This window comes from Vicugna pacos, unplaced genomic scaffold (assembly GCF_048564905.1).
Source record: "Vicugna pacos unplaced genomic scaffold, VicPac4 scaffold_20, whole genome shotgun sequence".
NCBI classification, from domain to species: domain Eukaryota; kingdom Metazoa; phylum Chordata; class Mammalia; order Artiodactyla; family Camelidae; genus Vicugna; species Vicugna pacos.
In genome coordinates this window covers 45,087,927-45,160,015 of record NW_027328741.1, presented here as the reverse complement: position 1 = coordinate 45,160,015, position 72,089 = coordinate 45,087,927, and the positions used below count along the sequence as shown (strand labels likewise).

At 41.5% G+C, this 72,089-nt stretch overlaps 3 long non-coding RNA genes across 3 annotated transcripts; all 3 read left to right on the top strand.

Annotated features, from left to right (window-relative positions):
• The first annotated feature begins 23,748 nt into the window (after window positions 1–23,748).
• On the top strand, window positions 23,749–28,260 carry LOC140693705 (uncharacterized). Its single transcript, XR_012069402.1, has 3 exons — window positions 23,749–23,925; window positions 27,137–27,209; window positions 28,091–28,260. It is a non-coding gene; the product is annotated as an uncharacterized lncRNA (long non-coding RNA).
• Window positions 28,261–29,034: 774 nt separating this feature from the next.
• LOC140693707 (uncharacterized) lies at window positions 29,035–34,124 on the top strand. The gene is made up of 5 exons (XR_012069404.1): window positions 29,035–29,214; window positions 32,422–32,494; window positions 33,376–33,517; window positions 33,588–33,658; window positions 33,866–34,124. It is a non-coding gene; the product is annotated as an uncharacterized lncRNA (long non-coding RNA).
• A 195-nt stretch (window positions 34,125–34,319) lies between these two features.
• On the top strand, window positions 34,320–39,409 carry LOC140693708 (uncharacterized). Its single transcript, XR_012069405.1, has 5 exons — window positions 34,320–34,499; window positions 37,707–37,779; window positions 38,661–38,802; window positions 38,873–38,943; window positions 39,151–39,409. It is a non-coding gene; the product is annotated as an uncharacterized lncRNA (long non-coding RNA).
• The last annotated feature ends 32,680 nt before the right edge of the window (window positions 39,410–72,089 follow it).

The window sequence follows — 72,089 nt, the reverse complement described above, 5'->3', positions numbered from 1 at the left end:
TAGCCCAGGTTATGAATGAAGAAGATCCTAAGGCTTTTCATTCTGATTTCCAACCCAAGGCCCCCTGGATCCCTCAGACCCGATGCACGATATCTCTGATTTAGCCCCACACGTGCTCTATTGGCAAAATGTCCAATTGGTCTCTGGTCCTGCAGATGCACTGGGTGTGGCCATGGGTCATATCGGTAATCTCAACCGCGCGCGCCAGTGTGGTTGCTTTCTCATTGGGGTCACGGGTCGGTTTGCTCACATGATAGGACCCACCACATCCCACAACGCACTCCAGATCCCTGAGACTCAGCGTGTGCCATCATCCGTAGCCCTATCCCTCACTGACCGCTGCCTCTGCTACCTCAAATTTGGCAGCTTGGATCTTGGTCTCAGAATCAACACTGGGGATATTTTGCGCTGGTCTCTTGGAGTTCTGTCAGCCAAGCATCTGCTGTGCACTCTTCTAACACACAGCGCATCACCTTCAATCCCATGTCTCCTGTCCGCTTGAGAGTGTGCATCCAATTTAAAGAGAGTTTCACTTTTGCTGCTCCATCACCAGGGGTCAGACCCTGCACTGGTTTCCATTCCCTGCTTTGCCTTCTCCTGCTTCCAGGGGTTCTGAAGCCTCATCCTGTCCTTGGAAGTAACAGACCTCTCTTCGACAAGTGTCCTGTGCCAAGGGCTGTGTGAGTGGATGTTTCCATTGCTTTGTACATGGGAGCGTGTGCTCGCCCGTTGCACTGCTTCTCTGCCAACTGGGCATCGATGAATCAACACTTTCCATATACATTTCACAGAAATGTGATTTTTGTTTAGCTCTTTGTTTCTATACAGCCGTGGTGGGAGGGATTGTACGAACACTACAGTTTTGACATTGTGTTGATATCTCATTTGCAGTCTTTAAAAAGTTTAATAGAATTGATTTACATGTTTTGGGAGTTATACGAAAATGAAGTTAGTTTTGAAACGTACTAAATGGACCTAGAAACCAGAATTGTCAATTTCGATAACATTTTGTCAGCTGTAACGAAAACATAGACAGATAGAATGCAAAGTAGCAGTCCAAACTGTTAAAGGGTTCATGTCAACTCTTTCCTGTTGAAGCCTCCGAAACCAACAGGAACCATGAAATATCTATTGGAAACATGAAATAACCCCGAACCTTGGATTCACTTGGGAATGTGGTGCCCTTTACTCCCAATGACACCTACGGGCCAATGATGGCATTTCAAGGGGTAACATCCCTCTCTCGGAAAATACAAGAGAAAACAAACCAAATATATACATTTAGGTTTGAATGCAAAATCACCTAGAAGCATTGTAGCTATGAGAACCCTGCTGCAGCCATGCTAGTCTACTGAGAGCCAGGTGTTCTTTTATCAGTGATGAGAACGCTTAATCATCCGATCATGTTGGGTAAAGCAATTTAACGCAACCAAGTCTGCAACCCCCATGCTATAGAGCTCCCGGGGGCTTGAATCAACTGAAAGACAGTCCTCATTATCTGTATCTTTAATGTCATTGGCGACTTTTACAGTTCAGTTCCCTATCTGACTTTTAATATTTACCTATAATGTCTTGACAAATGGAGGCCTAATACATATTCAATTTCAGTCAAAGATTCCCCTCACTTACCACACTCCATTCACCCCAGAGAAGGCATAAACCCAGCATTTGCTGAATCTAGCAGAAGGCTATCGTTTCTTTGTGTGAGCAAAGTATTCAATTCCTATCTATTGCAGTTGAGACTATTTGACTTTAAGGTGTTCACTGATGTTCACAGAGTGTGAAGCTGGAGGAACTCTTATTGTAGGAGGGGCTTGCTCTTCTCGTGCTGGCTTCATAGCAGCTCAGGTAGTGATCCTTCAAAATGGATGCCTGAGTGGAGGGGAGGGAAGAGCAAGTGCTTGATAGCTAGGCCCAAACCTGGGAAAAGGCTTACCTGGGCTTGCTGCACTTTGGTATGAATGGCTTGGAAATGCCCCTTGGGATGTGTGGATTCTCAAGACCTCTTCCAAGAACTTCAGCGTTTCGATCACCTCTGCCATCTCTTCTCTTTTAGATGTCAGGGATCTTGGAGCCGTTCTTGGAGCAGAGAATTGAGGAACTTCCTCAAGTCCACGTTTTCACTCCGTATGTTTCTGCCAGTGTCAGCGAGGTTCAATATGTCTCATGAAAGTCTTTGGAGCCTGGTATCCTCTACAGCTGTCTCCAGGCCAGTATTCTCCACTGTAGCACAACATCTCTCATCAGTGTGTTCGCATCTCTCCTCAATCCGTGCAGCCAGCTTTTCGGCCAGCTTCTCTTCGTGTCTCCCATAAAGTCGACTTCAACAGGACTGGGCAAGCCTGAAAGTACCTCGGAGCCTCACCAGTAAGCTGATGACAGGCAGATCTTCCACTGTCTGCCCTTTCGGGTTCTGGAAACTGACCCGTGAACTCAGGTCTTTGGGCAGCAGCAGTATCTCGAACTGACACAGCTTCCCGGAACAAAGAGCTAAGCCAAGCTCCACAGAGGGCGGCAGCCCCTCCATCACACTGATCCACGCACAGAACTCTGCCCGGTTACCTAGGATCCAACAGCCACAACAAGCCTCGCGGTACACACCAACATTCAACCTGGAATCCAACCGCTAACTGCCATCCCCAATGGCTGCTGCATCTTGTCAGTGTTGGGGGAGGGGCTGCATCCGACGAGCGGTTCCTAAGGTAAATGTGATTCTACCCACTAGCCTCCCATGGGCCTTTGTTCTTTCGTCTCTCCTTCTCTTCAGGTCTGTATGCACAGTACCAACGGAGGGAAGTGTGTCCATTTTCAGTTGATTTATTTCACACGTCTTTAAACTTTCTAACCGTTCACAGTACACAGAGACCCACTAAAGGAAACTTATGTTCCTGTAATATCCAGACACCCGGAATACATATCTGTCGGTCGATTTCTGCTGAAGCCCCCGCACTCTCAGGACATGGATCCATTGGTTTCATGGGGGCTGAAATTCCTAGGAATGAATCCAACCCCAATGTGCACTTTACTGTCTGTCTCTTTTGCTCTTAGTACACTTTTGCAGAGCTACTTGTCTTTGTTATAGGCTTATGCCATTTCTTCTCGACGTAGGGTAGAATATGGCATTCATTCATCCTGTTGGAAGACTTGCAAGTCTATATCACGGACTAGGAATCCATTTGATTCCAAATCGGCATTTGGGGTAGGTCACGATTTGCTCATATCAATCAATATTTACGAATATAAATGCACGCCTCTGATTTCCGAATACAAGTGTGCTGAGTACACTGAAGCCGCGAAACTGGCTCAGTGGGTGCTGAAACATCCTTGACATCACCTTGGGTATTTTCTTTTGAATAATCATGGTTCCCTTGTTATATGTCAGCCAAACGTACCCTTTTGGTGCTTTTTTGTTTGTTTGATTCTTTGTTGGTCTGCTTCTCGTTTGTTTTGCAAACACGTCAGGCCATGCACCTCTCAGTTCGCTTCCAACAGAGAGTCACATAAGCTGATTCACTTAAGATAGTGCTTCCAATCACCTAGGATTTCCTGCTTCCCTCTCCCATCTTTAGGGTTTGGATGTCCTCCTTGCCTTCTTCTAGTTTCTTCTTTGCCACTCATGCTCTTCTTGCATTTCCAATACTGGTTTTCTTCTTTCCATTTCATCTTGCTGCATTTCTATTCAGGGGAGAATTCTCATCCTTTCTTGTAGGATAAGTTTCGAACTGCTGAATTCTTTTAAGATTTGCCGGTCTGTGGAAATCTCTTGCTCTGCCGTTATTAGAAATGGCGGTCATGTGGCATAGGCTACCCGAGATGGCAGCATTTTGCCATTCAGGTTATGGTCTATGTCCTGGCACTCCTCCCTGTCCTGCAATATTGCTGCCCGAGATATCAGCTGAAACCCCTCTGGAGGTTCTCTTGTGACTATGGTGATTTTTTCCAGGCGCGTTTTAAATCACTGGGATGCTCATGAACTTTGTTGATTTGAATCCTACAGCTGCTGGTAGGTCTATTGGGATTCCACCTCGTTTGGACGCTGTGTACTTCCTGAATTCGCATAGATGATTCTTTCTTAGCTTTCAGCTAGTTTCAGTCTGATGTTTCTACAGATGACTTTTCAGACATTTTTTGTTTCTTTATCTCTTGCTTTTCCATCTGGGACTCTTTCGAATCCTAGTCTTTCATGCCTTGTCTTACCCAGGATTCCACAGCAATGTTTTCATTGTTTTGCACTTGCTTTCCTATGTCTGCTTCTGACCGAGGGATTTCTGTTCCCCTGTCTTCACAGTCATTCACGCGTCCCTCCGCATTATCTAGTCTGCTTAGGACTGAATTTTAGCCCTGATATTATCTCATCCACTGAGTTTTCTGATATTATTTGGCTCGTCTTAAGGCTTTCTCTTCCCCTTTTCTGGTATTCTGCCTTTTGTGATTCTGAGACACTGTTGTTCTTCAGTGTTTCCCTCACCTCCATTTTCAATACTTGCTCTGGATAGCGTTTTGCAGTCTAGTTGTTTGAAAGCTTATCTTTTGGGCCTTCAACCTCATTGGAATTGAAAATGGTACTTCCTGTTTCTTTTACTGTACTTCTTCATCTCTACTGGTCAGGTAATTTCAGGTATCTAATGTAGACTTCTAGGGTTTTGTTGAGAGAAATTTTAGACACTTGGCTCTACGCAATTCCATGGGATTTCTGCGAGGACAATTTCTGCTAGACATTGATGCCATGTCCTGTTCCTGAGTGTGTTGTCTGGTATTTCTCCAATTGCTTGTGTTGCCTTTGTTGTGATGAACACCCCATACTATTTCGATTAGCATAACCTCATTTTCATTATGCTTATCTCACAAATCTGAATGTTCCCAGGGCACATCCTCTGGTGGAAATGAAGGTTCTAAAGGCTCTCAGCTCTGCATTCTGCTCTATGTCATTTTGGAGTGATTCCAAAACAGCAAACTGAGAGTGTGCTTGTGCTTTATAATGCCACGGGAATGTCCCAATGAAACCAGTTCTTCCCAGAACTTCGCTGTCTACAGAAACCCCTGTGGAATCATATGTATGGATGTCACACTTCAGGGCCTGCTGGAAAGTTCCCGCAGACTGATCTTGGTGTCCTCGGTGCAGTACCGTGCCTGTGCCATTCAAAACGTCGCATCTGCTTTTGGGAGATAATGTTGGAGGAAATACTTCATATTCTCACGTGGTGGACTTGGATCACTCTTCCTTGTCCTCTCATCCCTGTGGCACGGGTGCACGGAGGCAACCACAGAGTTGTTGTGCATCCTGTGCCTCAAACAAATCCATAATCCTAGCCCAGGTTATGAATGAAGAAGATCCTAAGGCTTTTCATTCTGATTTCAAACCCAAGGCCCCCTGGATCCCTCAGACCCGATGCACGATATCTCTGATTCAGCCCCACATGTGCTCTATTGGCAAAATGTCCAATTGGTCTCTGGTCCTGCAGATGCACTGGGTGTGGCCATGGGACATATCGGTAATCTCAACCGCGCGCGCCAGTGTGGTTGCATTCTCATTGGGGTCACGGGTCGGTTTGCTCTCATGATAGGACCCACCACATCCCACAACGCACTCCAGATGCCTGAGACTCTGCGTGTGCCAACATCCGTAGCCCTATCCGTCACTGACCGCTGCCTCTGCTACCTCAAATTTGGCATCTCGGATCTTGGTCTCAGAATCAACACTGGGGATATTTTGCGCTGGTTTGTTGGAGTTCTGTCAGCCAAGCATCTGCTGGGCACTCTTCTATCACTCAGCGCATCACCTTCAATCCCATGTCTCCTGTCCGCTTGAGAGTGTGCGTCAATGTTAAAGAGAGTTTCACCTTTGCTGCTCCATTACCAGGGGTCAGACCCTGCACTGGTTTCCATTCCCTGCTTTGCCTTCTCCTGTTTCCAGGGGTTCTGAGGCCTCATCCTGTCCTTGGAAGTAACAGACCTCTCTTCGGCAAGTGTCCTGTGCCAAGGGCTGTGTGAGTGGATGTTTCCATTGCTTTGTACATGGGAGCGTGTGCTCGCCCGTTGCACTGCTTCTCTGCCACCTGGGCATCGATGAATCAACACTTTCCAGATACATTTCACAGAAATGTGATTTTTGTTTAGCTCTTTGTTTCTATACAGCCGTGGTGGGAGGGATTGTACGAACACTACAGTTTTGACATTGTGTTGATATCTCATTTGCAGTCTTTAAAAAGTTTAATAGAATTGATTTACATGTTTTGGGAGTTATACGAAAATGAAGTTAGTTTTGAAACGTACTAAATGGACCTAGAAACCAGAATTGTCAATTTCGGTAACTTTTTGTCAGCTGTAAGGAAAACATAGACAGATAGAATGCAAAGTAGCAGTCCAAACTGTTAAAGGGTTCATGTCAACTCTTTCCTGTTGAAGCCTCCGAAACCAACAGGAACCATGAAATATCTATTGGAAACATGAATTAACCCCGAACCTTGGATTCACTTGGGAATGTGGTGCCCTATACTCCCAATGACACCCACGGGCCAATGATGGCATTTCAAGGGGTAACATCCCTCTCTCGGAAAATACAAGAGAAAACAAACCAAATATATACATTTAGGTTTGAATGCAAAATCACCTAGAAGCATTGTAGCTATGAGAACCCTGCTGCAGCCATGCTTGTCTACTGAGAGCCAGGTGTTCTTCTATCAGTGATGAGAACGCTTAATCATCCGATCATGTTGGGTAAAGCAATTTAACGCAACCAAGTCTGCAACCCCCATGCTATAGAGCTCCCGTGGGCTTGAATCAACTGAAAGACAGTCCTCATTATCTGTATCTATAATGTCATTGGCGACTTTTACAGTTCAGTTCCCTATCTGACTTTTAATATTTACCTATAATGTCTTGAAAAATGGAGGCCTAATACATATTCAAGTTCAGTCAAAGATTCCCCTCACTTACCACACTCCATTCACCCCAGAGAAGGCATAAACCCAGCATTTGCTGAATCTAGCAGAAGGCTATCGTTTCTTTGTGTGAGCAAAGTATTCAATTCCTATCTATTGCAGTTGAGACTATTTGACCTTTAAGGTGTTCACTGATGTTCACAGAGTGTGAAGCTGGAGGAACTCTTATTGTAGGAGGGGCTTGCTCTTCTCGTGCTGGCTTCATAGCAGCTCAGGTAGTGATCCTTCAAAATGGATGCCTGAGTGGAGGGGAGGGAAGAGCAAGTGCTTGATAGCTAGGCCCAAACCTGGGAAAAGGCTTACCTGGGCTTGCTGCACTTTGGTATGAATGGCTTGGAAATGCCATTGGGATGTGTGGATTCTCAAGACCTCTTCCAAGAACTTCAGCGTTTCGATCACCTCTGCCATCTCTTCTCTTTTAGACGTCAGGGATCTTGGAGCCGTTCTTGGAGCAGAGAATTGAGGAACTTCCTCAAGTCCACGTTGGCACTCCGTATGTTTTTGCCAGTGTCAGCGAGGTTCAATATGTCTCATGAAAGCCTTTGGAGCCTGGTATCCTCTACAGCTGTCTCCAGGCCAGTATTCTCCACTGTAGCACAACATCTCTCATCAGTGTGTTCGCATCTCTCCTCAATCCGTGCAGCAAGCTTTTCGGCCAGCTTCTCTTCGTGTCTCCCATAAAGTCGACTTCAACAGGACTGGGCAAGCCTGAAAGTACCTCGGAGCCTCACCAGTAAGCTGATGACAGGCAGATCTTCCACTGTCTGCCCTTTCAGGTTCTGGAAACTGACCCGTGAACTCAGGTCTTTGGGCAGCAGCAGTATCTCGAACTGACACAGCTTCCCGGAACAAAGAGCTAAGCCAAGCTCCACAGAGGGCGGCAGCCCCTCCATCACACTGATCAACCCACAGAACTCTGCCCGGTTGCCTAGGATCCACCAGCCACAACAAGCCTCGCGGTACACACCAACATTCCACCTGGAATCCAACCGCTAACTGCCATTCCCAATGGCTGCTGCATCTTGTCAGTGTTGGGGGAGGGGCTGCATCCGACGAGCGGTTCCTAAGGTAAATGTGATTCTACCCACTAGCGTCCCATGGGCCTTTGTTCTTCCCTCTCTCCTTCTCTTCAGATCTGTATGCACAGTACCAACGGAGGGAAGTGTGTCCATTTTCAGTTGATTTATTTCACACGTCTTTAAACTTTCTAACCGTTCACAGTACACAGAGACCCACTAAAGGAAACTTATGTTCCTGTAATATCCAGACACCCGGAATACATATCTGTCGGTCGATTTCTGCTGAAGCCCCCGCACTCTCAGGACATGGATCCATTGGTTTCATGGGGGCTGAAATTCCTAGGAATGAATCCAACCCCAATGTGCACTTTACTGTCTGTCTCTTTTGCTCTTAGTACACTTTTGCAGAGCTACTTGTCTTTGTTATAGGCTTATGCCATTTCTTCTCGACGTAGGGTAGAATATGGCATTCATTCATCCTGTTGGAAGACTTGCAAGTCTATATCACGGACTAGGAATCCATTTGATTCCAAATCGGCATTTGGGGTAGGTCACGATTTGCTCATATCAATCAATATTTACGAATATAAATGCACGCCTCTGATTTCCGAATACAAGTGTGCTGAGTACACTGAAGCCGCGAAACTGGCTCAATGGGTGCTGAAACATCCTTGACATCACCTTGGGTATTTTCTTTTGAATAATCATGGTTCCCTTGTTATATGTCAGCCAAACGTACCCTTTTGGTGCTTTTTTGTTTGTTTGATTCTTTGTTGGTCTGCTTCTCGTTTGTTTTGCAAACACGTCAGGCCATGCATCTCTCCGTTCGCTTCCAACAGAGAGTCACATAAGCTGATTCACTTAAGATAGTGCTTCCTATCACCTAGGATTTCCTGCTTCCCTCTCCCATCTTTAGGGTTTGGATGTCCTCCTTGCCTTCTTCTAGTTTCTTCTTTGCCACTCATGCTCTTCTTGCATTTCCAATACTGGTTTTCTTCTTTCCATTTCATCTTGCTGCATTTCTATTCAGGGGAGAATTCTCATCCTTTCTTGTAGGATAAGTTTCGAACTGCTGAATTCTTTTAAGATTTGCCGGTCTGTGGAAATCTCTTGCTCTGCCGTTATTAGAAATGGCGGTCATGTGGCATAGGCTACCCGAGATGGCAGCATTTTGCCATTCAGGTTATGGTCTATGTCCTGGCACTCCTCCCTGTCCTGCAATATTGCTGCCCGAGATATCAGCTGAAACCCCTCTGGAGGTTCTCTTGTGACTATGGTGATTTTTTCCAGGCGCGTTTTAAATCACTGGGATGCTCATGAACTTTGTTGATTTGAATCCTACAGCTGCTGGTTGGTCTATTGGGATTCCACCTCCTTTGGACGCTGTGTACTTCCTGAATTCGCATAGATGATTCTTTCTTAGCTTTCAGCTAGTTTCAGTCTGATGTTTCTACAGATGACTTTTCAGACATTTTTTGTTTCTTTATCTCTTGCTTTTCCATCTGGGACTCTTTCGAATCCTAGTCTTTCATGCCTTGTCTTACCCAGGATTCCACAGCAATGTTTTCATTGTTTTGCACTTGCTTTCCTATGTCTGCTTCTGACCGAGGGATTTCTGTTCCCCTGTCTTCACAGTCATTCACGCGTCCCTCCGCATTGTCTAGTCTGCTTAGGACTGAATTTTAGCCCTGATATTATCTCATCCACTGAGTTTTCTGATATTATTTGGCTCGTCTTAAGGCTTTCTCTTCCCCTTTTCTGGTATTCTGCCTTTTGTGATTCTGAGACACTGTTGTTCTTCAGTGTTTCCCTCACCTCCGTTTTCAATACTTGCTCTGGATAGCGTTTTGCAGTCTAGTTGTTTGAAAGCTTATCTTTTGGGCCTTCAACCTCATTGGAATTGAAAATGGTACTTCCTGTTTCTTTTACTGTACTTCTTCATCTCTACTGGTCAGGTAATTTCAGGTATCTAATGTAGACTTCTAGGGTTTTGTTGAGAGAAATTTTAGACACTTGGCTCTACGCAATTCCATGGGATTTCTGCGAGGACAATTTCTGCTAGACATTGATGCCATGTCCTGTTCCTGAGTGTGTTGTCTGGTATTTCTCCAATTGCTTGTGTTGCCTTTGTTGTGATGAACACCCCATACTATTTCGATTAGCATAACCTCATTTTCATTACGCTTATCTCACAAATCTGAATGTTACCAGGGCACATCCTCTGGTATAAATGAAGCTTCTAAAGGCTCTCAGCTCTGCATTCTGCTCTATGTCATTTTGGAGTGATTCCAAAACAGCAAACTGAGAGTGCGCTTGTGCTTAATAATGCCACGGGAATGTCCCAATGAAACCAGTTCTTCCCAGAACTTCGCTGTCTACAGAAACACCTGTGGAATCATATGTATGGATGTCACACTTCAGGGCCTGCTGGAAAGATCCCGCAGACTGATCTTGGTGTCCTCGGTGCAGTACCGTGCCTGTGCCATTCAAAATGTCGCATCTGCTTTTGGGAGATAATGCTGGAGGAAATACTTCATCTACTCACGCGGTGGACTTGGATCACTCTTCCTTGTCCTCTCATCCCTGTGGCACGGGTGCACGGAGGCAACCACAGAGTTGTTGTGCATCCTGTGCCTCAAACAAATCCATAATCCTAGCCCAGGTTATGAATGAAGAAGATCCTAAGGCTTTTCATTCTGATTTCCAACCCAAGGCCCCCTGGATCCCTCAGACCCGATGCACGATATCTCTGATTCAGCCCCACATGTGCTCTATTGGCAAAATGTCCAATTGGTCTCTGGTCCTGCAGATGCACTGGGTGTGGCCATGGGACATATCGGTAATCTCAACCGCGCGCGCCAGTGTGGTTGCATTCTCATTGGGGTCACGGGTCAGTTTGCTCTCATGATAGGACCCACCACATCCCACAACGCACTCCAGATCCCTGAGACTCAGCGTGTGCCAACATCCGTAGCCCTATCCGTCACTGACCGCTGCCTCTGCTACCTCAAATTTGGCAGCTCGGATCTTGGTCTCAGAATCAACTGTGGGGATATTTTGCGCTGGTTTGTTGGAGTTTTGTCAGCCAAGCATCTGCTGGGCACTCTTCTAACACTCAGCGCATCACCTTCAATCCCATGTCTCCTGTCCGCTTGAGAGTGTGCGTCCATGTTAAAGAGAGTTTAACCTTTGCTGCTCCATAACCAGGGGTCAGACCCTGCACTGGTTTCCATTCCAAGCTTTGCCTTCTCCTGTTTCCAGGGGTTCTGAGGCCTCATCCTGTCCTTGGAAGTAGCAGACCTCCCTTCGGCAAGTGTCCTGTGCCAAGAGCTGTGTGAGTGGATGTTTCCATTGCTTTGTACATGGGAGCGTGTGCTCGCCCGTTGCACTGCTTCTCTGCCACCTGGGCATCGATGAATCAACACTTTCCAGATACATTTCACAGAAATGTGATTTTTGTTTAGCTCTTTGTTTCTATACAGCCGTGGTGGGAGGGATTGTCCGAACACTAGTTTTAACATTGTGTTGATATCTCATTTGCAGTCTTTAAAATGTTTAATAGAATTGATTTACATGTTTTGGGAGTTATACGAAAATGAAGATAGTTTTGAAACGTACTAAATGGACCTAGAAACCAGAATTGTCAATTTCGGTAACATTTTGTCAGCTGTAAGGAAAACATAGACAGATAGAATGCAAAGTAGCAGTCCAAAGTGTTAAAGGGGTCATGTCAACTCTTTCCTGTTGAAGCCTCCGAAACCAACAGGAGCCATGAAATATCTATTGGAAACATGAAATAACCCCGAACCTTGGATTCACTTGTGCATGTGGTGCCCTTTACTCCCAATGACACCTACTGGCCAATGATGGCATTTCAAGGGGTAACATCCCTCTCTCGGAAAATACAAGAGTAAACAAACCAAATATATACATTTAGGTTTGAATGCAAAATCACCTAGAAGCATTGTAGCTATGAGAACCCTGCTGCAGCCATGCTAGTCTACTGAGAGCCAGGTGTTCTTCTATCAGTGATGAGAACGCTTAATCATCCGATCATGTTGGGTAAAGCAATTTAACGCAACCAAGTCTGCAACCCCCATGCTATAGAGCTCCCGTGGGCTTGAATCAACTGAAAGACAGTCCTCATTATCTGTATCTTTAATGTCATTGGCGACTTTTACAGTTCAGTTCCCTATCTGACTTTTAATATTTACCTATAATGTCTTGAAAAATGGAGGCCTAATACATATTCAAGTTCAGTCAAAGATTCCCCTCACTTACCACACTCCATTCACCCCAGAGAAGACATAAACCCAGCATTTGCTGAATCTAGCAGAAGGCTATCGTTTCTTTGTGTGAGCAAAGTATTCAATTCCTATCTATTGCAGTTGAGACTATTTGACCTTTAAGGTGTTCACTGATGTTCACAGAGTGTGAAGCTGGAGGAACTCTTATTGTAGGAGGGGCTTGCTCTTCTCGTGCTGGCTTCATAGCAGCTCAGGTAGTGATCCTTCAAAATGGATGCCTGAGTGGAGGGGAGGGAAGAGCAAGTGCTTGATAGCTAGGCCCAAACCTGGGAAAAGGCTTACCTGGGCTTGCTGCACTTTGGTATGAATGGCTTGGAAATGCCATTGGGATGTGTGGATTCTCAAGACCTCTTCCAAGAACTTCAGCGTTTCGATCACCTCTGCCATCTCTTCTCTTTTAGATGTCAGGGATCTTGGACCCGTTCTTGGAGCAGAGAATTGAGGAACTTCCTCAAGTCCACGTTGGCACTCCGTAAGTTTTTGCCAGTGTCAGCGAGGTTCAATATGTCTCATGAAAGCCTTTGGAGCCTGGTATCCTCTACAGCTGTCTCCAGGCCAGTATTCTCCACTGTAGCACAACATCTCTCATCAGTGTGTTCGCATCTCTCCTCAATCCGTGCAGCCAGCTTTTCGGCCAGCTTCTCTTCGTGTCTCCCATAAAGTCGACTTCAACAGGACTGGGCAAGCCTGAAAGTACCTCGGAGCCTCACCAGTAAGCTGATGACAGGCAGATCTTCCACTGTCTGCCCTTTCAGGTTCTGGAAACTGACCCGTGAACTCAGGTCTTTGGGCAGCAGCAGTATCTCGAACTGACACAGCTTCCCGGAACAAAGAGCTAAGCCAAGCTCCACAGAGGGCGGCAGCCCCTCCATCACACTGATCAACCCACAGAACTCTGCCCGGTTGCCTAGGATCCACCAGCCACAATAAGCCTCGCGGTACACACCAACATTCCACCTGGAATCCAACCGCTAACTGCCATTCCCAATGGCTGCTGCATCTTGTCAGTGTTGGGGGAGGGGCTGCATCCGACGAGCGGTTCCTAAGGTAAATGTGATTCTACCCACTAGCGTCCCATGGGCCTTTGTTCTTCCCTCTCTCCTTCTCTTCAGATCTGTATGCACAGTACCAACGGAGGGAAGTGTGTCCATTTTCAGTTGATTTATTTCACACGTCTTTAAACTTTCAAACCGTTCACAGTACACAGAGACCCACTAAAGGAAACTTATGTTCCTGTAATATCCAGACACCCGGAATACATATCCGTCGGTCGATTTCTGCTAAAGCCCCCGCACTCTCAGGACATGGATCCATTGGTTTCATGGGGGCTGAAATTCCTAGGAATGAATCCAACCCCAATGTGCACTTTTCTGTCTGTCTCTTTTGCTCTTAGTATACTTTTGCAGAGCTACTTGTCTTTGTTATAGGCTTATGCCATTTCTTCTCGACGTAGGGTAGAATATGGCATTCATTCGTCCTGTTGGAAGACTTGCAAGTCTATATCACGGACTAGGAATCCATTTGATTCCAAATCGGCATTTGGGGTAGGTCACGATTTGCTCATATCAATCAATATTTACGAATATAAATGCACGCCTCTGATTTCCGAATACAAGTGTGCTGAGTACACTGAAGCCGCGAAACTGGCTCAATGGGTGCTGAAACATCCTTGACATCACCTTGGGTATTTTCTTTTGAATAATCATGGTTCCCTTGTTATATGTCAGCCAAACGTACCCTTTTGGTGCTTTTTTGTTTGTTTGATTCTTTGTTGGTCTGCTTCTCGTTTGTTTTGCAAACACGTCAGGCCATGCATCTCTCAGTTCGCTTCCAACAGAGAGTCACATAAGCTGATTCACTTAAGATAGTGCTTCCAATCACCTAGGATTTCCTGCTTCCCTCTCCCATCTTTAGGGTTTGGATGTCCTCCTTGCCTTCTTCTAGTTTCTTCTTTGCCACTCATGCTCTTCTTGCATTTCCAATACTGGTTTTCTTCTTTCCATTTCATCTTGCTGCATTTCTATTCAGGGGAGAATTCTCATCCTTTCTTGTAGGATAAGTTTCGAACTGCTGAATTCTTTTAAGATTTGCCGGTCTGTGGAAATCTCTTGCTTTGCCGTTATTAGAAATGGCGGTCATGTGGCATAGGCTACCCGAGATGGCAGCATTTTGCCATTCAGGTTATGGTCTATGTCCTGGCACTCCTCCCTGTCCTGCAATATTGCTGCCCGAGATATCAGCTGAAACCCCTCTGGAGGTTCTCTTGTGACTATGGTGATTTTTTCCAGGCGCGTTTTAAATCACTGGGATGCTCATGAACTTTGTTGATTTGAATCCTACAGCTGCTGGTAGGTCTATTGGGATTCCACCTCCTTTGGATGCTGTGTACTTCCTGAATTCGCATAGATGATTCTTTCTTAGCTTTCAGCTAGTTTCACTCTGATGTTTCTACAGATGACTTTTCAGACATTTTTTGTTTCTTTATCTCTTGCTTTTCCATCTGGGACTCTTTCGAATCCTAGTCTTTCATGCCTTGTCTTACCCAGGATTCCACAGCAATGTTTTCATTGTTTTGCACTTGCTTTCCTATGTCTGCTTCTGACCGAGGGATTTCTGTTCCCCTGTCTTCACAGTCATTCACGCGTCCCTCCGCATTATCTAGTCTGCTTAGGACTGAATTTTAGCCCTGATATTATCTCATCCACTGAGTTTTCTGATATTATTTGGCTCGTCTTAAGGCTTTCTCTTCCCCTTTTCTGGTATTCTGCCTTTTGTGATTCTGAGACACTGTTGTTCTTCAGTGTTTCCCTCACCTCCGTTTTCAATACTTGCTCTGGATAGCGTTTTGCAGTCTAGTTGTTTGAAAGCTTTTCTTTTGGTCCTTCAACCTCATTGGAATTGAAAATGGTACTTCCTGTTTCTTTTACTGTACTTCTTCATCTCTACTGGTCAGGTAATTTCAGGTATCTAATGTAGACTTCTAGGGTTTTGTTGAGAGAAATTTTAGACACTTGGCTCTACGCAATTCCATGGGATTTCTGCGAGGACAATTTCTGCTAGACATTGATGCCATGTCCTGTTCCTGAGTGTGTTGTCTGGTATTTCTCCAATTGCTTTTGTTGCCTTGTTGTGATGAACACCCCATACTATTTCGATTAGCATAACCTCATTTTCATTACGCTTATCTCACAAATCTGAATGTTCCCAGGGCACATCCTCTGGTGGAAATGAAGCTTCTAAAGGCTCTCAGCTCTGCATTCTGCTCTATGTCATTTTGGAGTGATTCCAAAACAGCAAATTGAGAGTGTGCTTGTGCTTTATAATGCCACGGGAATGTCCCAATGAAACCAGTTCTTCCCAGAACTTCGCTGTCTACAGAAACACCTGTGGAATCATATGTATGGATGTCACACTTCAGGGCCTGCTGGAAAGATCCCGCAGACTGATCTTGGTGTCCTCGGTGCAGTACCGTGCCTGTGCCATTCAAAACGTCGCATCTGCTTTTGGGAGATAATGCTGGAGGAAATACTTCATCTTCTCACGCGGTGGACTTGGATCACTCTTCCTTGTCCTCTCATCCTTGTGGCACGGGTGCACGGAGGCAACCACAGAGTTGTTGTGCATCCTGTGCCTCAAACAAATCCATAATCCTAGCCCAGGTTATGAATGAAGAAGATCCTAAGGCTTTTCATTCTGATTTCCAACCCAAGGCCCCCTGGATCCCTCAGACCTGATGCACGATATCTCTGATTCAGCCCCACACGTGCTCTATTGGCAAAATGTCCAATTGGTCTCTGGTCCTGCAGATGCACTGGGTGTGGCCATGGGTCATATCGGTAATCTCAACCGCGCGCGCCAGTGTGGTTGCTTTCTCATTGGGGTCATGGGTCGGATTGCTCTCTTGATAGGACCCACCACATCCCACAACTCACTCCAGATCCCTGAGACTCAGCGTTTGCCATCATCCGTAGCCCTATCCCTCACTGACCGCTGCCTCTGCTACCTCAAATTTGGCAGCTCAGATCTTGGTCTCAGAATCAACTGTGGGGATATTTTGCGCTGGTCTCTTGGAGTTCTGTCAGCCAAGCATCTGCTGTGCACTCTTCTAACACTCAGCGCATCACCTTCAATCCCATGTCTCCTGTCCGCTTGAGAGTGTGCGTCCAAGTTAAAGAGAGTTTCACCTTTGCTGCTCCATCACCAGGGGTCAGACCCTGCACTGGTTTCCATTCCCTGCTTTGCCTTCTCCTGCTTCCAGGGGTTCTGAGGCCTCATCCTGTCCTTGGAAATAACAGACCTCTCTTCGGCAAGTGTCCTGTGCCAAGGGCTGTGTGAGTGGATGTTTCCATTGCTTTGTACATGGGAGCGTGTGAGCGCAGGTTTCACTTCTTCTCTGCCAACTGGGCATCGATGAATCAACACTTTCCAGATACATTTCACAGAAATGTGATTTCTGTTTAGCTCTTTGTTTCTATACAGCCGTGGTGGGAGGGATTGTCCGAACACTACAGTTTTGACATTGTGTTGATATCTCATTGCAGTCTTTAAATAGTTTAATAGAATTGATTTACATGTTTTGGGAGTTATACGAAAATGAAGATAGTTTTGAAACGTACTAAATGGACCTAGAAACCAGAATTGTCAATTTCGGTAACATTTTGTCAGCTGTAAGGAAAACATAGACAGATAGAATGCAAAGTAGCAGTCCAAACTGTTAAAGGGTTCATGTCAGCTCTTTACGGTTGAAGCCTCCGAAACCAACAGGAACCATGAAATATCTATTGGAATCATGAAATAACCCCCAACCTTGGATTCACTTGTGCATGTGGTGCCCTTTAATCCCAATGACACTTACTGGCCAATGATGGCATTTCAAGGGGTAACATCCCTCTCTCGGAAAATACAAGAGAAAACAAACCAAATATATACATTTAGGTTTGAATGCAAAATCACCTAGAAGCATTGTAGCTATGAGAACCCTGCTGCAGCCATGCTAGTCTACTGAGAGCCAGGTGTTCTTCTATCAGTGATGAGAACGCTTAATCATCCGATCATGTTGGGTAAAGCAATTTAACGCAACCAAGTCTGCAACCCCCATGCTATAGACCTCCCGGGGGCTTGAATCAACTGAAAGACGGTCCTCATAATCTGTATCTTTAATGTCATTGGCGACTTTTACAGTTCAGTTCCCTATCTGACTTTTAATATTTACCTATAATGTCTTGAAAAATGGAGGCCTAATACATATTCAAGTTCAGTCAAAGATTCCCCTCACTTACCACACTCCATTCACCCCAGAGAAGGCATAAACCCAGCATTTGCTGAATCTAGCAGAAGGCTATCGTTTCTTTGTGTGAGCAAAGTATTCAATTCCTATCTATTGCAGTCGAGACTATTTGACCTTTAAGTTGTTCACTGATGTTCACAGACTGTGAAGCTGGAGGAACTCTTATTGTAGGAGGGGCTGGCCTTCTCGCTCTGGCTTCATAGCAGCTCAGGTAGTGATCCTTCAAAATGGATGCCTGAGTGGAGGGGAGGGAAGAGCAAGTGCTTGATAGCTAGGCCCAAACCTGGGAAATTTCTTACCTGGGCTTGCTGCACTTTGGTATGAATGGCTTGGAAATGCCCCTGGGGATGTGTGGATTCTCAAGACCTCTTCCAAGAACTTCAGCGTTTCGATCACCTATGCCATCTCTTCTCTTTTAGACGTCAGGGATCTTGGACCCATTCTTGGAGCAGAGAATTGAGGAACTTCCTCAAGTCCACGTTGGCACTCCGTATGTTTCTGCCAGAGTCAGCGAGGTTCAATATGTCTCATGAAAGCCTTTGGAGCCTGGTATCCTCTCCAGCTGTCTCCAGGCCAGTATTCTCCACTGTAGCACAACATCTCTCATCAGTGTGTTCGCATTTCTCCTCAATCCGTGCAGCCAGCTTTTCGGCCAGCTTCTCTTCGTGTCTCCCATAAAGTCGACTTCAACAGGACTGGGCAAGCCTGAAAGTACCTCGGAGCCTCACCAGTAAGCTGATGACAGGCAGATCTTCCACTGTCTGCCCTTTCAGGTTCTGGAAACTGACCCGTGAACTCAGGTCTTTGGGCAGCAGCAGTATCTCGAACTGACACAGCTTCCCGGAACAAAGACCTAAGCCAAGCTCCACAGAGGGCGGCAGCCCCTCCATCACACTGATCCACCCACAGAACTCTGCCCGGTTACCTAGGATCCACCAGCCACAACAAGCCTCACGGTACACACCAACATTCCACCTGGAATCCAACCGCTAACTGCCATTCCCAATGGCTGCTGCATCTTGTCAGTGTTGGGGGAGGGGCTGCATCCGACGAGCGGTTCCTAAGGTAAATGTGATTCTACCCACTAGCCTCCCATGGGCCTTTGTTCTTCCGTCTCTCCTTCTCTTCAGATCTGTATGCACAGTACCAACGGAGGGAAGTGTGTCCATTTTCAGTTGATTTATTTCACACATCTTTAAACTTTCTAACCGTTCACAGTACACAGAGACCCACTAAAGGAAACTTATGTTCCTGTAATATCCGGACACCCAGAATACATATCCGTCGGTTGATTTCTGCTGAAGCCCCCGCACTCTCAGGACATGGATCCAATGTTTTCATGGGGGCTGAAATTCCTAGGAATGAATCCAACCCCAATGTGCACTTTACTGTCTGTCTCTTTTGCTCTTAGTACACTTTTGCAGAGCTACTTGTCTTTGTTAAAGGCTTATGCCATTTCTTCTCGACGTAGGGTAGAATATGGCATTCATTCATCCTGTTGGAAGACTTGCAAGTCTATATCACGGACTAGGAATCCATTTGATTCCAAATCGGCATTTGGGGTAGGTCACGATTTGCTCATATCAATCAATATTTACGAATATAAATGCACGCCTCTGATTTCCGAATACAAGTGTGCTGAGTACACTGAAGCCGCGAAACTGGCTCAATGGGTGCTGAAACATCCTTGACATCACCTTGGGTATTTTCTTTTGAATAATCATGGTTCCCTTGTTATATGTCAGCCAAACGTACCCTTTTGGTGCTTTTTTGTTTGTTTGATTCTTTGTTGGTCTGCTTTTCGTTTGTTTTGCAAACACATCAGGCCATACATCTCTCCGTTCGCTTCCAACAGAGAGTCACATAAGCTGATTCACTTAAGATAGTGCTTCCAGTCACCTAGGATTTCCTGCTTCCCTCTCCCATCTTTAGGGTTTGGATGTCCTCCTTGCCTTCTTCTAGTTTCTTCTTTGCCACTCATGCTCTTCTTGCATTTCCAATACTGGTTTTCTTCTTTCCATTTCATCTTGCTGCATTTCTATTCAGGGGAGAATTCTCATCCTTTCTTGTAGGATAAGTTTCGAACTGCTGAATTCTTTTATGATTTGCCGGTCTGTGGAAATCTCTTGCTCTGCCGTTATTAGAAATGGCGGTCATGTGGCATAGGCTACCCGAGATGGCAGCATTTTGCCATTCAGGTTATGGTCTATGTCCTGGCACTCCTCCCTGTCCTGCAATTTTGCTGCCCGAGATATCAGCTGAAACCCCTCTGGAGGTTCTCTTGTGACTATGGTGATTTTTTCCAGGCGCGTTTTAAATCACTGGGATGCTCATGAACTTTGTTGATTTGAATCCTACAGCTGCTGGTAGGTCTATTGGGATTCCACCTCCTTTGGACGCTGTGTACTTCCTGAATTCGCATAGATGATTCTTTCTTAGCTTTCAGCTAGTTTCAGTCTGATGTTTCTACAGATGACTTTTCAGACATTTTTTGTTTCTTTATCTCTTGCTTTTCCATCTGGGACTCTTTCGAATCCTAGTCTTTCATGCCTTGTCTTACCCAGGATTCCACAGCAATGTTTTCATTGGTTTGCACTTGCTTTCCTATGTCTGCTTCTGACCGAGGGATTTCTGTTCCCCTGTCTTCACAGTCATTCACGCGTCCCTCCGCATTATCTAGTCTGCTTAGGACTGAATTTTAGCCCTGATATTATCTCATCCACTGAGTTTTCTGATATTATTTGGCTCGTCTTAAGGCTTTCTCTTCCCCTTTTCTGGTATTCTGCCTTTTGTGATTCTGAGACACTGTTGTTCTTCAGTGTTTCCCTCACCTCCGTTTTCAATACTTGCTCTGGATAGCGTTTTGCAGTCTAGTTGTTTGAAAGCTTATCTTTTGGGCCTTCAACCTCATTGGAATTGAAAATGGTACTTCCTGTTTCTTTTACTGTACTTCTTCATCTCTACTGGTCAGGTAATTTCAGGTATCTAATGTAGACTTCTAGGGTTTTGTTGAGAGAAATTTTAGACACTTGGCTCTACGCAATTCCATGGGATTTCTGCGAGGACAATTTCTGCTAGACATTGATGCCATGTCCTGTTCCTGAGTGTGTTGTCTGGTATTTCTCCAATTGCTTGTGTTGCCTTTGTTGTGATGAACACCCCATACTATTTCGATTAGCATAACCTCATTTTCATTACGCTTATCTCACAAATCTGAATGTTCCCAGGGCACATCCTCTGCTGGAATTGAAGGTTCTAAAGGCTCTCAGCTCTGCATTCTGCTCTATGTCATTTTGGAGTGATTCAAAAACAGCAAACTGAGAGTGCGCTTTTGCTTTATAATGCCACGGGAATGTCCCAATGAAACCAGTTCTTCCCAGAACTTCGCTGTCTACAGAAACCCCTGTGGAATCATATGTATGGATGTCACACTTCAGGGCCTGCTGGAAAGATCCCGCAGACTGATCTTGGTGTCCTCGGTGCAGTACCGTGCCTGTGCCATTCAAAACGTCGCATCTGCTTTTGGGAGATAATGCTGGAGGAAATACTTCATCTTCTCACGCGGTGGACTTGGATCACTCTTCCTTGTCCTCTCATCCCTGTGGCACGGGTGCACGGAGGCAACCACAGAGTTGTTGTGCATCCTGTGCCTCAAACAAATCCATAATCCTAGCCCAGGTTATGAATGAAGAAGATCCTAAGGCTTTTCATTCTGATTTCCAACCCAAGGCCCCCTGGATCCCTCAGACCCGATGCACGATATCTCTGATTTAGCCCCACACGTGCTCTATTGGCAAAATGTCCAATTGGTCTCTGGTCCTGCAGATGCACTGGGTGTGGCCATGGGTCATATCGGTAATCTCAACCGCGCGCGCCAGTGTGGTTGCTTTCTCATTGGGGTCACGGGTCGGTTTGCTCTCATGATAGGACCCACCACATCCCACAACGCACTCCAGATCCCTGAGACTCAGCGTGTGCCATCATCCGTAGCCCTATCCCTCACTGACCGCTGCCTCTGCTACCTCAAATTTGGCAGCTTGTATCTTGGTCTCAGAATCAACTGTGGGGATATTTTGCGCTGGTCTCTTGGAGTTCTGTCAGCCAAGCATCTGCTGTGCACTCTTCTAACACACAGCGCATCACCTTCAATCCCATGTCTCCTGTCCGCTTGAGAGTGTGCATCCAATTTAAAGAGAGTTTCACCTTTGCTGCTCCATCACCAGGGGTCAGACCCTGCACTGGTTTCCATTCCCTGCTTTGCCTTCTCCTGCTTCCAGGGGTTCTGAGGCCTCATCCTGTCCTTGGAAGTAACAGACCTCTCTTCGTCAAGTGTCCTGTGCCAAGGACTGTGTGAGTGGATGTTTCCATTGCTTTGTACATGGGAGCGTGTGAGCGAGGTTGCACTGCTTCTCTTCCAAATGGGCATCGATGAATCAACACTTTCCATATACATTTCACAGAAATGTGATTTTTGTTTAGCTCTTTGTTTCTATACAGCCGTGGTCGGAGGGATTGTCCGAACACTACAGTTTTGACATTGTGTTGATATCTCATTTGCAGTCTTTAAAAAGTTTAATAGAATTGATTTACATGTTTTGGGAGTTATACGAAAATGAAGTTAGTTTTGAAACGTACTAAATGGACCTAGAAACCAGAATTGTCAATTTCGGAAACATTTTGTCAGCTGTAAGGAAAACATAGACAGATAGAATGCAAAGTAGCAGTCCAAACTGTTAAAGGGGTCATGTCAACTCTTTCCTGTTGAAGCCTCCGAAAGCAACAGGAACCATGAAATACCTATTTTAAACATGAAATAAACCCCAACCTTGGATTCACTTGTGCATGTGGTGCCCTTTACTCCCAATGACACCTTCTGGCCAATGATGGCATTTCAAGGGGTTACATCCCTCTCTCGGAAAATACAAGCGAAAAAAACCAAATATATACATTTAGGTTTGAATGCAAAATCACCTAGAAGCATTGTAGCTATGAGAACCCTGCTGCAGCCATACTAGTCTACTGACAGCCAGGTGTTCTTCTATCAGTGATGAGAACGCTTAATCATCCGATCATGTTGGGTAAAGCAATTTAACGCAACCAAGTCGGCAACCCCCATGCTATAGAGGTCCCGGGGGCTTTAATCAACTGAAAGACGGTCCTCATAATCTGTATCATTAATGTCATTGGCGACTTTTACAATTCAGTTCCCTATCTGACTTTTAATATTTACCTATAATGTCTTGAAAAATGGAGGCCTAATACATATTCAAGTTCAGTCAAAGATTCCCCTCACTTACCACACTCCATTCACCCCAGAGAAGGCATAAACCCAGCATTTGCTGAATCTAGCAGAAGGCTATCGTTTCTTTGTGTGAGCAAATTATTCAATTCCTATCTATTGCAGTCGAGACTATTTGACCTTTATGGTGTTCACTGATGTTCACAGAGTTTGAAGCTGGGGGAACTCTTAATGTTGGAGGGGCTTGCTCTTCTCGTGCTGGCTTCATAGCAGCTCAGGTAGTGATCCTTCAAAATGGATGCCTGAGTGGAGGGGAGGGAAGAGCAAGTGCTTGATAGCTAGGCCCAAACCTGGGAAAATGCTTACCTGGGCTTGCTGCACTTTGGTATGAATGGCTTGGAAATGCCCCTTGGGATGTGTGGATTCTCAAGACCTCTTCCAAGAACTTCAGCGTTTCGATCACCTCTGCCATCTCTTCTCTTTTAGACGTCAGGGATCTTGGACCCGTTCTTGGAGCAGAGAATTGAGGAACTTCCTCAAGTCCACGTTGGCACTCCGTATGTTTCTGCCAGTATCAGCGAGGTTCAATATGTCTCATGAAAGCCTTTGGAGCCTGGTATCCTCTACAGCTGTCTCCAGGCCAGTATTCTCCACTGTAGCACAACATCTCTCATCAGTGTGTTCGCATCTCTCCTCAATCTGTGCAGCCAGCTTTTCGGCCAGCTTCTCTTCGTGTCTCCCATAAAGTCGACTTCAACAGGACTGGGCAAGCCTGAAAGTACCTCGGAGCCTCACCAGTAAGCTGATGACAGGCAGATCTTCCACTGTCTGCCCTTTCAGGTTCTGGAAACTGACCCGTGAACTCAGGTCTTTGGGCAGCAGCAGTATCTCGAACTGACACAGGTTCCCGGAACAAAGACTTAAGCCAAGCTCCACAGAGGGCGGCAGCCCCTCCATCACACTGATCCACCCACAGAACTCTGCCCGGTTACCTAGGATCCACCAGCCACAACAAGCCTCGCGGTACACACCAACATTCCACCTGGAATCCAACCGCTAACTGCCTTCCCCAATGGCTGCTGCATCTTGTCAGTGTTGGGGGAGGGGCTGCATCCGACGAGCGGTTCCTAAGGTAAATGTGATTCTACCCACTAGCGTCCCATGGGCCTTTGTTCTTCCCTCTCTCCTTCTCTTCAGATCTGTATGCACAGTGCCAACGGAGGGAAGTGTGTCCATTTTCAGTTGATTTATTTCACACGTCTTAAAACTTTCTAACTGTTCACAGTACACAGAGACCCAATATAGGAAATTTATGTTCCTGTAATATCCGGACATCCAGAATACATATCCGTTGGTTGATTTCTGCTGAAGCCCCCGCACTCTCAGGACATGGATCCATTGGTTTCATGGGGGCTGAAATTCCTAGGAATGAATCCAACCCCAATGTGCACTTTACTGTCTGTCTCTTTTGCTCTTAGTACACTTTTGCAGAGCTACTTGTCTTTGTTATAGGCTTATGCCATTTCTTCTCGACGTAGGGTAGAATATGGCATTCATTCATCCTGTTGGAAGACTTGCAAGTCTATATCACGGACTAGGAATCCATTTGATTCCAAATCGGCATTTGGGGTAGGTCACGATTTGCTCATATCAATCAATATTTACGAATATAAATGCACGCCTCTGATTTCCGAATACAAGTGTGCTGAGTACACTGAAGCCGCGAAACTGGCTCAATGGGTGCTGAAACATCCTTGACATCACCTTGGGTATTTTCTTTTGAATAATCATGGTTCCCTTGTTATATGTCAGCCAAACGTACCCTTTTGGTGCTTTTTTGTTTATTTGATTCCTTGTTGGTCTGCTTCTCGTTTGTTTTGCAAACACGTCAGGCCATGCATCTCTCCGTTCGCTTCCAACACAGAGTCACATAAGCTGATTCACTTAAGATAGTGCTTCCAATCACCTAGGATTTCCTGCTTCCCTCTCCCATCTTTAGGGTTTGGATGTCCTCCTTGCCTTCTTCTAGTTTCTTCTTTGCCACTCATGCTCTTCTTGCATTTCCAATACTGGTTTCCTTATTTCCAATTCATCTTGCTGCATTTCTATTGAGGGGAGAATTCTCATCCTTTCTTGTAGGATAAGTTTTGAACTGCTGAATTCTTTTAAGATTTGACGCTCTGTGGAAATCTCTTGCTCTGCCGTGATTAGAAATGGCGGTCATGTGGCATAGGCTACCCGAGATGACAGCATTTTGCCATTCAGGTTATGGTCTATGTCCTGGCACTCCTCCCTGTCCTGTAATATTGCTGCCCGAGATATCAGCTGAAACCCCTCTGGAGGTTCTCTTGTGACTATGGTGATTTTTTCCAGGCGCGTTTTAAATCACTGGGATGCTCATGAACTTTGTTGATTTGAATCCTACAGCAGCTGGTAGGTCTATTGGGATTCCACCTCCTTTGGACGCTGTGTACTTCCTGAATTCGCATAGATGATTCTTTCTTAGCTTTCAGCTAGTTTCAGTCTGATGTTTCTACAGATGACTTTTCAGACATTTTTTGTTTCTTTATCTCTTGCTTTTCCATCTGGGACTCTTTCGAATCCTAGTCTTTCATGCCTTGTCTTACCCAGGATTCCACAGCAATGTTTTCATTGTTTTGCACTTGCTTTCCTATGTCTGCTTCTGACCGAGGGATTTCTGTTCCCCTGTCTTCACAGTCATTCACGCGTCCCTCCGCATTATCTAGTCTGCTTAGGACTGAATTTTAGCCCTGATATTATCTCATCCACTGAGTTTTCTGATATTATTTGGCTCGTCTTAAAGCTTTCTCTTCCCCTTTTCTGGTATTCTGCCTTTTGTGATTCTGAGACACTGTTGTTCTTCAGTGTTTCCCTCACCTCCGTTTTCAATACTTGCTCTGGATAGCGTTTTGCAGTCTAGTTGTTTGAAAGCTTATCTTTTGGGCCTTCAACCTCATTGGAATTGAAAATGGTACTTCCTGTTTCTTTTACTGTACTTCTTCATCTCCACTGGTCAGGTAATTTCAGGTATCTAATGTAGACTTCTAGGGTTTTGTTGAGTGAAAACGTTAGACTCTTGGCTCTACGCAATTCCATGGGATTCCTGTGAGGACAATTTCTCCTAGACATTGATGCCATGTCCTGTTCCTGTGTGTGTTGCCTGGTACCCCTCCAATTGCTGGTGTTGCCTTTGTTTTGATGAACACCCCATACTATTTCGATTAGCATAAACTCCTTTTGATTACGCTTATCTCACAATTCTGAAAGTGCACAGGACACTTCCTCTTGTGGAAATGAAGCTTCTAAAGTTCTCAGCTCTGCATTCTGCTCTGTGTCATTTTGGAGTGTTTCCAAAACAGCCAACTGAGAGTGTGTTTGTGCTTTGTAGTGCCACGGGGATGTCTCAGTGAAACCAGTCCTTCCCAGAGCTTCTCTGTCTACAGAAACACCAGTGGAAGCAGATCTATGGATGTCACACATCAGGGCCTGCTGGAAAGATCCCGCAGACCGACCTTGGTGTCCTCGGTGCCGTACCGTGCCGGTGCCATCCAAAATGTAGCATCGGCTTTTGGGAGATAATGCTGAAGGAAATGCTTCCACTTCTCACGCTGTGGACTTGGACCTCTCTTTCTTGTCCTCTCGTCCTTGTGGCACGGGTGCACGAAGGCAACCAGAGAGCTGTTGCGCCCCCTGTGCCTCGAATCAAACCATAATCCTAGAGCAGGTTATGAATGTAGCAGATCCTAAGGCTTTTCATTCTGATTTCAAAGTGAAGGCCCCCTGGATCCCTCAGACCCGATGCATGATATCTATGATTCAGCCCCACACGTGCTGTATTGGCAAAATGCCCAATTGGTCCCTGGTCCTGCAGATTCACTGTGTGTAGCCATGGGACATATAGATAATCTCAACCGCGCACGCCAGTGTAGTTGCTTTCTCATTGGTGTCACTGGTGGGTTTGCTCTCTTGATAGACCCACCACATCCCACAACCCACTCTAGATCCCTGAGAACCATCATGTGCCATCATCCATAGCCCTATTCCTCACTGACCGCTGCCTCTGCTACCTCAAATTTGGCAGCTCGGATCTTGGTCTCAGAATCAACTTTGGGGATATTTTGTGCTGGTTTCTTTGAGTTCTGTCAGCCAAGCGTCTGCTGTGCACTCTTCTAACACTCAGCACATCACCTTCAATCCCATGTCTCCTGTCCGCTTGAGAGTGTGCGTCCAAGTTAAAGAGAGTTTCACCTTTGCTGCTCTATCACCTGGGGTCAGACCCTGCACTGGTTTCCATTCCCTGCTTTGCCTTCTCCTGCTTCCAGGTGTTCTGAGGCCTCATCCTGTCTTTGGAAGTAACAGACCTCTCTTCGGCAAGTGTCCTGTGCCAAGGGCTGGGTGAGTGGATATTTCCATTGCTGTGTACATGGGAGCGAGTGAGCGCAGGTCGCACTGCTTTTCTGCCAACTGGGCATCGATGAATCAACACTTTCCAGATTCATTTCACAGAAATGTGATTTTTGTTTTGCTCTTTGTTTCTATACAGCCATGGTGGGAGGGATTGTCCGAAGACTCCAGTTTTGACATTGGGTTGACATCTCATTTGCAGGCTTTAAAAAGTTTAATAGAATTGATTACATGTTTAGGGAGTTATACGAAAATGAAGTTAGCTTTTGAAACATACTAAATCGACCTAGAAGCCAGACTTGTCAATTTTGGTAACATTTTGTCAGCACTAAGGAAACCTAGACAGATAGAATGCAAACTAGCGGTCCAAACTGTTAAAGGGGTCATGTCAACTCTTTCCTGTTGAAGCCTCCGAAACCAACAGGAACCATGAAATACCTATTGGAAACATGAAATAACCCCCAACCTTGGATTCACTAGTGCATGTAGTGCCCTTTACTCCCAATGACACCTACTGGCCAGTGTTGGCATTTCGAGGGGTAACATCCCTCTCTAGGAGAATACAAGAGAAAACAAACCAAATAAATACATTTAGGTTTGAATCCAAAAGCACCTAGAGGCATTATAGCTCAGCAAACCCTGCTGCAGCTATGCTAGGCCATTGAGAATCAGGTGTTCTCCTATCAGTGATGAGAAACCTTAACCATCCGTTCATGTTGGGTAAAGCAATTGAACGCAACCAAGTCTGCACCCCATGATATAGTGCCCCCGGGGGCTTGACTCAAGTGAAAGACTGTCCACATAGCTGTGTCTTTAATGTCATTGGCGACTTTTACAGTTCAGTTCACTATCTGATTCTAATATTTACCTAGACTGTCTTGAAAAACGGAGGCCTAATACATATTCAAGTTCAGTCAAAGATTCCCATCACTTACCACACTCCCTTCACCCCAGAGAAGACATAAACCCAGCATTTGCGGAATCTAGTGGAAGGCCATCGTTTCTTTGTGGGAGGTAAGTATTCAATCCCTATATATTTCAGTCGAGACTATTTGACCTTTAAGGAGATCACTGTTGTTCACAGAGTGTGAAGCTGGAGGAACTCTGGTTCTAGGAGGGGCTTGACATTCTCGTACTGGCTTCATTGCAGCTCAGGTACTGATCCTTCAAAAGGATGCCTTAGTAGAGGGGAGGGAAGAGCAAGTGCTTGATAGCTAGGCCCCAACCTGGGAAAATGCTTCCCTGGGCTTTTTGCATTTTGGTCTGAAGGGCTTGGAAATGCCCCTTGGGACGTGTGGATTCTCACGACCTCTTCCAAGAACATGAGCGTTTTGATCATCTCGGCCATCTCTTCTCTTTTAGACGTCAGGGATCTTGGAGCAGAGAATCGAGGAACTTCCTCAAGTCCACGTTCGCCCTCCGTAGGTTTCTGCCAGGATCAGCGAGGTTCAATATGTCTCATGAATGTCTTTCGAGCCTGGTATCCTCTACAGCTGTCTCCAGGCCAGTATTCTCCACTGTAGCACAACATCTCTCATCAGTGTGTTCGCATCTCTCCTCAATCCGTGCAGCCAGCTTTTCGGCCAGCTTCTCTTCGTGTCTCCCATAAAGTCGACTTCACCAGGACTGGGCAAGTCTGACAGTACCTCGGAGCCTCACCAGTAAGCTGATGACAGGCAGATCTTCCACTGTCTGCCCTTTCAGGTTCTGGAAACTGACCCGTGAACTCAGGTCTTTGGGCAGCAGCAGTATCTCGAACTGACACAGCTTCCCGGAACAAAGACCTAAGCCAAGCTCCACAGAGGGCGGCAGCCCCTCCATCACACTGATCCACCCACAGAACTCTGCCCGGTTACCTAGGATCCACCAGCCACAACAAGCCTCGCGGTACACACCAACATTCCACCTGGAATCCAACCGCTAACTGCCATCCCCAATGGCTGCTGCATCTTGTCATTGTTGGGGGAGGGGCTGCACCCGACGAGAGGTTCCTAAGGTAAATGTGATTCTACCCACTAGCGTCCCATGGGCCTTTGTCCTTCCCTCTTCCCTTTTGTTCAGATCTCTATGCACAGTACCAACGGAGGGAAGTGTGTCCATTTTCAGTTGATTTATTTCACACGTCTTTAAACTGTCTAACATTTCACAGTACACAGAGACCCACTACAGGAAACTATTGTTCCTGTAACATCCGGACACCCGGAATACATATCCGTCGGTTGATTTCTGCTGAAGCCCCCGCACTCTCAGGACATGGATCCATTGGTTTCATGGGGGCTGAAATTCCTAGAAATGAAACCAATCCCAATGTGCACTTTACTGTCTGTCTCTTTTGCACTTAGTACACTTTTGCAGAGCTACTTGTCTTTGTGATAGGCTTATGCCATTTCTTCTCGACGTAGGGTAGAATATGGCATTCATTCATCCTGTTGGAAGACTTGCAAGTCTATATCACGGACTAGGAATCCATTTGACTCCAAATCGGCATTTGGGTAGGTCACGATATGCTCTTATGAATCAATATTTACGAATATAAATGCACGCCTCTGATTTCCGAATACAAGTGTGCTGAGTACATGCAAGCCGCGATACTGGGTCGATGCGGGCTGAATGATCCTTGACATCACCTTGAGTATTTTCTTTCGAATAATCATGGTTCCCTTGGTATCTGTCAGCCAACCGTACCCTTTTGGTGCTTGTTTGTTGGTTTGATTCTTTGTTGGTCTGCTTCTCGTTTGTTTTGCAATCACGTCAGGCCCTGCATCTCTCCATTCGCTTCCAATAGAGAGTCATATAAGCTGATTCACTTAAGATAGTGCTTCCAATCACCTAGGACTTCCTGCTTCCCTCTCCCATCTTTAGGGTTTTGATGTCCTCCTTGCCTTCTTCTTGTTTCTTTTTGCCACTCATGCTCTTCTTGCATTTCCAATACTGGTTTTCTTCTTTCCATTTCATCTTGCTGCTTTTCTATTCAGTGGAGGATTCTCAACCTTTCTTTTAGGATAAGGTTCGAACTGCTGAATTCTTTTAAGATTGGCCGGTCTGTGGAATTCTCTAGCTCTGCCGTTATTAGAAATGGCGGTCATGTGGCCTAGGCTACCCTCGATGGCAGCATTTGGCCATTCAGGGTGTGGTCTATGTCCTGGCACTCCTCCCTCTCCTGCAATATGGCTGCCGATATATCAGCTGAAACCCCTCTGGAGGTTCTCTTGGGACTATGTTTTTTTCCTCCAGGCGCATTTTAAATCACTGGGATGCTCATGAACTTTGTTGATTTGACTCCTTCAGCTGCTGGTAGGTCTATTGGGATTCCAACTCCTTTGGATGCTGTGTACTTCCTGAATTCGCATAGATGATTCTTTCTTAGCTTTCAGCAAGTTTCAGTCTGATTTTTCGACAGATCACTTTTCAGAAATTTTGTGTTTCTTTCTCTCTTGCTTTTCCGTCTGGGACTCTTACGAATCCTAGTCTTTCATGCCTTGTCTTACCCCAGGATTCAACAGCAATGTGTTCATTGGTTTGCACTTGCTTTCCTATGTCTGTTTCTGACGAGGGATTTCTGTCCCCCGTCTTCACAGTCATTCACGCGTCACTCTGCATTATTTAGTCTGCTTAGGACTGAATTTTAGCCTTGATATTATCCCATCCATTGAGTTTTCTGATATTATTTGGCTCGTCTTTCGACTTTCTCTTCCCCTTTTCTGGCATTCTGCCTTTTGTGATTCTGAGACACTGTTGTTTTTCAGGGATTCCCTCACCTCTGTTTTCAATACTTGCTCTGGATAGAGTTTTGCAGTCTAGTTGTTTGAAAGCTTATCTTTTGGGCCTTCAATCTCTTTGGAACTGAAAATGGAACTTCCTGCTTCTTTTACTGTACTTCTTCATCTCCACTGGTCAGGTAATATCAGGTATCTAATGTAGACTTGTAGGGCTTTGTTAAGTGAAAACGTTAGACTCTTGGCTCTGCGCAATTCCATGGGATTCCTGTGAGGACAATTTCTCCTAGACATTGATGCCATGTCCTGTTCCTGTGTGTGTTGCCTGGTACCCCTCCAATTGCTGGTGTTGCCTTTGTTTTGATGAACACCCCATACTATTTCGATTAGCATAAACTCCTTTTGATTACGCTTATCTCACAATTCTGAAAGTGCACAGGACACTTCCTCTTGTGGAAATGAAGCTTCTAAAGTTCTCAGCTCTGCATTCTGCTCTGTGTCATTTTGGAGTGTTTCCAAAACAGCCAACTGAGAGTGTGTTTGTGCTTTGTAGTGCCACGGGGATGTCTCAGTGAAACCAGTCCTTCCCAGAGCTTCTCTGTCTACAGAAACACCAGTGGAAGCAGATCTATGGATGTCACACATCAGGGCCTGCTGGAAAGATCCCGCAGACCGACCTTGGTGTCCTCGGTGCCGTACCGTGCCGGTGCCATCCAAAATGTAGCATCGGCTTTTGGGAGATAATGCTGAAGGAAATGCTTCCACTTCTCACGCTGTGGACTTGGACCTCTCTTTCTTGTCCTCTCGTCCTTGTGGCACGGGTGCACGAAGGCAACCAGAGAGCTGTTGCGCACCCTGTGCCTCGAATCAAACCATAATCCTAGAGCAGGTTATGAATGTAGCAGATCCTAAGGCTTTTCATTCTGATTTCAAAGTGAAGGCCCCCTGGATCCCTCAGACCCGATGCATGATATCTATGATTCAGCCCCACACGTGCTGTATTGGCAAAATGCCCAATTGGTCCCTGGTCCTGCAGATTCACTGTGTGTAGCCATGGGACATATAGATAATCTCAACCGCGCACGCCAGTGTAGTTGCTTTCTCATTGGTGTCACTGGTGGGTTTGCTCTCTTGATAGACCCACCACATCCCACAACCCACTCTAGATCCCTGAGAACCATCATGTGCCATCATCCATAGCCCTATTCCTCACTGACCGCTGCCTCTGCTACCTCAAATTTGGCAGCTCGGATCTTGGTCTCAGAATCAACTTTGGGGATATTTTGTGCTGGTTTCTTTGAGTTCTGTCAGCCAAGCGTCTGCTGTGCACTCTTCTAACACTCAGCACATCACCTTCAATCCCATGTCTCCTGTCCGCTTGAGAGTGTGCGTCCAAGTTAAAGAGAGTTTCACCTTTGCTGCTCTATCACCTGGGGTCAGACCCTGCACTGGTTTCCATTCCCTGCTTTGCCTTCTCCTGCTTCCAGGTGTTCTGAGGCCTCATCCTGTCTTTGGAAGTAACAGACCTCTCTTCGGCAAGTGTCCTGTGCCAAGGGCTGGGTGAGTGGATATTTCCATTGCTGTGTACATGGGAGCGAGTGAGCGCAGGTCGCACTGCTTTTCTGCCAACTGGGCATCGATGAATCAACACTTTCCAGATTCATTTCACAGAAATGTGATTTTTGTTTTGCTCTTTGTTTCTATACAGCCATGGTGGGAGGGATTGTCCGAAGACTCCAGTTTTGACATTGGGTTGACATCTCATTTGCAGGCTTTAAAAAGTTTAATAGAATTGATTACATGTTTAGGGAGTTATACGAAAATGAAGTTAGCTTTTGAAACATACTAAATCGACCTAGAAGCCAGACTTGTCAATTTTGGTAACATTTTGTCAGCACTAAGGAAACCTAGACAGATAGAATGCAAACTAGCGGTCCAAACTGTTAAAGGGGTCATGTCAACTCTTTCCTGTTGAAGCCTCCGAAACCAACAGGAACCATGAAATACCTATTGGAAACATGAAATAACCCCCAACCTTGGATTCACTAGTGCATGTAGTGCCCTTTACTCCCAATGACACCTACTGGCCAGTGTTGGCATTTCGAGGGGTAACATCCCTCTCTAGGAGAATACAAGAGAAAACAAACCAAATAAATACATTTAGGTTTGAATCCAAAAGCACCTAGAGGCATTATAGCTCAGCAAACCCTGCTGCAGCTATGCTAGGCCATTGAGAATCAGGTGTTCTCCTATCAGTGATGAGAAACCTTAACCATCCGTTCATGTTGGGTAAAGCAATTGAACGCAACCAAGTCTGCACCCCATGATATAGTGCCCCCGGGGGCTTGACTCAAGTGAAAGACTGTCCACATAGCTGTGTCTTTAATGTCATTGGCGACTTTTACAGTTCAGTTCACTATCTGATTCTAATATTTACCTAGACTGTCTTGAAAAACGGAGGCCTAATACATATTCAAGTTCAGTCAAAGATTCCCATCACTTACCACACTCCCTTCACCCCAGAGAAGACATAAACCCAGCATTTGCGGAATCTAGTGGAAGGCCATCGTTTCTTTGTGGGAGGTAAGTATTCAATCCCTATATATTTCAGTCGAGACTATTTGACCTTTAAGGAGATCACTGTTGTTCACAGAGTGTGAAGCTGGAGGAACTCTGGTTCTAGGAGGGGCTTGACATTCTCGTACTGGCTTCATTGCAGCTCAGGTACTGATCCTTCAAAAGGATGCCTTAGTAGAGGGGAGGGAAGAGCAAGTGCTTGATAGCTAGGCCCCAACCTGGGAAAATGCTTCCCTGGGCTTTTTGCATTTTGGTCTGAAGGGCTTGGAAATGCCCCTTGGGACGTGTGGATTCTCACGACCTCTTCCAAGAACATGAGCGTTTTGATCATCTCGGCCATCTCTTCTCTTTTAGACGTCAGGGATCTTGGAGCAGAGAATCGAGGAACTTCCTCAAGTCCACGTTCGCCCTCCGTAGGTTTCTGCCAGGATCAGCGAGGTTCAATATGTCTCATGAATGTCTTTCGAGCCTGGTATCCTCTACAGCTGTCTCCAGGCCAGTATTCTCCACTGTAGCACAACATCTCTCATCAGTGTGTTCGCATCTCTCCTCAATCCGTGCAGCCAGCTTTTCGGCCAGCTTCTCTTCGTGTCTCCCATAAAGTCGACTTCACCAGGACTGGGCAAGTCTGACAGTACCTCGGAGCCTCACCAGTAAGCTGATGACAGGCAGATCTTCCACTGTCTGCCCTTTCAGGTTCTGGAAACTGACCCGTGAACTCAGGTCTTTGGGCAGCAGCAGTATCTCGAACTGACACAGCTTCCCGGAACAAAGACCTAAGCCAAGCTCCACAGAGGGCGGCAGCCCCTCCATCACACTGATCCACCCACAGAACTCTGCCCGGTTACCTAGGATCCACCAGCCACAACAAGCCTCGCGGTACACACCAACATTCCACCTGGAATCCAACCGCTAACTGCCATCCCCAATGGCTGCTGCATCTTGTCATTGTTGGGGGAGGGGCTGCACCCGACGAGAGGTTCCTAAGGTAAATGTGATTCTACCCACTAGCGTCCCATGGGCCTTTGTCCTTCCCTCTTCCCTTTTGTTCAGATCTCTATGCACAGTACCAACGGAGGGAAGTGTGTCCATTTTCAGTTGATTTATTTCACACGTCTTTAAACTGTCTAACATTTCACAGTACACAGAGACCCACTACAGGAAACTATTGTTCCTGTAACATCCGGACACCCGGAATACATATCCGTCGGTTGATTTCTGCTGAAGCCCCCGCACTCTCAGGACATGGATCCATTGGTTTCATGGGGGCTGAAATTCCTAGAAATGAAACCAATCCCAATGTGCACTTTACTGTCTGTCTCTTTTGCACTTAGTACACTTTTGCAGAGCTACTTGTCTTTGTGATAGGCTTATGCCATTTCTTCTCGACGTAGGGTAGAATATGGCATTCATTCATCCTGTTGGAAGACTTGCAAGTCTATATCACGGACTAGGAATCCATTTGACTCCAAATCGGCATTTGGGTAGGTCACGATATGCTCTTATGAATCAATATTTACGAATATAAATGCACGCCTCTGATTTCCGAATACAAGTGTGCTGAGTACATGCAAGCCGCGATACTGGGTCGATGCGGGCTGAATGATCCTTGACATCACCTTGAGTATTTTCTTTCGAATAATCATGGTTCCCTTGGTATCTGTCAGCCAACCGTACCCTTTTGGTGCTTGTTTGTTGGTTTGATTCTTTGTTGGTCTGCTTCTCGTTTGTTTTGCAATCACGTCAGGCCCTGCATCTCTCCATTCGCTTCCAATAGAGAGTCATATAAGCTGATTCACTTAAGATAGTGCTTCCAATCACCTAGGACTTCCTGCTTCCCTCTCCCATCTTTAGGGTTTTGATGTCCTCCTTGCCTTCTTCTTGTTTCTTTTTGCCACTCATGCTCTTCTTGCATTTCCAATACTGGTTTTCTTCTTTCCATTTCATCTTGCTGCTTTTCTATTCAGTGGAGGATTCTCAACCTTTCTTTTAGGATAAGGTTCGAACTGCTGAATTCTTTTAAGATTGGCCGGTCTGTGGAATTCTCTAGCTCTGCCGTTATTAGAAATGGCGGTCATGTGGCCTAGGCTACCCTCGATGGCAGCATTTGGCCATTCAGGGTGTGGTCTATGTCCTGGCACTCCTCCCTCTCCTGCAATATGGCTGCCGATATATCAGCTGAAACCCCTCTGGAGGTTCTCTTGGGACTATGTTTTTTTCCTCCAGGCGCATTTTAAATCACTGGGATGCTCATGAACTTTGTTGATTTGACTCCTTCAGCTGCTGGTAGGTCTATTGGGATTCCAACTCCTTTGGATGCTGTGTACTTCCTGAATTCGCATAGATGATTCTTTCTTAGCTTTCAGCAAGTTTCAGTCTGATTTTTCGACAGATCACTTTTCAGAAATTTTGTGTTTCTTTCTCTCTTGCTTTTCCGTCTGGGACTCTTACGAATCCTAGTCTTTCATGCCTTGTCTTACCCCAGGATTCAACAGCAATGTGTTCATTGGTTTGCACTTGCTTTCCTATGTCTGTTTCTGACGAGGGATTTCTGTCCCCCGTCTTCACAGTCATTCACGCGTCACTCTGCATTATTTAGTCTGCTTAGGACTGAATTTTAGCCTTGATATTATCCCATCCATTGAGTTTTCTGATATTATTTGGCTCGTCTTTCGACTTTCTCTTCCCCTTTTCTGGCATTCTGCCTTTTGTGATTCTGAGACACTGTTGTTTTTCAGGGATTCCCTCACCTCTGTTTTCAATACTTGCTCTGGATAGAGTTTTGCAGTCTAGTTGTTTGAAAGCTTATCTTTTGGGCCTTCAATCTCTTTGGAACTGAAAATGGAACTTCCTGCTTCTTTTACTGTACTTCTTCATCTCCACTGGTCAGGTAATATCAGGTATCTAATGTAGACTTGTAGGGCTTTGTTAAGTGAAAACGTTAGACTCTTGGCTCTGCGCAATTCCATGGGATTCCTGTGAGGACAATTTCTCCTAGACATTGATGCCATGTCCTGTTCCTGTGTGTGTTGCCTGGTACCCCTCCAATTGCTGGTGTTGCCTTTGTTTTGATGAACACCCCATACTATTTCGATTAGCATAAACTCCTTTTGATTACGCTTATCTCACAATTCTGAAAGTGCACAGGACACTTCCTCTTGTGGAAATGAAGCTTCTAAAGTTCTCAGCTCTGCATTCTGCTCTGTGTCATTTTGGAGTGTTTCCAAAACAGCCAACTGAGAGTGTGTTTGTGCTTTGTAGTGCCACGGGGATGTCTCAGTGAAACCAGTCCTTCCCAGAGCTTCTCTGTCTACAGAAACACCAGTGGAAGCAGATCTATGGATGTCACACATCAGGGCCTGCTGGAAAGATCCCGCAGACCGACCTTGGTGTCCTCGGTGCCGTACCGTGCCGGTGCCATCCAAAATGTAGCATCGGCTTTTGGGAGATAATGCTGAAGGAAATGCTTCCACTTCTCACGCTGTGGACTTGGACCTCTCTTTCTTGTCCTCTCGTCCTTGTGGCACGGGTGCACGAAGGCAACCAGAGAGCTGTTGCGCACCCTGTGCCTCGAATCAAACCATAATCCTAGAGCAGGTTATGAATGTAGCAGATCCTAAGGCTTTTCATTCTGATTTCAAAGTGAAGGCCCCCTGGATCCCTCAGACCCGATGCATGATATCTATGATTCAGCCCCACACGTGCTGTATTGGCAAAATGCCCAATTGGTCCCTGGTCCTGCAGATTCACTGTGTGTAGCCATGGGACATATAGATAATCTCAACCGCGCACGCCAGTGTAGTTGCTTTCTCATTGGTGTCACTGGTGGGTTTGCTCTCTTGATAGACCCACCACATCCCACAACCCACTCTAGATCCCTGAGAACCATCATGTGCCATCATCCATAGCCCTATTCCTCACTGACCGCTGCCTCTGCTACCTCAAATTTGGCAGCTCGGATCTTGGTCTCAGAATCAACTTTGGGGATATTTTGTGCTGGTTTCTTTGAGTTCTGTCAGCCAAGCGTCTGCTGTGCACTCTTCTAACACTCAGCACATCACCTTCAATCCCATGTCTCCTGTCCGCTTGAGAGTGTGCGTCCAAGTTAAAGAGAGTTTCACCTTTGCTGCTCTATCACCTGGGGTCAGACCCTGCACTGGTTTCCATTCCCTGCTTTGCCTTCTCCTGCTTCCAGGTGTTCTGAGGCCTCATCCTGTCTTTGGAAGTAACAGACCTCTCTTCGGCAAGTGTCCTGTGCCAAGGGCTGGGTGAGTGGATATTTCCATTGCTGTGTACATGGGAGCGAGTGAGCGCAGGTCGCACTGCTTTTCTGCCAACTGGGCATCGATGAATCAACACTTTCCAGATTCATTTCACAGAAATGTGATTTTTGTTTTGCTCTTTGTTTCTATACAGCCATGGTGGGAGGGATTGTCCGAAGACTCCAGTTTTGACATTGGGTTGACATCTCATTTGCAGGCTTTAAAAAGTTTAATAGAATTGATTACATGTTTAGGGAGTTATACGAAAATGAAGTTAGCTTTTGAAACATACTAAATCGACCTAGAAGCCAGACTTGTCAATTTTGGTAACATTTTGTCAGCACTAAGGAAACCTAGACAGATAGAATGCAAACTAGCGGTCCAAACTGTTAAAGGGGTCATGTCAACTCTTTCCTGTTGAAGCCTCCGAAACCAACAGGAACCATGAAATACCTATTGGAAACATGAAATAACCCCCAACCTTGGATTCACTAGTGCATGTAGTGCCCTTTACTCCCAATGACACCTACTGGCCAGTGTTGGCATTTCGAGGGGTAACATCCCTCTCTAGGAGAATACAAGAGAAAACAAACCAAATAAATACATTTAGGTTTGAATCCAAAAGCACCTAGAGGCATTATAGCTCAGCGAACCCTGCTGCAGCTATGCTAGGCCATTGAGAATCAGGTGTTCTCCTATCAGTGATGAGAAACCTTAACCATCCGTTCATGTTGGGTAAAACAATTGAACGCAACCAAGTCTGCACCCCATGATATAGTGCCCCCGGGGGCTTGACTCAAGTGAAAGACTGTCCACATAGCTGTGTCTTTAATGTCATTGGCGACTTTTACAGTTCAGTTCACTATCTGATTCTAATATTTACCTAGACTGTCTTGAAAAACGGAGGCCTAATACATATTCAAGTTCAGTCAAAGATTCCCATCACTTACCACACTCCCTTCACCCCAGAGAAGACATAAACCCAGCATTTGCGGAATCTAGTGGAAGGCCATCGTTTCTTTGTGGGAGGTAAGTATTCAATCCCTATATATTTCAGTCGAGACTATTTGACCTTTAAGGAGATCACTGTTGTTCACAGAGTGTGAAGCTGGAGGAACTCTGGTTCTAGGAGGGGCTTGACATTCTCGTACTGGCTTCATTGCAGCTCAGGTACTGATCCTTCAAAAGGATGCCTTAGTAGAGGGGAGGGAAGAGCAAGTGCTTGATAGCTAGGCCCCAACCTGGGAAAATGCTTCCCTGGGCTTTTTGCATTTTGGTCTGAAGGGCTTGGAAATGTCCCTTGGGATGTGTGGATTCTCACGACCTCTTCCAAGAACATGAGCGTTTTGATCATCTCGGCCATCTCTTCTCTTTTAGACGTCAGGGATCTTGGAGCAGAGAATCGAGGAACTTCCTCAAGTCCACGTTCGCCCTCCGTAGGTTTCTGCCAGGATCAGCGAGGTTCAATATGTCTCATGAATGTCTTTCGAGCCTGGTATCCTCTACAGCTGTCTCCAGGCCAGTATTCTCCACTGTAGCACAACATCTCTCATCAGTGTGTTCGCATCTCTCCTCAATCCGTGCAGCCAGCTTTTCGGCCAGCTTCTCTTCGTGTCTCCCATAAAGTCGACTTCACCAGGACTGGGCAAGTCTGACAGTACCTCGGAGCCTCACCAGTAAGCTGATGACAGGCAGATCTTCCACTGTCTGCCCTTTCAGGTTCTGGAAACTGACCCGTGAACTCAGGTCTTTGGGCAGCAGCAGTATCTCGAACTGACACAGCTTCCCGGAACAAAGACCTAAGCCAAGCTCCACAGAGGGCGGCAGCCCCTCCATCACACTGATCCACCCACAGAACTCTGCCCGGTTACCTAGGATCCACCAGCCACAACAAGCCTCGCGGTACACACCAACATTCCACCTGGAATCCAACCGCTAACTGCCATCCCCAATGGCTGCTGCATCTTGTCAGTGTTGGGGGAGGGGCTGCACCCGACGAGAGGTTCCTAAGGTAAATGTGATTCTACCCACTAGCGTCCCATGGGCCTTTGTCCTTCCCTCTTCCCTTTTGTTCAGATCTCTATGCACAGTACCAACGGAGGGAAGTGTGTCCATTTTCAGTTGATTTATTTCACACGTCTTTAAACTGTCTAACATTTCACAGTACACAGAGACCCACTACAGGAAACTATTGTTCCTGTAACATCCGGACACCCGGAATACATATCCGTCGGTTGATTTCTGCTGAAGCCCCCGCACTCTCAGGACATGGATCCATTGGTTTCATGGGGGCTGAAATTCCTAGAAATGAAACCAATCCCAATGTGCACTTTACTGTCTGTCTCTTTTGCACTTAGTACACTTTTGCAGAGCTACTTGTCTTTGTGATAGGCTTATGCCATTCCTTCTCGACGTAGGGTAGAATATGGCATTCATTCATCCTGTTGGAAGACTTGCAAGTCTATATCACGGACTAGGAATCCATTTGACTCCAAATCGGCATTTGGGTAGGTCACGATATGCTCTTATGAATCAATATTTACGAATATAAATGCACGCCTCTGATTTCCGAATACAAGTGTGCTGAGTACATGCAAGCCGCGATACTGGGTCGATGCGGGCTGAATGATCCTTGACATCACCTTGAGTATTTTCTTTCGAATAATCATGGTTCCCTTGGTATCTGTCAGCCAACCGTACCCTTTTGGTGCTTGTTTGTTGGTTTGATTCTTTGTTGGTCTGCTTCTCGTTTGTTTTGCAATCACGTCAGGCCCTGCATCTCTCCATTCGCTTCCAATAGAGAGTCATATAAGCTGATTCACTTAAGATAGTGCTTCCAATCACCTAGGACTTCCTGCTTCCCTCTCCCATCTTTAGGGTTTTGATGTCCTCCTTGCCTTCTTCTTGTTTCTTTTTGCCACTCATGCTCTTCTTGCATTTCCAATACTGGTTTTCTTCTTTCCATTTCATCTTGCTGCTTTTCTATTCAGTGGAGGATTCTCAACCTTTCTTTTAGGATAAGGTTCGAACTGCTGAATTCTTTTAAGATTGGCCGGTCTGTGGAATTCTCTAGCTCTGCCGTTATTAGAAATGGCGGTCATGTGGCCTAGGCTACCCTCGATGGCAGCATTTGGCCATTCAGGGTGTGGTCTATGTCCTGGCACTCCTCCCTCTCCTGCAATATGGCTGCCGATATATCAGCTGAAACCCCTCTGGAGGTTCTCTTGGGACTATGTTTTTTTCCTCCAGGCGCATTTTAAATCACTGGGATGCTCATGAACTTTGTTGATTTGACTCCTTCAGCTGCTGGTAGGTCTATTGGGATTCCAACTCCTTTGGATGCTGTGTACTTCCTGAATTCGCATAGATGATTCTTTCTTAGCTTTCAGCAAGTTTCAGTCTGATTTTTCGACAGATCACTTTTCAGAAATTTTGTGTTTCTTTCTCTCTTGCTTTTCCGTCTGGGACTCTTACGAATCCTAGTCTTTCATGCCTTGTCTTACCCCAGGATTCAACAGCAATGTGTTCATTGGTTTGCACTTGCTTTCCTATGTCTGTTTCTGACGAGGGATTTCTGTCCCCCGTCTTCACAGTCATTCACGCGTCACTCTGCATTATTTAGTCTGCTTAGGACTGAATTTTAGCCTTGATATTATCCCATCCATTGAGTTTTCTGATATTATTTGGCTCGTCTTTCGACTTTCTCTTCCCCTTTTCTGGCATTCTGCCTTTTGTGATTCTGAGACACTGTTGTTTTTCAGGGATTCCCTCACCTCTGTTTTCAATACTTGCTCTGGATAGAGTTTTGCAGTCTAGTTGTTTGAAAGCTTATCTTTTGGGCCTTCAATCTCTTTGGAACTGAAAATGGAACTTCCTGCTTCTTTTACTGTACTTCTTCATCTCCACTGGTCAGGTAATATCAGGTATCTAATGTAGACTTGTAGGGCTTTGTTAAGTGAAAACGTTAGACTCTTGGCTCTGCGCAATTCCATGGGATTCCTGTGAGGACAATTTCTCCTAGACATTGATGCCATGTCCTGTTCCTGTGTGTGTTGCCTGGTACCCCTCCAATTGCTGGTGTTGCCTTTGTTTTGATGAACACCCCATACTATTTCGATTAGCATAAACTCCTTTTGATTACGCTTATCTCACAATTCTGAAAGTGCACAGGACACTTCCTCTTGTGGAAATGAAGCTTCTAAAGTTCTCAGCTCTGCATTCTGCTCTGTGTCATTTTGGAGTGTTTCCAAAACAGCCAACTGAGAGTGTGTTTGTGCTTTGTAGTGCCACGGGGATGTCTCAGTGAAACCAGTCCTTCCCAGAGCTTCTCTGTCTACAGAAACACCAGTGGAAGCAGATCTATGGATGTCACACATCAGGGCCTGCTGGAAAGATCCCGCAGACCGACCTTGGTGTCCTCGGTGCCGTACCGTGCCGGTGCCATCCAAAATGTAGCATCGGCTTTTGGGAGATAATGCTGAAGGAAATGCTTCCACTTCTCACGCTGTGGACTTGGACCTCTCTTTCTTGTCCTCTCGTCCTTGTGGCACGGGTGCACGAAGGCAACCAGAGAGCTGTTGCGCACCCTGTGCCTCGAATCAAACCATAATCCTAGAGCAGGTTATGAATGTAGCAGATCCTAAGGCTTTTCATTCTGATTTCAAAGTGAAGGCCCCCTGGATCCCTCAGACCCGATGCATGATATCTATGATTCAGCCCCACACGTGCTGTATTGGCAAAATGCCCAATTGGTCCCTGGTCCTGCAGATTCACTGTGTGTAGCCATGGGACATATAGATAATCTCAACCGCGCACGCCAGTGTAGTTGCTTTCTCATTGGTGTCACTGGTGGGTTTGCTCTCTTGATAGACCCACCACATCCCACAACCCACTCTAGATCCCTGAGAACCATCATGTGCCATCATCCATAGCCCTATTCCTCACTGACCGCTGCCTCTGCTACCTCAAATTTGGCAGCTCGGATCTTGGTCTCAGAATCAACTTTGGGGATATTTTGTGCTGGTTTCTTTGAGTTCTGTCAGCCAAGCATCTGCTGTGCACTCTTCTAACACTCAGCACATCACCTTCAATCCCATGTCTCCTGTCCGCTTGAGAGTGTGCGTCCAAGTTAAAGAGAGTTTCACCTTTGCTGCTCTATCACCTGGGGTCAGACCCTGCACTGGTTTCCATTCCCTGCTTTGCCTTCTCCTGCTTCCAGGTGTTCTGAGGCCTCATCCTGTCTTTGGAAGTAACAGACCTCTCTTCGGCAAGTGTCCTGTGCCAAGGGCTGGGTGAGTGGATATTTCCATTGCTGTGTACATGGGAGCGAGTGAGCGCAGGTCGCACTGCTTCTCTGCCAACTGGGCATCGATGAATCAACACTTTCCAGATTCATTTCACAGAAATGTGATTTTTGTTTTGCTCTTTGTTTCTATACAGCCATGGTGGGAGGGATTGTCCGAAGACTCCAGTTTTGACATTGGGTTGACATCTCATTTGCAGGCTTTAACAAGTTTAATAGAATCGGTTTACATGTTTAGGGAGTTATACGAAAATGAAGTTAGCTTTTGAAACATACTAAATCGACCTATAAGTGAGACTTGTCATTTTTTTTTAACATTATTTCAGCTTCAAGGAAAACATAGACAGATAGAATGTAAACTAGTAGTCCAAACTGTTAAAGGGGTCATGTCAACTCTTTCCTGTTGAAGCCTCCGAAACCAACAGGAACCATGAAATACCTATTGAAAAATAGGAATAACCCCCAACATTGGATTCACTTGTGCATGTTGTGCCCTTTACTCCCTATGACACCTACTGGCCAGTGTTGGCGTTTCTAGGTGTAACATCCCACTCTAGGAAAATACAAAAGAAAACAAACCAAATATATACATTTAGGTTTGAATCCAAAACCACCTAGAAGTATTATATTTATGAGAACCCTGCTGCAGCTATGTTAGGCTATTGAGAACCAGGTGTTTTTCTATCAGTGATGAGAACGCTTAATCTTCCGATCATGTTGGTTAAAGTCATTTAACGCAACCAAGTCTGCTCCCCCATGATATAGTGCCCCGGGGGCTTGAATCAAGTGAATGACTCTCCACATAAGGAGAATCTTTAATGTCTTTGTCGACTTTTACAGTTCAGTTCACTTTCAGACTTATAATATTTACCTATACTGTCTTGAAAATATGAGGCCTAATACATATTCAAGTTCAGTCAAAGATTCCCCTCACTTACCACATTCCCTTCACCCCAGAGTTGACATAAACGCAGCATTGGCTGAATCTAGAGGAAGGACAGTGTTTCTTTGTGTGAGTGAAGTTTCCAATTCCTAGCTATTTCAGTCGAGACTATTTGACCTTTAACGAGTTCACTGTTTTTCACAGAGTGTGAAGCAAGAGGAACTCTAATTCTAAGAAGGGCTTGCATTTCTCGTACTGGCTCATTGCAGGTCAGGTACTGATCCTTCAATATGGATGCCTGAGTGGAGGGGATGGAAGAGAAATTGCTTGCTAGCTAGGCCCAAACCTGGAATAAGGCTTACCTGGGATTGGTGCATTTCGGTCTGAATGGCTTGGAAATGCGCCTTGGGATGTGTGGATTCTCACGACCTCTTTCAAGAACATGAGCGTTTTGATCATCTCTGCCATCTCTTCTCTTTTAGACGTCAGGCATCTTGGACCCGTTCTTGGAGCAGAGAATTGAGGAACTTCCACAAGTCCATGTTGGCACTCTGTATGTTTCTGCCAGTATCAGCAATGTTCAATATGTCTCATGAATGTCTTTTGATCCTGGTATTGTCTACAGCTGTCTCCAGGCCAGTATTCTCCATTGTAGCAGAATATTTCTAATCAATGTGTTCGCATCTCTCCTCAGTCCGTGCAGCCAGCTTTTCAGCCAGCTTCTCTTCGTGTCTCCCATAAGGTCGACTTCAACAGGACTGGGCAAGTCTGAAAGTACTTCGGAGGCTTACAAGTAAGCTGATGATAGGCTGATCTTCCACTGTCTGCCTTTCAGGTTCTGGAAACTGACCCTTGAACTCAGGTCTTAGGGGAACAGCAGCAGTATCTCGAACTTACACAGCTTCCCAGACCAAAGAACTAAGCCATGCTCCACAGAGGGCGGCAGCCCCTCCATCACACTGATCCACCCACAGAACTCTGCCCTGTTGCCTAGGATCCACCAGCCACAACAAGCCTCGCGGTACACACCAACATTCCACCTGGAATCCAACCGCTAACTGCCACCCCCAAAGCCTGCTGCCTCTTGTCATTGTTAGGGAAGTGGCTGCACCCGACGAGAGGTTCCTAAGGCAAATGTGATTCTACCCACTAGCGTCCCATGGGCCTTTGTTCTCCCCTGTATCCTTTTGTTCAGATTTGTATGCACAGTACCAAAGGAGAGAAGTGTGTCCATTTTCAGTTGATTGTTCCACACGTGTTTTAACTTTCTTACACTTCACAGTACACAGAGACCCAATAAAGAATCTTATGTTCCTGTAATACCTGTACATCCGGGATACATATACGTTGGTTGATTTCTGTTGAAACCCCCGCAATCTCAGGACATGTATCCATTGGTTTCATTGGGGCTGAAACTCCAAGAAATGAAACCAACAACAATGTGCACTTTAATGTCTATCCCTTTTGCTCTTGGTACACTTTTGCAGAGCTACTTGTCTTTGTTATAGGCTTATGCCATTTCTTCTCTATGTAGGGTAGAATGTGGCATTCATTCATCCTGTTGGAAGACTTGCAAGTCTACATCAAGGACTTGAAATCCATCTGATACCAAATCGTCATTTGGTTTAGGTCACAATATGCTCTTATGAATCAATATTTATGAATAGAAATGCACGCCTATGATTTACAAAACAAGTGTGTTGAATATATGCAAGCCACGATACTGGGTTGATGCGTGTTAAATGATCCTTCACATCACCTTGGGTATTTTCTTTTGAATAATCCTGTTTCCCTTGTTATATGTCAGTCAACCATCCCCTTTTGTTTCTTGTTTGTCTGTTTGATTCTTTGTTGGCCTGCTTCTCGTTTGTTTAGCAAAAATGTTATGCCATTCATCTCTCCGTTCACTTCAAAGAGATAGTCATATAAGCTGATTCACATAAGAAAGTGCTTCCAATCACCTAGGACTTCCTGCTTCCCTCTCCCATCATTAGGGTTTTGATGTCCTCCTTGCCTTCTTGTTTCTTCTTTGCCACTCAAGCTCTTCTTGCATTTCCAATAATGGTTTGCTTCTTTTCCATTTCATCTTGCTGCTTTTCTATTCAGGGGAATATTCTCAACCTTTCTTTTAGGAAAAGTTTTGAACTGCTGAATTCTTTTAAGATTTGCCGGTCTGTGGAATTCTCTATCTCTGCCATTATTAGAAATAGGGGTCATGTGGCATAGGCTACCAGAGATGGCAGCATTTTGCCATTCAGGATATGGTCTATGTCCTGTCACTCCTCCCTGTCCTACAATATTGCTGCCGATATATCAGCTGAAACCCCTCTGGATGTACTCTGGTGACTATGTTGTTGTCCTCCAGGTGCAATTTTAATCACTGCGGTGCTCGTGAACTCTGTTGATTTGAATCATACCGCCGCTGGTAGTTCTATTGGTATTCCACCTCCTTTGGACTCTGTGTACTTCCTGAATTTGAATAGATGATTCTTTCTTGGCTTTAAGCAATTTTCAGTCAAATTTTTTTTCAGATATCTTTTCAGATATTTTTTTCTCTTTATCTCTTGCTTTTCCATCTGGGACTCTTATGACTCCTTGTCTTTCATGCCTTTTCTTACCCAGGATTCGACAGCAATGTGTTCATTGGTTTGCACTTGCTTTTCTATGTGTGCTTGTGACCGAGGGATTTCTGTTCCCCTGTCTTCACAGTCATTCACGCGTCCCTCCGCATTATCTAGTCTGCTTAGGACTGAATTTTTGCCCTGATATTATCTCATCCACTGAGTTTTCTGATAGTGTTTGGCTCGTCTTGAGACTTTCTCTTCCCCTTTTCTGGTGTTCTGCCTTTTGTGATTCTGAGACCCTGTTGTTCTTCAGTGTTTCCGTCACCTCTGTTTTCAATACTTGCTCTGGTAGCGTTTTGCAGTCTAGTTGTTTGAAAGCTTATCTTTTGGGCCTTCAGTCTCTTTGGAACTGAAAATGGTACTTCGTGTTTCTTTTACTGTACTTCTTCATCTCTACTGGTCAGGTAATATCAGGTATCTAATGCAGACTTCTAGGGTTTTGTTAAGTGAAAATTTTAGACTCTTGGCTCTATGCAATTCCATGCTATTTCTGTGAGGACAATTTCTCCTAGACATTGATGCCATGTCCTGTTCCTGTGTGTGTTGTCTGGCATATTTCCAATTGCTGTTGTTTCCTTTGTTTGTGATTAACCCCCCATACTATTTCGATTATCATAACTGCACAATTATTATGCTGATCTCTCAATTCTGAAAGTGCACAGGACTCTTCCTCTTGTGGAAATAAAGCTTCTAAAGGTTCTCAGCTCTGCATTCGGCTCTATTTCATTTTGGAGTGTTACCAAAACAACAAACTGAGAGTTTGCTTGTGCTCTCTAGTTTCATGGGAATGTCCCAATGAAACTAGTTCTTCCCAGAACTTGTCTGTCTACAGAAACACCAGTGGAAATATACCTATGGATGTCATACATCAGTGCCTGCTGGAATGATCCCACAGACCGACCTTGGTGTCCTTGGTGCCGTACCATTTCTGTGCCATCCAAAATGTAGCATCTGCTTTTGGGAGATAATGCTGAGAGGAATGCTTCAACTTCTCATGCTGTGGACTTTGACCACTCTTCCTTGTCCTCTCATCCTTGTGGCCCGGATGCACGAAGACAACCACAGAGCTGTTGTGCTTCCTGTGCCTCAAACCAAACCATCCCAGCCCAGGTTATTAATGTAGAAGTACTACTTCCCAAAACAGTATATACATTCTTTTCCAGTGCAGATGGTACATTTTCTAGGATTGACTCATGCAAAGAAGAAGCCTCAACAAATTTAAGAAGATAAAAATTATTTTAGGCAACTTTTCTGAGTATAATACCATGAAACTAGAATTCTATCACCGAAAAATTGTGAGAAAATATGAAAACATGTACATTAAAAAATGTGATTCTATTCCAAGGGGGGGAGGTGATGAAGTAAAAGAAGTAATTAAAAAATATCTTGACAATTATGACAAAACACTACACAAAGTCTATGGAATACAGTTAAAGCTGGCTTAAGAGGGAAGTTGAAAGTGACACGGCCCTCTTCAATGTAGAACAGCAATTACAAATAAATAATCTTACGTTCTATGTAAACTAATCATGAAAAGAAGATTAAACAAAGCCAAAGGTCAGCACAAAGTGGGAAATAAGAAAGATCAAGGAAGAAAAATTGAAATACAGATTAGAAAATAGAAAAAATCAATCAAACTCTTTTTTGAAATAGCAAACAAAATTGACAAAACTCTGGACAGACCCACCAACAAAAAAAGAGAGAGAACGCAATTAACATAATAAATGAAAATGGAGAAACTAAAACATGTACAACAAATTTGCATAATATCATAAGTGAATACCATGAGCAAATGTATGGAAACAAACTGGATAACCAGGAAATAATGGAGAAATTTTTGGAAATATTCAGCCCACCTATATTGCATCAAGAAGAAATTAACCATTTGAACAGTCCAATCACCAGAAATCAAAAAAAATTATCAATAAAATAAAAAATCTCTGCAAACAAATTCAGACCCAAATAGCTTCACTTCGGAATTGGAACAAACATACAAAGAATAATACATATCAGCCCTCCTCAAACTCTTCCAAAAGATTGATATAGAGAGAGTATTCCCAAACTCACACTGTAAGGCCAACTTCAATCTGATACCAAAACCAGACAGAGACACTGCCCCAAGAGAAATCTATAGGCAAATATCATTGATAAACATAAATGTAAATGTCCTTAAGAAATTATTACATACTGAATCCAACAGCATGTAAAAAAAGATTATACACCGTAGTCAACTTAGGTTCATCCCAGTAAAAAAATGATGGTTTATCATACGTAAATCAATCAATCAATTGTGATACACCATATCAACAACAGAGAGGACAAAAAACCACATGAGCATCTCAGTAGATGCAGAGAAAGCATTTGATAAAATTTAACACCTATTTGCAATAAAAGTTCTTATCACAGTGGGAATAGAGGGACCATATCTCAACATAATAAAAGCTAATTATGACAAATATATAGCCAGCAAAATACTCAATTGTGAAAAACTGAAACCTTCCCACAAAATCCTGAGACAAGACAAGGTTGCCCATTCTCACAATTTCAATTCAATATAGTCTTGGAATTCCTAGCCACAACGATCAGGCAAGAAAGAAATTAAATGTTCAGACTGGAAAAGAAGAGGTAAATTTTCACAATATGCACACACGACACTATATATAGAAAAATATAAAAGCTTCACAAAAAATTACTAAGGCTAAAAAAGGAACAGGGCAATGTACCCAGAGTAAGGTCAAATACCAATTTGATTTCTTTACACTACCATTGAATCAACAGGAAAACAAAGTGTAGAAACAACCGCTTTAATAACTGCACTGAAAATAATAAAATGCTTAAGAATAAATATGACCAGAGAGGTGAATGAATTATACATGGAGAACTAGAAAAGATTGATTGAAGAAATCAAAAAACATTTGAAGTATTGAAAAGATACCCAATGGTCTTGTAATGGAATAAACATTATGGTTAAAATGGTCACAATGCCCAAGGCAGTCCACAGACTTAATGTGATTTCCTATCAAATTATGCAAAACATTTCTTTTAAGGACTGAAACAAATGATGCTAAGATTTACATAGAGTCATAAAAGATCCATAATTTCCAAAGCAATATTAAAGAAAAAGAAAGAGGCTGGAAGAATTAACCACCAGGTCTCCATAGAGTATTGCAGAGTTATAATAATCAAAATGACATGACATTGGTACAAAAATAGGCATATGGACCAATGGAACAGAATAGAGGGCCTAGGAAGAAATCTACAGGCCTATGTTCAATTAATCTTTGACAGAGTAGAAAGGAAAATGACAAAGAATGACGATCCCTTCACCAACTGGCATTGGGAAAACTGGATAGCAGCATGCAGAGCAATGGAGTTAGAACACTCCACCACTCCATACACAAGAATAAACTCAAAATGGCTTGAAGACTTAAATGAAAGGCAAGACACAGTTAAACTCCTAGAAGAAAACATAGGCAATACACTCTGAGATAAATCTCAGCAATGATCTCCTAGAAGAACCTACCTATGTAATTGATGTAAGAGCAAAATTAATAAATGGGACCTAATTAAACTTATAAGCTTTTGCACAGCAAAGGGAACCATAAAAAATGCAAAATGACAAACAACAGGATTAAAGAAAATATTTAGAAGTGATGCAACTGACAAAGTCTTAATTTCTAAAATATAAAGACTTCATACATCCTAATAGTAATAAAAAAATAAAAACAAGAAACCCAATCTGAAAATGGGCAGAAGCCCTAAACAAGCCATTCTCCAATAGAGACACACAAACGCCACATACAAATATGAAAAAGAAAATTGCTCACTATCATAATCAGAGAAGGGTTATTCAAAACTATAATGAAGTATCACCTCACAATAGTCACAATGGCCATCATTCAAAAGTCCATAAGCTTTAAATGCTGGGGTAGCTGTGGAGAAAGTGAACCCTCCTACACTTTTGGAAGGAATGTAGTTTGGTGCAGTCATTGTGGAAACCAGGATGGGGATTCCTCAAAAGAATGAAAATAGACTTAAGATATGATCCAGCAATTCCACTTCTGGGTATATATCAAAGGGAACCCTAATTCAAAAAGATACCTGCACCGCAATGTTCTTCACAGTGCTATAAACAACAGCCACGACATGGAAGCAACATAATTCCCAAAAACAGATGACAGTATTCAGAAATTATGTCATATTTATACAATGGAATAATATTCTGCAACGAAAAATGACAAAACAATGACTTTTCCAGCAAAATGGATGTTCCCAAAAAGTGTCATCCTAATTGAAGTTAGACAGAAAGAGAAAGAAAAATAATACAAGACATGACATATGTGGAACCTTAGAAAATATTTGGGTGAGAACACTATGATTTCATCTACAAAACTAAAACACACTCGCAGATCTACTAAACAATTTTATGATTACTGTGGAAAGGGGCTGTGAGAGGATATATTTGGGAGCTGTAGATTTAAAAATGTTATCCACTATATATAAAAATAGATTTTTTTCAAAATTTCTCCTGTAAGACACAGGGCAATAATTTAAATATCGTGAGGTAATGTTTAATAGGCACTCAATTATATGCATGTACGGGACACTGTGTTATACACCACAGATTGACACATTGTAAATGGCAGTAATTCAATGATAAATAAATGAAAAAATATGTAAATAAATAAATAAATAATTAATAAATAAAAATATATAATAATAAATGATATACAAAGATACACAATACTTAACTTCACAACTCAAGAATCTAGGAAACAACAGAAAGAATAAAGAAGAAAATTGAATGAATGGGAGTAAGACAAATAACAACAGAAACAATTGAAAAGATAAAAAAGAAAATACCTAAGTCTGTTTCTTTTCAACATAAACTGGACAAATTTTAGGTTGGCTAAGAAAATAAAGACTCAAATAAAATTAGAAATTAAAGAGAAGATATTACCACTGATGTTGTAGAGATGCAAAGCATCAAAAGAAATTACCACTAGTCAATGATTTGAATGACTTAGAACAAAAGACAAATTCCCAGAAACATATGTCTTCCAATCCTGAATCAAGAAGAAATTAGAAAGTAAAATAGAGCAAAAGAGTGTTTGAGTAAATCATTAATCCCAACTTCCCAAACCAGAAAAAATTTACAAGACTAATTTACTGGTGAATTCTGTCATATATTTGAAATCAAATTTTCACCAATTCTTCCCCAAATCATCCCAGAATTTGAAGGGTGTGAAAGATTCCAAACATGTTTTATGATGTGAGCTTTATTTGCACTAAAATGCTAGAAAGGACATTAGATGTAATATATACAATATTATCCCTGATGAACATATGTGCCAAAATTCTCAACAAAAAACAAGCAAAATGAATTCAACAACACATTTAATGTATCATACACATACATAAGTAAAGGGATTTATCCCTTGGTTTAACAATACTTCAAAATATTCAAATCAATAAAGGTGACATGCCACACTAATAGAATGAGAAATAAAACTCACAATCGTCTCAAAAGGTGCAGAAAGTGTATTGTATACAATGCAACATCCTTTTATGATACTCCCAACAAATTAAATTAATCCTGTCACTGGCACGATATCATTTACACACAAACACTCTGTGGAGAGAAGCGAAGCAGTTCTCTGTTTATTGATTCTTAGAAGAAGGGTTTATATAGGACTTGCACAATGACTCACATATCATCTAAGTTATAACAATGATAATAATCTTAAGCTATTTATGTCCCCATGCTCCTGCAGTAAGCGCAGGATGTTAAATGATCAAGGATTGTTTTAAAGTTCATCATGGAACTTCATTAAGTAGGCCACCTCTTATCCAGCCGGCTTTGCCTGACTTAGGTTGTCCTCCTCTGAGGATCTTACCCAGCATTGGCTATCCAGTCATCCATACTGGATACATTGAGTAGGCCATTTCTTATCCAGCCTGGATATGTGAATTCCTCACAGCTTATTTATCAGTTCAGCCCATGGGCTTATTCCCTAGAGCATTCAGACAGGGGCCTACAAACTCGACATCCCTTGACAGAAAAATGGATGATGAAAATTTGATGTATATATGCAATGGAATCAATATTTTGCATTCCTATCAACAGTGTGCATGGTGTTCCTTTTTCTCCACAATCTCACCAACATATATATATTTTCTTTTTGTTGAGAGCTTTCTGACAATTGTGAGGTCTTGTCTCATTTTTGGTTTATGACTTTCCTAATAATTTATAACTCTGAACATATTTTCATGTGTCATTTAGCCAACTGTATGTTTTCTACAGATAATTGATTCAGATCTATCTATTCAGTTCCTTATGGACATTTTCTTTTATTTGGATTCTTTGGTCTGTTCGTCTTTGTTTGGGGTAAGAGTTTGCCATATATTTTGGATATTAACACTTGATTGGAAAATATCACTTGAAAATATATTCTCCCATTGTGTTGGTTGACTTTTCACTTCATTGATCATTTCTTCTTCAGTGTAAATCTGTTTAGAGTGATCTAATCATATTTTGTTAGTTTTGCTTCTGCTTCCCTTGCCAGAGGAGACATATAAAGAATCAAATTAAGTCAAGTGTACTTCTTATGTTTTACCCTAGGATTCTTTGTTTTCAGGTTTATATTTTATATGTCCAAGAGTGAGATTGCTGGGTCATAGGATAGGTCTATTTTTATTATTTAAAGGAACTTCCATACTGTTTCCAAAGTGGTTGCACAAATTTTCATTCCCACCAGCAGCATTGGAGAGTCCCTTTTCTCCACAACCTCCCCAGTCTTTATTATTTGTAGATATTTGAATGACAGCCCTTCTCACTAGAGTGATGTATAACATTATTTTATTTTTGTCTTGCCTTTGTATAATGATTAGCAATGTGTGCACATTTTTATGTTCCTGTTTGTCATCTGTGTGTCTTTTTTAGGGAATTGTCTTCTGCTCATTTTCTGGCTGAGATGTTTGTAGATTTTTGAAATGGAGTTGAATGAACGATTTAAGTATTTTAGAAATTAGCCAATTTTTGATTGCATTGTTTCCTAATGTTTTCTGCCATTTGGAACTTCAACTTTCATTCTATTTATTTTGCTGTGTAGAAGCTTTTAAGTTTAATTAGGACCTATTTGTTTAGTTTGCCTTTATTGTTTTCAGCTTGGGATTGTGACATGAGAAAATTTTGCTACGATTTTTGTCTTGTTTTGCCTATGTTAGTTTCCAGGAGTTTTATTCTGTTATGTATTAGATTCATATATTTAAAACATTTTGAGTTTATCTTTATACAGTGTGATGGAGTGTTCTTATTTCTTTGATTTACATGTAGCTGTCTAGCTTTCTCAACATCACTTGCTGAAGACTGTCTTTAAGGCATTGTTTATTTTTGTTTCCTTTGTCATAGTTTAGTTGACCATAGGTGTGATGTTATATTTCTGCCTCTGTGTTCTGTTCCATTGATATAGATGTTTGTTTGTTATCCAGTATTGTGCTGTTTTGATTACTGTATTTTTGTAATATAGTCTGAGATCTGGGAGGGTTATGGGTTATGCCTCCAAATTTGTTCTTTTTCCTCATTCTTTCCTTGGCAGTTCTGTTTCTTTTGCAGTTCCATACAAATCATAGGACTGTTTTTACTTCTGTGGAAAATATCATGTAGTTCGATCTGAATCACATTATATCTGTAGACATTCTGTATTGTGTATATGTTAACATTATTAATTCCTCTAATCTAAGACTTTGAGATTTCTTTCAATTTCTTTGCATCATCTTCAAATTTTTTATCAGTGCCCTATAGATTTTATTATCTTGGATTTTCCATAGAGTTTTCATTTTATGATCTGATTTCATATGGATTTTTTAAAATTGGAATATTTCATTGTTAGTGTAAAGAAATGTGACAGTTTTTGTATATTAATCATGAATCATGCAACTTTGCTAAATCTCTTTATTAGATTTAGTTGTTTTGGTTTGGAGAATCTTTAGGGATCTCTATATAGATTATCATGTCATCTAAAATAATAACAGTTTTACTTCATTCATTCCAACTTGAATAAATTTTTTTCTGGTCCGACTGCTGTTGCTAGGACTTCCCATACTGTGTTTAATAGAATTGGTGAGATTGGGCAACCTTGTCTTATTCCTCAATTTGGCTTTCAGTTTTTCATTCTGGCATATTATGTTGTCTGTGGGATTGTAATTAATGACTTTAGTTATGTTGAGATATATTTCCTGAATCCTACTCATGTAAGAGGTTTCTGTTGTTGCTGTTTTTGTTGTTGTTGCTGTTATTACTGTTTTAATGAACAAATGTTGAATTTTGTGAAATACTTTTTATGGATTTATTGGGATGACCACGTCATTTTCTCTTTTCCTTTTGTTAATGTGATGTATCAAACAGATTGATTTGTGTATGTTGAAAATCTCTTGTGACCCTGCAATGAATCCAAGTTGACCATGGTGTATGATTCATTTTAGGTATTGCTGAATATAGTTTGCTAATAATATTTTGTATAATTTTTGCTTCTAAATCTATCAAATTTACTGGCTTGAAGTTCCCTTTGCTTCTACTTTGTTTGCTGACTTTGCTATCAGGGTGATGAAAGTTTCATAGAATTTTGTAGTTTCCCACATCTTCAATATTTTTGAATAGTTTGAAGAGTATAAGTTCTGCTTTGTATTTTTGTACAGTTCTCCATGGGAGTTTCTTAAATCTGCACTTCTATTTAACGATTTTTTAAAAGGCAGATTCTATCTTTCTTCTAGTAAACAGTTTGTTCAAATTACTTGTTTCTCCTTATCTCTGTCTCTTTCTAGACACTTGTCTATTTCTTCTAAGTTGTCCAGTTTATTGGCATGTAAGTGTTGACAAATTATCCCTTTTTTGTATACCTGTGGGAATAGTTGTTATTTCTTTTATTTATTCCTTTATTTCTTTGGAGCATCTCTCTTTCCTTCATGATGCACCTGGCTAGAGGTGTTTTGATTTTGCTTGTCTTAAAAAAAAAAATAAAAAATCTTTGATTTTACTGCTCTTTTGCATAGTTTTATTTTTCTCTCTATTTTATATTTACACCTGTAGTATTTAGGATCATGTTTTTTTCTGTTTTTAAGTTTTTTTATTGATTTACAGTCATTTTACAAAGTTGTCTCCAATTCCAGCGTACAGCACAATTTTGCAGTTGCAATGAACATATATACATTTATTGTCCCATTTTTTTCCTCTGTGGGTGGCCTTAAGATCTTTTATATATTTCCCTGTGCTATATAATTCAATCCTGTTTATCTATTCTACAACATAGAACTCCCAGTCTATCTATTCCCACCCCCCGCCACCTTGGCCACCAAAACTTTTTATTCTATGTCTGTGTGTCTATTTCTGTTTTGTATTTGAGTTTTCTTGTTTTGTTTTGTTTTGTTTTGGAATCAATGTATGAGCAATCTCATATGGTATTTTTCTTTCTCTTTCTGGCTTACTTCACTTAGACTGATTTTCTCCAGGACCATCCATGTTGCTGAAAATGGCATTATGTTGTTGGTTTATATGGCTGACCAGTACTCCATTGTAAAAATATATGAATTCTTCTTTATCCAGTTAACTTTCGATGGCCATTTAGGGTGTTTCCATGTCTTGGCTATTGTAAATAGTGCTGGCTATGAAAATTGGGGTGCAGGTGTCATCCTAAAGTAGGGTTCCTTCATGATTTATGGTCAGGAGCGGGATTCCTCGGTCATATGGTACGTCTATTCCAAGACTTTTGAGGAATCTCCATCCTGTTTTCCACAGTGGCTGCACCAAACTGCATTGCCCCCAGCAGTGAAGGACGGTTCCCTTTTCTCCACAGCCTCTCCAGCATTTGTCATTTGTGGATTTTTGGATGATGGCCTTTCTGTCTGGTGTGAGTTGATACCTCATTGCAGTTTTGATTTGCATTTCTCTGATAATCAGTGATATTGAGTACTTTCTGATGTGCCTTTTGATCATTTGTATGTCTTCCTTGGAGAATTGCTTGTTTAGGTCTTCTGCCCATTTTTGCATTGTGTAGCTTATTTTTTCTTATTTAGTTGGATGAGCTGCTTATATACTCTGGAGATCAAGCCTTCGTCGGTTTGATATTCAAATTTTTTTCCCATTCCGTAGGTTGTCTTTTTGTTTTAGTTCCGGTTTCTTTACTGTGCAGAAGCTTTAAGTTTCATTAGGTCTCAATTGTTTATTCTTGCTTTTATTTTTTCTACGAGAAAATTTACGAGACATATGTCAGATACTGTTTTGCCTATATTTTCCTCTAGGAGGTTTATTGTATCTTCTCTTATGTATAAGTCTTTGATCCATTCTGAGTTTATTTTTGTGTATGGTGTTCTAGCTTCATTAGGAGTGTTCTAGCTTCTTTGATTTACATGCTGCTGTACAGTTTTCCCAACACCAGATCCTGAAGGGCCTGTCTGTATTCCATTGTATTTCCTTGCCTCCTTTGTTGAAGATTAATTGACCAAAAGTTTGTGGGTTCATTTCTGGGCTCTCTATTCTGTTCCATTGGAATATATGTATCTTTTCCTACCAATACAGTGCTGTCATGTTGACTTTAGCTCTATAGTATTATCTGAATCTTTAGTGTAAAGAATGCCACTGATTTTTGAACCTTAATCTTGTAACCTGCTGCATTGATGAATTCTTTGTTCAGCTGTGGGAGTGTTTGTCTGGATCTTGTAGGGTTTTCTATATATAGTAACATTATCTGCATGTCATGAGATTTTTACCTCTTCCTTTCCAATTTGCATTCCTTTTACTTCTTTCTCTTGTTTGATTGCTGTGGCTAGGACTTCCAAGTCTATGTTGAGTAGGAGTGGTGATAGTGTGCATCCTTGCCTTGTCCCAGATTTTATTGGGAAGATTTTAACTTTCTCACCATTGAGTACTATGCTGGCTGTAGGTTTGTAATCTATAGCATTCATGATGCTGAGATATGTTGCCTCTATTCCCACTTTGGTGAGACTATCTATTGTAAGTGTGTGTTGAATTTTATCAAATGCTTTTCCTGCATCTATTGAGATGATCATGGGGTTTTGTTCCTTTCTCTTGTTGATGTGCTGCATTACATTGATTGATTTGCATATGTTGAACTACCCCTTTGTCCCTGGCATGATCCCCACTTGGTCATGATGTATAATCTTTTTTCTATGTTGTTGGATTCTATTTGCTAATATTTAGGTGAGAATTATGGCATCTGTGTTCATCAATGATATTGGCTTCTAATTCTCTTGTTTGGTAGTGTCTTTTCCTGGTTGTGGTATCAGGGTGATTGTGGATCCAAAGAATGACTTTGGGAGTATTCCTCCCTTTTCAATCTTCTGGAAGAGTTTGAGAAGGACTGGTATGAGTTCTCCTCTGCATGTTTGGTAGAAATCCACAGTGAAGCCGTCCGGTACTAGACTGTTATTTGTAGGGAGGTTTTATATTGTTATTTTGATTTCATTTCTCATGCTCTGTTTGTTCAAGGGGTCAGTTTCTTCTTAATTCAGTCTTGGTGGACAGTATGTTTCCAGAAACTTGTCCATCTACTCTAGGTTATCCAGTTTGTTTCCACATAAATTTCATAATATTCTCATATGATATTCTGTATTTCTATTTTATTAGTTGTAATTTCTCAATTCTCCTACATTATTTTGCTAATTTGTGCTGTCTCTGTATTCTTCTTTTTGAGTTTGGCCAGAGGTTTGTCGATTTTACTTGCTTTTTTGAAAAACCAGCCTTTGGATTGGTTGAATTTTTCCTATGGTCTTTTTAAACTCTATTTTATCCATTTCCTCCCCAATATTTATGATTTCCTTCCTTCTGACGCCTTTTGGGGTTTTTTGTACTTCTTTTTCTAGTTCATTCTCCTGATGGGTTAAATTGTTTATTTGTGATTTTTCTTCTTATTTAAGGAAGGCCTGTATCACTATTAACTCCCTTCTCAATACTGCTTTTGCTGTGTCCCATAAGTTTAGTGTGGTTTTTCTTTAATATTCTTTTGTCTCAAAGTACTTTTTCATTTCAGGTTTGATTTCTTCTTTGACCCATTTGTTTTTTTATAACATTTTGTTTAATCTCCATGTTTTCCTTTTGTTCTCCTTTGTTTCTCTGTTGTTGATATCTAGCTTCATGGCATTGTGGTCAGTAAATATGCTTGAGGTAATTTCTGTCTTCTTAAAATTGCTGAGGTTTCTTTTGTACCCAAGTATATCATGAATCCTGGAAAATGTCCCATGTGCACTTGAAAGGAATATATATACTATTTTGTGGGGGGTGCAATGCTGTGAATATATCCACCAAGTGTAATATTTCTATTGTATTATTTAAATTCTCTATTGCCTAATTTATTTTCTGTATCGATGATAAGTCCAGTGATTTAAATGCAGTGTTGAAATCTCCAACAATTATTAGTTTCCCATCACTATCCTCCTTATATCTGTTAGTAATTATTTTATGTACTTTGGTAGTCCTCTATTTGGTGCATATGTATTAATGAGTGTGCTATCCTCATCTTGTATCACTCCTTCAATCATTATAAAATGTCCTTCTTTATCATTCTTTATGGCCTTTGCTTTAAAGACTGTTTTCTCTGAAGTCAGTACTGCAACACCTGCTTTTCTGGCTTTTCCATTTGTATGGAATAACCATTTCCATCCTGTCACTCTCAATCTATGTGTTTCCTTCTCTCTGAAGTGGGTCTCTTGTATTCAGCATATTGAAGATTCTTGTTTTATTATCCAGCCTATCACTCAATGACTTTGACAGGAGCATTTAGTCCATTAACATTTAAAATAATCGATGATATGTTTGTGTTTATTGTCATTTTGACCTTATCTTTGCTGCTGATTTTGTATTTCCACTTTGTTCATTTCATCTTCCTATTTTGGTTTGGTCATTTTCCTTTGTATTATCATGAAATTTATTTAGTTTCAGTGACTCCAGGGATAAATTTTTGCCTTGTTTTTACCCTTTTATATAAGTCTATTAGACCATTACTATAACTGATTTTATTAAACTGATAATAATATGATCTCAAAACCATCCTACTGAGAACAAAATATTTTAAAAGGAAAGACCAAAAAAAATTTTTCTCTATTTTCCTGCCTACCTTTCTCACTTTCAATGATTTGTATGTGTTGTTTAAAATTTTGTGTTTATTTTACTTGTAGTTCATGAGTTTTCACCTTTCCAGCTATGAGTTTCACATATTTGTAGCATCCTGCTGCTTTACTTTTTAGAGTAGATCTTTCAATATTACTTTTAGCATGGGTCTAGTTTTGCTAGACTCTTGTAGATTTTTTTGTCTGTGAAATTCTTTATGTACCCTTCTACCATAAAGGATAGCCTAGCTGGTTAAAGTATCCTAGTTTATATCATTTTTTCATTCAGGACTTTGAATATATCTTTCCACTCCCTTCTGGCCTTTAGTATTTGTGTTGTGAAATCAGCTGTGAGCCTATTGTAATTCCCTTGTAACTCACTCTTTGCTAATCTCTTGCTGCCTTTAGGATCATTTCTTTATCCTTGGCTCTGGTCGTGTTAATTATGTCTAGGTGTGGGTTTATTTGAGTTCTTCCTGTTTGGGACACTCTGAGCTTCCTGTACTTGGATATCTGATTCCTTCTTTAAGTTTGGGAAGTTCTCAGTCATGATTTCTACAAAAACCTTTGCAATCGCCTTTGATCATTCCTCCCCTTCTGGGAATTCTATCCTGCAAAATTTGGAATGCTTTCTGTTATCTCATATGTCTCTTATGCTTTTTTCTTTTGTCTCTCGTTGTTTCTCTTGTAACTCTTCTGATTGGGTGCTTTCTATTGTCCTGTCTTCTAGGTCACTAATTCATTCCTCTGCGTTACGTAGCCAGGTTTGTGACACCTTTAGATCATTTCTCATCTCATTCAACGGTTTTACCTATTCTACTCGGATCTTCTTTATAGCTTCCATTTCATTTTTATCACATTTTATATCTCTAAACACTATCTTTTATTTCCTTCAGTAATTTGATCAATCCTCTTTTGAAATCTTGATCTAGAAGGCTATCGATATCTATTTCTCTGATCATTCTTTCAGGGGATTTCTCCTGTTCTTTTTATTGGGAATGGTTTCTCTGCTTTTTCATCTTGTTCCTACCTCTCTGGGACTGTGATTTATGGAGTATCAGTTACCTACTGTGGTACTAAATGAGTTTATCTACCTAATGCCTAATTATTAATACAACTAAAAAAGAGAAAAAAGAGTGAGGGAGACAAAGAATTTTAAAGAAGGGGAAATAAATGTTTGAAGACATTCTATAATACATAATAGAAGAACAAGTTGAAGCAGAATTTAGAAAAATAATAATAATAAAAATATTTTTAAAAATTGAAATGGGATTTAAATGGGGGTATAAATATTTGCTTAAGAAGTAAAAATTAAGAGAGTAATAGAAAATGGAAAAGATAAAATCAGATTAAAACTAGGGGGTGGTCAGTGTCCTCCTGGAGACTGTGTAATTTTAAAGTGAAGTATTTCTGAATTCATCCTGTTTTGGAAGCTCAGCTTGCTTTTTCCAGAGGCCCTCCATTGGAGCCCTTATCTGTGCTGCTCCCAGGGCCTGTCGGCAAGCAGATCACTCCTTCTCCCAACACTTGTTCCAGTGAAGCTCTCTTTATTAAGTACTGGCTTGTCACTGACCTGACTAATGCCTCAGTCAGATGTTTCAGAATGACAAGGCAGGATTGGACACCACACCATCTCCCAGCCACATGGTCAGGGGCTGCGTTCCATCCCAAAAGGTGGGGGGCCAATAGCACCCTGAGGGTGCCGGTCTCTATACTGCACTATGCCCTGTCACTGATCTGGGCCAAAACCCATCTCCTTGTTTGTCCTGGTGGAGCAAGTTCTCTGAGGAAATAGGACGGAATGATCTTATCTGCCTCAGGCTGTAGACAAGTCCCCATCTGGCACTTGAGTCTAAGTCCTTAGGAGTGAATGCAGGTTTTGCTCTCGCTGCTGCCTGGGTACAAAACACCAGAGAGCATGGTGGCTGTGTCTGAGCCCAAGCTCTCTTGCCCTAGAAACTTTTGTGGATTTTCAGAGATGGGGAATGTACCCTTCCCCTCCCAGGGAACGTCTGCCCTGTTGCTAAATGGAGGGCCCAAGATGTCCTGCCCTGTGCACCCACAGGAATGGCACACAGTCCCGTCCATTCACCCAGGGTGCCCCAGAACAGCCATCCCCATTTTCCACCCAGCTCGGGCAGCATGGCCCTGCCACCAGCTGCCTAGATTCATATTGGGGTGGGTGTCACAAGGATTCTCTGTGCCTGTTTAACTTAGTACTGTCAGTCAACTTATAGTCTGTAGAGGTCTAATCCTTGGAGGCTCCCCCTCCATCATACCGACCTATCAGTTGGAGAGGGGAGACCCAGAGAATGAGCGCCAGTCCTTCTTTGCTGCTCCCTCACTGTGGGACTTGTCCCAATCTGTTTTGCCTTTTCTTCTTTCTTTCTTCATTTTCTCCTACCATATTTTTTGCATCTTTATCTTTTGAAGAGGACAATGTTGTATCAGAGTCTTGCAGGTTCTCTGGTTAGCCGAGTGGGTCTCTGGATGAGTCTTGGTGCATTTGTGGGAAAGGGTTAGCTACGAGGATCCTTTGGCTCCACCATCTTGCATTCCCCCACAAAAAGTCTCACTTTATGGTGGAAAATAAAAGCAACCAGTAAAAAGATGGAAAAGATATTCCATGGAAATGACAAGAAAGTGCAGATTGCAATGCTCAACTCATACAAAATACGTTTTAAAATAAGGGCCACAATGAAAGATAAATATGAGATTATATACAGAAGAAGAGATCAATATAAAAATAGAGCTTTACACTCATTGAATTATATATGAACCCAACAATGTAGATCCTAAGTATAAAAAGATATATTAGTAGACATGAAGGAATTAATTCATTATAAAATAATAATAGTAGATGAGTTTAACACCTCACTATTCTGATAGACATATCATCCAGAAAGAGTATCTGTAAGGAAACAGAGGTCTTATTGGCAAATTATATCATTTGAACCTGAGATATTGTACACTGCATCAGAAAAGGGGAACACATAATTTCTCAAGTGTGCACAGGATGTTATCTTAGGAATTAACCACATATTATGTCATGAAATGAGCCTTAGGAATTTTAAGCAAATATATATTACAGCATGTATTTTTCCATACACAATATTGTGAAACTATGCATCAACTGTAGAAAGAAGAACAGGAAAAGCACAAACATGAGATTAAACCACATCCTTTAAAATATAACATAAAATAAGGTCAATGATTAAATCAAAGAAGTAATAAAATCATACCTGGAGACAAATTACAATGAAAACACAGCTTCAAAAAATGTATGGGATGCAGCAAACGCAAATCTAAGAGGGAAGTTTAGAACAATTCTGGCCTTCTACTAGGAAAAAGGAAACCCTCACACAAAGGACAAACATGCCACCAAAAATAACTAGACATATGAACAAACAAAACCCAAAGTGAGTAGAATGAGAAATCTTTAATGATTAGGTTGAAAATAAATAAAATAAAAATTAACATATAAATTAAAATTCATAAAATCAACAGCTTTTGTTTCTTAAAAATATTAACAAATTGATAATCATTTAGCCAGGCTTATCAAGAAATACAGAGTGGAACCATGCAAAATAAGAAATGAAACAGAAGAAATAATATCTGATAGCACAGAAATGCAAACAAAGATTTTGAAAGCACTCTGAGCAGTTATGTGACAAAAACTGGATGACCTTAAATAAATGGACAAATTTCTTGAAATGTACAGCCTGTCAACACTGAATAAAGAGCAAACTGAAAACTTGAAAAGAGCAATCAGTATAAGTTAAATATAATCTATAATGTTAAAAACACCACTTGAACAAAATGCCTGGATGTCTTCACTAAAAACTCTTTCCTCTCATCTATTTCAAAAAATGTAGGAAGAAGGAACATTCCCAAAGTTATTCTATGAGGCCACCAATACCATGATAACATAACCTGTCAAAGACACTACCAAAAAAAGAAAAAGAAAATGTAAAGCCAATATCCTTGATGAATATACATTAAAAATCCAAAATACATCAACAAATTAATCCAGCAATTCATAGAAAGGATTATACACGATGATCAATTTGATTCCTTCCAGAGTCACAGGGATGGCTCAACATACACAAGTCAATCAGCAAGACACATTTTTAATAATGGAAGGACTAAATTAACAGGACCATATCAATACACACAGAAAAAGCATTACACAAAATTCAACATACATTAATGATCAGAACTCTCATGAAACAGAATACAGTGAGAACATCTCTCAACATACTAAAGGCCATTTATAAAAATTTATAATACTTTGGGGAAAAGCAGAAAGACTTCTGGGTAAATTTGGGAACATGACAAGGATTCCTACTCTCAGAACTTCTGTTCCATAGTAAAAGAAGAAAGGAAAAGGAAAGAAAAAGAAGTAAAAGAAATGCAAAATGGAGAGAAAGAGGCAAAATTGTCACCAGTACTGATGACATAACAATCTACATAGAGTCCTAAGGGCTCCACACAGATTAACATGAACAATAAATAATTTCAACAAGGGAGCAGGGTGCAAGATTAATGTAAAGTAGTCTCTTGCATTTCTACACATTAATCATGAGATACCCTAAAATGGACGTTGAAAACAATATTATTTAAATCCCTTCCCCCCGAATACCTTGGAATAAATGTAACCATATATATGAAAGATCTACACACTGAAAATTAAAAAACATTGACAAAGAAATTAAAAATGATTCAAAAAATTAGAAAGATGTCTTGTGCTCTTGGATTGAAGGCGTTAACATTGTTAACATTGCAGTACTACACATAGAAAACTACATATTTAGTGAAATTCCTGTTACAAAGATGTAGTATTTCCCACAGTACCAGAAAATAAATAACTCTAAGTTTTACATGAAACCATTAAAAATTGTCCAAATGATCTTGAGAAAAAACAACAAATCTGGAGGTATAAAATTCCCAGATTCCTTACTATACAACAAAGCTACAGTGATAAATACAGCATGGCATTTGCACAGAGATATAATCAATAAATTCAGATAGACAGCCTAGAAATAATTCCACACACCTATGAACAATGAATCAATGATAAAAAAGGCAAGAGTACACAATGGAGAAAAGACAGTCTCGTCAATGGATGTTGTTGAGAAAGCTGGATATCTACATGTAAAACAGTGAAATGAGAGCATTCCCTGACATCATATACAAAAATAAACTCCAAGTGTATTAAGGACCTAAATGTAAGACCTGATACTATAACACTGCTAGAAAGGGATATAGTGATACCCTATTGGATATATATCATAGGAATATTTTATTATATCTGTCTCCTAAGGCAAAAGAAATAAAAGCAAAAATAAGCAAGTGGGACCTAAATAAACTTGAAAACTTCTGCACAGCTAACAACACTTTGAATGAAATGAAAACACTGCCTGTGTAATTGAAAAACATATTTGCAAACAATGCAAGTGACCAGGGGTTAATAGATGTAGGTTAATATATGTAACATGGATTTAGGTTACACAACTCAACATGAAAAACAAAAACCCAATCAAAAAATGAGCAGAGTATCTGAGTTAATATTTTTCCAATGGAAATATGCAGATGAGTAACATGCAAGTGATAAAAATGATCATTACTAATTTTTAGTTAATTTCAGTTCAAAACCACAATGAGGTATCACTTCACACTGGCCACATGGCTATTATCAAAAGTTCTACAAATAGAAAGTATTGGAGATGATGTTGAGGAAACAAATCTCTTGTATACTCTTGGTAGGAATGTAAATTGGTACAACTTCTATGGAAAAGAGTATTCAGATTTGTTTAAATCCTAAAACAGAATTACCAAATGAAGCAGTAATAACTCTCCTAGGAAAAATCTGGGGAAAAAACCCTAAATTGAGAAGAACCAATGTTCACAACAGCACTGTTTATAATATGCAAGACAGGGAAGCATTCCAAGAGTCCACAGTAGACTATGGACTTACGAAGATATGATGTTTCTATAAATATGCAATGGAATATTTCTCAGCCATGAAAAAGTATAACACATTGCTATTTCAGCATCATGAATGGACCTAGTAAATATTGTTCTTAGTGAAGTAACTTAGACAAATACAAAAATATATAATATTATCTATAAGTGGAATCTAAAGAATAACAAATATCTGTGTACATCTATCTATAGCTATCTATTGATAGATGAGTGATAAATAGGTACATAGAAGGAAAGATACATAGATACATGATAGATAGGTAGACATACAGACAAATAGATAGATATATAGATACATAGATAGATGATAGATAGATAGATAGATAGATTGATAGATAGATTGATTGATTGATTGATTGATAGAGACATGGTAGAGAGATATAGAGTTTAGATAGGCAAGACTGAAGCAGACTGAAAAATACGGGAAAACATTTGTGTTTACCAAAGTGGAAGGGATAGACAATTAAATGGTAGGACACTGACAGACAAAAATTAGTATACGTAAAGGAGATAAGCAACAAAGATGATCTGTATAGATCAGGGAATTATACACAATAACTTATAATCATTGTATGTTACAATTATTGTAATAAATTATAATGGAATACAATCAACAAAGTGGTTGGAATCACTATGTTGTACATCTGAATCTACATATTATAGTTCATCAAATCTACTTTAATTAAAAATAAAACATCGCTTGTATAATTTAGACCTTTCTCTGCTGATAGCAACTTCCTTTAATTTTTTTTTACTCTTTTCCTTTTATTATTACTGACTCAAATTATTTCTATTTCTTTTGTGAACATGTTACCAGATAGATGTATCTATATTTATTGCAACTGATTTCCTATATTTCTCTCTTTAATTCATATAGAAGAGTAGCATTTAAAAACATACCCAAATAAACAGTTTCAAATTCCTGGTGGTCTCTGCTTAGTATTTTGCTCAATGTTTTGCGTATATTTGCCATTTTATTTTTCTTAGAATACCTCTTTTCTGCACCTCTTTTAAGGTGCCTCGGTTTTGTTTTTTACATCTCACTCATGTTAGTTTTTCTGGTAAAGTCTTTATTTTCACTTTATATCTAAGTGATAACTGTGTAAAGTAGAGTATTCTTGGGTGAGAGATTTCTTATTTCAGTAGTTTGAAAATGTCATTTTAATTACCCTTGGCATCTGTTTTCTTCTCAGCAATATGCTGATAGCCTAATGGGGGCTTTTTTGTAGATTATCATAACTTTCTTTGGCTGCCTTTTAAATTTTACTCTGTCATTGACTTGCCAATTGTCATATGACGTATCTTGAAGGAGGTGTCTTTGTCTTAAAGTTATTGGTGTTTTGTTGGCTCACGGACTTGTATATCAGTTCCTTACCCAGGTTCGGGAAGTAATCAACTATTACTTCTTTAAATAAACCATCAGCTGCCTTCTAACTTTCTTCTCCCTCCAGAATTTCACTCTAATGTGCAGTTTCTGAAGAAGTCTGATGGCTATTGTAGAATTTCCTCACTTTTTACTATCTTGTATCTTTGCCCTCTCCTATCATTCCTGGTATTGTATTGGTGAGTTTGCTAATCTCTCTTCCACAAAGACAGTCTTCTTACAGTGCTTTCTGTTGCATTGTTCATCTCATTTATTAAGTTCATCTGGTCTTCCAATAATGTTTATTTGTTTTATAGATTCAGTCTCTTAGGTAATGTATACCTTATCAAGATTTATTTTATTCCTGATCTCACTAAACTGCTTTCTGAGTTTTGTTTTTTATATTGAGTTTCTTTATGACAGCTCTTTGGATTCTGTATTAGTTATATGTCAATATTCCATGACTTTAAGTTTGTTCCCTGCAGGGTTGACATTCGGTGTGTGCGTGAGCGTGTGTGTGTGTGTATGTGCCTGTGCGAGTGTGTCTGTGTCTGTGTCGGTGTCTGTGTGTTTGTATCTGTGTGTGTGCATGCCCTATAATGTTACTGTGATTGGTCATGATCCTGGTGAATTATTGCTCTGCTGAAAGCAAAATCAGATTGGAATTTGGAGTCCTTGCTTTTGTTTTTGGTAGTTTGTAATATTACACAATTTTTGGTTTTACTTACCTGAGCTACCTCTGATAATATTTCAAAATGGCACATTCAAGTCGCAATTGTCTGGATAAAAGATTGCTTACATTGTCACTTCTTAGAAAACTCTGGTAGTTAATGCCACTGTTGTCACTGGGCCTGTGAACCCTTCCTTTTATCTTATATCCCTTAAGATTCAATGCACACATTGAGGAATGGTATAAAACAGGTGGGTAGTTGGAATCAGGCAATTGCCTTTGCCATGTCCAATGTTGCAAGGTACATTGTCTCTACCACTGTGAATGGGGATTAAGGAGAGTATCATGAATGTCTGAGTGTCTAAAGGATGGAAATTCTGTCTGCATTGCAGCTCCCTCCAAGTTAACTTTGACCATGAATACTGGTGCAGTTGGAGGCTGAATCTGTGTGAACCACTGAGACCCTGTTTCTACATGTTACTCTGAAACTGTGGGCTCAGATACCCTAGTAAGTGGACCTTGGTGGCAGTCACCAACTCTGCTCTTCCCTCATTTCAGCCTAATTTATGTGTTTTAACCCACCAAACTTCAGATGTACATATATGTTCTGGAGTATTGTTTTGTGTTGTAGTAATTTTTGTTGAGATGTGATCATTTCACTGACTGTAGATTTAAAGAGAGAGACAGAAATATTTTAAACTTATGTCACTTTATTCAAAGTCTGTAATTTTTCATTTAAAAGCTTAAATTCTAATAAGGACATTATAAAACAGTAAAGAAAGTGAATAAATCACTTCCCTTTATATCAGAGTACTACAAAATATTTTGTTTTTCCTGGGTTCTTTTCTTCAATGTTTTTCCCACATGCATGCACATTTTAGTATAATATATGCCTATAGTCTCTTTAAAATCTTTTAAATTATTAAAATATTTCTCTGTGTGGTAAATATAGCCCTGTTGCTTCACTAATTAACTAGTAGCTTGCATATTTCTGTCTTCCTGATCCTTCTTCCCTGTCCCCAATGGAAACCACTACTTGGTACACTACACATATATATGTGATTCTGTTTCTGGTTTTTTTTTTATGATTATTTCTCTTATATCTTTAGTTTCCTCATGTAAGTGGTAATGTAGAGAGTTTTTCTCTGTATGACTTATTTTCCTATGTGCAACACATTCTGGTCCAGTCACATTGTTTCAAATAGCAGAATTTTATTTTTTGATATGACAATTGCTAAGTATTTATTATGTTATCTATATCTCACATCTACTTCAGCCAATCATCTGTTGATGGGCAGTTGAGTTGTGCTTCTCTCCTTGGCTATTATAAATGATAATGTTAAGAACATTTAGGGGTAATATATCCTTTAATGTTTATGTTTTCATTTTATTCGGAATTATATCAAAAAATGGAATTGCTGTAAAATATAATGCTTCTATTTCTAGTTTTCTTCACACAGTCCACTCTTTTATAATAGTGGATGCATCAATTTATATTTCCACCAACAGTGTACCTGGGTTCCCTTTTATCAACATTCTTATTAATGTTTGTCATTTGAAGACTTTTTTTAATAGCAATTTTGGTTGCTGTGAGATTATATTTCATCCTGGTTTTTATTTATGTTTTCCTAATGAATAGCAACGTTATGTTTCTTTTTATGTGCATGAAAATCATACACATGTCTGTTTTTGAAAAGTTTCCATGAAGATCCTTCAACTGTTTTTAAGTGAGGTCTTTGTTTTTAAATATTTACTCTAATGTGCTATATATACAAGATGGATATTAACACCTCGTTGGTTTCATTGTCTGAAATTCTTCCTTCAATTCTGTGTATTGGCATAAGTCTTGCTGAAGGTTTCCTTTGCTCTGCAAAAGATTTTGCACTTCACACTTATACAAGAAGTGGAATCCCTGTATCACATAATACACCTATTATTTCCTCAGTAAAATTAAAAACTGTTATGGTTAGTTTTCCTCTTTTTTTTTTACTTAGGAAATAGATCAAAAATAAATATTGCTATGATTTATCTCAAAGGCAGTTCTGCTCCTGTTCTTGGTCAGAAATTTTAAACTTTCAGGTTTTACCTTTAGGAAATTAATCAATTTCTCTCTTATTTTGTATACTATGGAAGAAAGTGCTCTTATATCTTCATTTTACATGTACTGTCCATTTTTCCCAGAACTAATTGTTGAAGAGACTGCCTTTTTCCATTGTATACTCTTGCATCCTTCATTGTAGACTAATTGACCATATGTGTGTGGGTTTATTTTAGGACTATTTATTTTGTTCCATTGATCTATGTGACTCTTTAGTGATATATTTTGATGTTTTGATTACTGTAGCTTTGTAGTAAGTTCTAAAGTCAGGGAGGATAATACACACAGTTTTGTTCATTTTTCAAAGATAACTAGAAAATTTTGGTCATTCAGAATTTTGTATAAATTTTATTATTTTTCTCCTTGCTTTGTGAAGAAACATACGGCTTCTATGAGAACTGAAGTTTACTAAAAGGAAAAACCTGAGAAAAATTGTAAAATGTGGAGGATAAATCATACAATATAAAACAACAAATGGATTGCTGCATAAATCAAAGATAAAATACATAAAGAAATATGACAACAAAAACAAAGTCCATGGGGTATAGCAAAAGCAGTATTAATAGGGATGCTTATAGCAAAATAATCCCACTTATACAAATAAGAAACATCTCTCTCTTATAACATAATCTTACAAACAACGATGTAGCAAAATAATAAATGAACTTGTTAGTAGAAGGAAAGACAGCAGAAAGGTAGAAACATAAATAAATAAAATAAAGATTAAAAATAGAAACATCTAAACAAACTACATAATGGCTTTTGAAAGATAAATATAACTGATAAAATTTAACAAGACTCATGAGCAAAAAAGAGAGTACAGATAAAAAAGATCCAAAATAAATGAGAAGTTACAGCTTATATCAAAGTAACACAAAGCATCATAAGATGATACAACAAATTATATGACATAAAAATGGAATCCCTTGAAGAAATGGACAATTTATTAGAAAGACCAAAATTCCAGGATGGAATGAGAAATAGAAAATATTAACAGATTTTCACTAATGAAATTGAATAAGTAATTATACAGAATCTCCAAAGAAACAAAATTCCAAGACTAGACAGCTTCTCAGGTGACTTCTTCCAAACATTTAGAGAAGAGCTATCACCTATTCTTCTCAGAGAATTCCAAAAATTTGCAGAGGAAGGAAGGCTTCCTACCCCAAATTACTGTATCACACTACTACTAAAACTGGAACAAATACCTAATAAAACTACAGGTTAAATACTCCTGATAAGTATAGATGCAAAAATCATCACTAAAATGTTAGCGAAGCAAACAATAGATTAAGAGGATTATACAGTATGTTTAAGTCTCTTTTATTCCAGGGATGCAAAAGTGATACATTACCAACAAATTAATCAATATGATACACCCAACTAACAAATTGAAAAATAAATACTATATGGTCACCTCAAAAGAGTCATAAAATATATTGACAAATTCAGCATCTATTTATGCTTATATTTCTCCTCAAAATGGGCATGAGGAAACATACCTCAACACAGTCAAGGTCATATATGACAAGAACTCAGTTAATATGACACTCACTGATTAAAAACTGAAAGCATCTCCAATAAGAGCAGGAAGAAGACAAGAATGCTCACTCTTACCACTGTTATTCAGTATAGTATTGGAAATTCTACACATAGCTTTCCAAAATAAAAGTAAATACAATATAGCTATTTCAGAAAAGCAGTAAAAGAATCTGTTTTTAGATGAAATACTTTAAACAGAAATCCTAAAGAAGACACCACAAAACTACTGGGGTTTATCAATGCATTTGGTAAAATTTCAGAATGTAAAATTAACATACAGAAATCTTGCATTTCTACACACTAACAAGAAGCTAACAGATAGAGAAATTGGGGGAACTGTCTCATTTACAGTTGCATTACAAAAAAGAATCAAGAAATGTATCCAACCAAGGAGGTAAAATATCTGTACTCAGGAAACTATAATGTATTTACAAAAGAAATTGAAGATAATGCAAACACATGAAAGGATATACTGTGTTCATAGATTAGGAAAAAATATTGTTTAAATGACAGAACAAGCCAAGAAAATACATCAGTTAAAATCAGTGCCTATCAAACTAGCAAGGGCATTTTCAGACACTTACGAAAAATAATTCTAAGATTTACATGTAAACACAAAAGAGTTGAAATCACTAAAAAAATAAGAAAGAAAGGAAAACAAACTAAAAACACTAACAACTTTGACAAAGAACAAAGAGGATGTATCACTGTCCCTGATTTTAAACTATAA